Here is a 72089-nt window from a genome sequence, read left to right as displayed (position 1 = left end):
CTTTAAGGTGCTGCACTTCGCAGCTCTCTACAATAATGGTTCCCTCTATTAAGGTATCTCTTTTCTTGCTCTTCTCTATTCTTCCCCAGACTCAGTCTTTTTGATCCCTCATGTTCTCCTCCCCTCCCTTCTTCTCTCCTTCTCATTTTGGAAATCAGTATGGCAGTTTCTCAGGAAAATGGGAATCAGTGTACCTCAAGATTCAGCAATTCCACTCACAGGCATGTACCCAAAGGATGCACATACATACAACAAGAACATCTGTTCAGCCATGTTCATAGCTGCATTGTCTGTAATAGCCAGCACCTGGAAGCAACATAGATACCCGTCAACCGAAGAATGGATGGAGAAAATGTGGTACATTTACACATTGGAGTATTAGTCATCAGAAAAAAACAATGGGATCTTGAAATTCAAACGCAAATGGATAGAAACATTCTGAGTGAGGTAACCCAGTCACAGAAAGACAAGGATGGTATGTACTCCTATAGAGCAAAAGACTACCAGCCTACAATCCATACATCCAGAGAATCTAGTAAATAAGTAGGACTCTAAGAGAGACATACATGGCCCCCCAGAGAAGGGGAAAGGGACAAGAGTTCCTGAAAAATTGGAGCGGGAGAGGGGGTGGTGGTGGTGGTGGTGGTGGTGGTGGTGGTGAGGAGCAGGTGGGGAAAGGATTGATTTCAGGATCACAAATTCATTAAGTTTATATGGAGTGGTGTAGTGTTTGCATAAGACCTCCAAATATCCTCCAGCAAACTTCAAGTCTTCTCTAGGTTGATTGTAATATCTAAAAGAATATAAACAGTTACTAAGTAATATTGATTAGGGGATAACGGCAAGGCAAAAAAAAATCTATACATGTTTAGTACAGACAGTTTCTTTTTGAGTATTTTATATTCCAGGTTGGTTGAATCTGAAGATGTCAAATTGTTGATACAGATGATACACCATACAGGTCCAAAGCTTGTCATTAAAAACATGTATGACATCATAGGAATGAACGAGTATCATAACTATAGTCAGTGATGGTGTGCATTCTAGGGAAAGGTTCTAATCCTTGCCTTAAGAAATCATTAGTAACTTAGTTTTATACCCAGAGAAACACTGAGCCATGTGCTTCATGCTCTACCTAGAGAAGATACTCCATATCGTTCCAGGAAATTTTTATGTGCTTTTCATTGGCTTGGATAGAATTTTTTTATTGTTAGAGTTGGTAGCATCAAGAGATGACACTAAGAAGAAAGGATAGCATGGCATGGCTCAGATACCACATGGTTGTCACATGTAAATAATACCAACATGATATCCCAGCCTCTGTCACTGGGAATAAGACATTTGGGGGATCTGGTCTATCACTCTGTTTTATGGCACATGATTTGAGTGATCCCCTTCCCAGGGAAAGCCCAATGGAGACTGCTTATCCTAAGATCCAGAATGATTTTTTAGAGTGCTTCTTTCTACCTTGCCAGGCTTGTGCCTTCAGTTCTGGGTGGTTCTGTGAAACTATGCTATTTTACCTTTGAATCATACATATCTAGATAAAGTTGTGATGCAAACATAGCAAATTGAGGGAAAGGAAATAACTTTTGAATGATGGCCAAAGGAGGGAAAACATTTGCATCTCATAAGGGTATGTTATGGTTTGAATCTTAATTGTCTCCTAAAGAATTAGGCTAAAGGCTTGTTCCTTAGTCCATGGCATTGTTCAGAGATGGTGGAACCTTTAGGAGACAAGGCCTATGGGAGGAAAGTTACATCATTTAGAGTGTTCCCTAGATGGAGGCTTTGAGACACTGGTCTCTTTCCCTCTCTCTTTTGATTTCTTGCAGTGTCACATACTGACACAGACGACGTTCTGTGACATCCAGACCCAAAGCAATATGGCCAAGCAGCTATAGACTGAAACTTCTGAAAGTGGAAAGTAAAACAAATGTTTCTCCTTTTTAAAGTAGATTTTCTTATAAGAATTTTGCCACAGCAAAGTCAGTTTATTTAACACAGTGACCTATGAATACTTTTGTCTTCTTCCCTCTTCTCTGTACATTAGGATGACCAGAGCGTGAATGCTAACAGCCTCTGAGTGGTCAAAGGAAGGCTGTGGGAGTGGTGTACCAGGGTCCATAGGAATTGTTACAGCTCTGATCCCATTCCTGGGAGGTGCTGAGTGGTCAAGGGAAGGCTGTGGGAGTGGTGTACCAGGGTCCATAGGAATTGTACAGCTCTGATCCCATTCCTGGGAGGTGAAGATACCCACAAAGGTGAGACAACACTCCCCACACCAGCAACCTTCACTAGGGTCTAGTGGCTTTTCTGACTTTGTTGGCTTTATGGAAGAAATGGCTCAGAGATGTGATCTTGTTTCAGGGTCCCTCTACTCAGTATTCAGGTACACAGAAATATGTGATACACACTGAACTTAGCAGACTTGAGATAAGGCTGATTAGCTATAAAGAAATACAAGGTACTTCAGACACTGTCCCAGAGGCCACAGTGTTGCTACTCTGCCTGGGAATACTGCATTTAAAATGTATCATTGCTCTTATCTGAAAATAGAATGACATTACAGTGGAGGAAATACCATGTGACCACACAGTCAGATAAATTTATAGACATGAGGCCAGAAGTTGAGCCATCAGTATGAGAGCCAGTACAGGGTTTCAATTGACAGACTGCCTCCCACAGTTATGTTTTACTTTGCTGGGTATTATCTTGTACTTTCTTGATTTGAATGAAAGTTTCTTCCAATTGTTTAAATTCAAATGCCAGAGTCCAGCTGAGGCCAATAATTATGGAGAAAGCCATCATTAGCAGGAATTCAAGTCTACAACCACTCTAGTGCTTTGTACTCAGCTGCTGCCTTGGTTAGTCAAGAGTGAATGCCTGAGTTGCTATCAAAAGGAAAATCCTAGATTTCTACAAGTTCTTCTGTTATTTGAGGTATGAAATGGTATTATTTTAATAACTTCCTAGCTTAACTGCACACATGGTTAGACCACAGTTCATAGGGGTTCTGTCTAATCTAGTTGGAATACTACATTGAATGTTTATATTGTGTATAAGTCTGTGTATCTCTATCTGTTTAGTAGAAAAACCATAACCTCCTAAACATTGTGTTGGGTTACCCTGTGAAGGGTCTCCAATACAGCTCTGCATCAGGTGCTATGATCCCATCAAAGGATTAAGATGCATTGAGTCTTCAAAATAGAATTGCAGTCTTGATATTTTTCTGTCCCGCACTACCGTCTCTCCAGCAAGAATGACGTGGCACACTCAGGATCCTTCTGCAGTAAAGCTTTAATGCATCTTGAGAGGGAGAGCATAAACTTACAGAGCGGAGACCCCCAAACATCCAAAACCCAACCCTTGTATAGGTTTACAACCTTCACCTCGGACGTGTCACCTCCTGATTGGCTGCAGCCCATCGGCCCATATGACGCCACGGGAGAGGCAGAGGCCAAGGGAGGGAAAATCACCCTGCACCTGCACACTGACTTGTTTACTCTCAACGCCAGCCAGATGTAGGCTCCATCTTGTAATGGAGAATGCCGGGATGGCTCCCTACATCTCCCCCTTTTTTATTAATTAAACATAGACTTCAGACTGCTAAAGCAGCCCTCAGGCTTTTATCCGGGCTTTCAGGGTTCAAGACAATTTAATAATAGGGCTTCCTATTTTACAAGCAGGTAGGTCACCCATATTCTGAGGGATAGAGGCAGAGGTTGTACCTTCCCAATCAAACTCATCTTTTCCTACTGATCGTGAGCCGTCATTATTCAGATCAACTCCATGTGCCTTGATCTATCCTTGACGGAGGGACTGTTGTCGTGGATTGCTTCAGCTGTTTCCTATTTCAAGGAATGGGTGGGGGTGGGATTGTTTGGTGCAGCCATTTGCTGCAGACTTGTGTTGCTTCTCTGGCTGGTCTGTAGGCTCAGAGCCCAAACTAAGAGAGACAAAGGTGGTTATCACCCAGGTGCTTGTAGCCTTAGAACAAGGGGCTTCCACTGATATTTGGTTATCTATGCTTAAGCAGTAGGCTGCTGGCTAGACAGCTCTTGCACACCCGGAGCTTAGGCTCTTTGCACAGGGAAGAGTGTCTGGCTTGAGCAGCCCATGAGGGATGCCGAGCAAAGCATCGCACAGGGAGTTGCCTGGCATGCAGGTCTCTCTGGGAGGTATGTTTTCCTGCATAAGGGTTGCCTGCCCTAGTCTCCCTTTTCCAGAAAAACGGCAGAGGACAGGTCGAGAGAGCTTTGGGTCAAGCTAACAGCCTAATGGGGACTCTTGTACACAGTCTTAATGTTTGATTGGGAAGGTACAACCTCTGCCTCCTGCAGCTACTGAAAGCCTCCCAAACAAGCTGTGTGACATCATCAGACAATCCTGATGCTTCTTTTTGTTTTCCCTAGTGTAAATAAAACATTCTGTTTCCTTGGGGGGGGAGGAGTCCCACTCAAGTCTCCAGGTTGACCCAGCTGCTGAACATGCACATGCTACCCTGTGCTAAACTGTGTTTTACAGTTTGTCCATTGCAGATTTTAGGGATATCAGGATTTATTTGTCTTAGGTGAGTACTGCTCTCAAGATTCCACCAGCACCTTGGGAGTACCCATGTCCTCTTCATATGGCTTCAGAATACAGTTCATACTCTTAGACTTCTTGTAGAGTAGTGACAGTCTCTCCCTTTTCAAATAAGGCAAATAATTCACAGAGGTTGGAGGGCCTGAACCACACTCCTTACCAAAAAAGCAGTGAAGACCTCTCTTGGACAGTCTGTCCTGTCACATAAGGTCTGTTCTTAAAAATCTATATACCTACCCTTTGCATCACTGCTATTCACAATCATGGTCATAATATCAATCTGTTTAGTAAACAATAATCCAAAAGTCAGAAAAAAACAAAACAAACAAACAAAAAATAGGAGACAAGATGACACTCTAAAACAGAAGTCAAGGTGGTGTCTAAAAATCCCTGAGTCATTTGTGTCTCAGCCCGCCAAGAGCATATACCTTCTTCTTTGTGTAGGGACACGCAGATGGCATGCCCCCTTTCCACACAGCTACATAAGGCACACCTAGTCTCAAGCCATCTCATTCCTGTGGGAACACCTCCAGATGCCCTGTTTTCCCAGCCAACAAAGAAACTGTGGTAGTGGCAAAAATCTGGCTTACTGAAGAAATATGAGCCTCAGTTATGTCACTGCTAAGTGGCCCACAACCATCTCATCAGGGCCAGATGAACCTTCTGCTGGTTGGTGTCCACTTCACTGTGTCCAAATAAGTAACCTGGGAAGAACTGAGCAGTTACAATGAAAAGCTGACCATGTTGTGCTATAGGAAAAAGAGGTTCAATTTGCTACAGAAAAGGCAAATGAGAGAGGAGAAATAGCAGTCACAGATCTTGCCCCTCCCCACAATGCACACAAACACAGGCCTGGGAGAGGGCTCCTCCCAGATACTAACAAAGCTGTTGAGAATGGGAACACCAGCCACAGTAGTGAAGTCATGCAAGTGCTATGTCTCCAAAGGCCACAGGAATTGTGGAAAGATTTATGTAAATATATCATACATTCTTAGGATCTAAGGTTTATGGAAATGAAAACCACAGATTAAAGCCCATGCCACATTTATTCTTACATCTTCCTCTTCTGCTTCAGAATAAACTTAGAGATCATTTTCTGTATTATCAATAGAACCAATTATTTCATTATTACCAGAAAGGAGGAAACCAAAATGTGTATTAAAAACTGGACCTAACAAGACTCAGTTTGGGAAGAAAAGGAAGGGATATTACTGTCTATTCAAAGCTAAGCATGGATCCAGAAACAAGTAGACAAGAGTGGAAACAACATTACTAGTGTCCCATGAGTTTTGGGCTTTCTTCCCTAGCTTCTTAATTTTGTGGTGGATGTGGAGTGGAATGTGTCACACGCAGAGCATAGCTCAGAGACTCAACTTGTTGAGGCATCCTTGGAACCAAGTTTAAAGAAACCTCAGAGGAACACATGGTTTCTCACGTAGGCCCCACTCAGGGAATGCCTTCCCCATGCTCTGGTGTCAGGTCTTCTAGAGTCCTGGGCCTGAAAGCGAGGAGCCATTCTGGAAAGAGGCTGTGAATGCTGTGGACTCTTCAGCCCTTTCCCTTGTGCTGCATGGCAAGGAAGTCATGACAACGAGAAAACATTTCCATTCTAAGTAGATGTACCTGTGCATGATGCTGTAATTTTGATTTTGTTGAATTTGTGTCCTAGGTTGTTTGTTTTGTTTTGTTTTAAATTGTTCCCCATTTGCCCTGGCTCACATTCCAGTTATATATGCTATCCACATAGCAAATGGACTTGACTCAAAGAAGTACCCAACAGGAAATTGCCTGATTTAAAAAAAAAAAAAAAAAAAAAAAAAAAAAAAAAAAAACATCGAGCAAAGTTTCCTTCATTGTCTTTGAATGAAATCTTCTCCATATCCCATAACTTCACTGTTTCAGGCACCGAAAGTCCATCTAGAACTAAGTAAAATCTCTAATTACTTGCCTGATATAAAGTGTTTCCTGTCCCGCTTGTTCCCTTTCAACTCTGACTCAGCACTGAGGCCTGACTTGGGGAATGAGAACATTCTTTTTAAATCTTTTGTTTCTGCTCTGCAGTTACTGCTGAAGAAGGAGGGGCTTCATTGCTGGGAGGTCTCATTTACTAATGAGGATATTATCTAACATCAGTGTCTCCCTAGGGACTTTGAGGCTTGTTTGTCCGTGCATATGTGCACTCTGTGCTTTTTTTTGGAAAACATCCATTTCAGAAGGACAAACTTAACATCATCCAGCAGATCATTTTGACCCGCTCTTGACTTTTTGGACAAGAGCATCGTAGAATCTTGTATATGAGGATGTGAGCCACTATCTGCTTGCTCAATAGAACCACAGCTACCCTCCATCCTAGTCTCTTGAGTTGCTGTTGTAAAGGCTTATATGGTCCCTTGCAGTTAGGTTTTCCAATGAGAAACAGGCATAAACATCCAGTTCTGCAAGGCCTCACTGATAGGCTCTGAACAGTGTCACTAAGCATATATAGTTCTTGAATACTGTAGACCTTACTTTCCATTGACCCAAAATGTTCCCTTCTTTGAAAAGGTTATTAAATGGCAGAAGTGTCATAGGAAGCCTATGAGGGTAGGTTAAATAAAGAAACAAAGGTGTGAGAATGTTAAAAAAAATAGTCAAAAGTATTCAGTGATCAAAAGAATGTTGAATTAAGAAAAATATAAAAAGTAGAAGGAAATCTTGTTGAAAATTTTATTTGTTCTCATTCTACTCCCCCTCCAGCTTGCTGGTGATCAGAAAAAGAAAAAAAAAAAAAAAAAAAAAAGAAAGAAAGAAAGAAAGAAAAGAAAAGAAAAAAGGAAAAAAAAAATACAGCTTCAATCCTCAGACGAGAACCCTAATCTATGATTCCAGGATCTGAAATGAAAATTACTGTGAGTGTTGTAACTCACTGAAGAACTGATACAAGGTGTCTAGGTCAGCTCAGACTAGCTCAGAAATTACTCAAGGTGAATAAATAATAGGAGTTGCTCAAAAGGCACCAATGATCTACAGCATCTTGGCAGAAGACAACAGTAGAGACATCCAATTGACCACATAAATCTGAGAAAGGAAATCTGGTTATCATTTCTTTGTGAAATTAGAAAAGTCAGAAGCACTGCAATTCACTGGGAAAGTCAGAATGCAATAGTCACACTCAAGGGAGAACAATTGCGTGGAAAAGATCTAAGATGATTCATCCTTTCACTGTTTGATAGCTTTAAAACCCCAAACAAGCATAAACTGAAGACTATAAGAACTGTGAACATATTGACTAAATGTGAAGATGTAAAATTGATCTTCAAAACTAGGAAAGATGTTGCTTGTTTGATCTTTTAAAAATCTTGACTATACAAGACAAAGACTCCTGTATTTGTAATTTTTTGCTGTGACACAAATACTTAAACAAAGCATAACAACTTAAGGAAAGATTTCTTTTTGCTTTTGCTTTGATGTCTTAGTCTATGGTGATTTGGACCCTTAGATGGGAAGTGAAGCCAACATCATGGGACAGGGGCAGATATTCAGGAATCAAAAGTATTATTTTGATAATTAACACATTATAACAATCAAATGCCTTTCTTTTAGGTAGAAGTGTCTTTCACACTCAGATTCTCTAATGAAAAAGGGAGTGAAAAAAAATCATACAAGGAATCTGCTAATATAGGTAGTGCAATAGATTCCAAATAAGTTACATTATATAATTGTTGACAGCTAAAGACAAAGAGAATATTGGAAACAGAGGGAGTGCCTCATCACATCTGCAGGTTCATGGACAACTATAATAAGAGGTGACCCACAGGTCTTTGTCCTGCTCTAAGTAGCAAGAGAAAGAGCTGAGTGCTAGCACTTAATGGATCACTCTGTTTTGACTGATGGTGCTATGTGACCAGAATATGTCTCCCCAAGCTCCTTCACCCTGATTTCCTCACCATAGTGGGGACTGCATCCCCTTAAATTATAAAATGAATGAATGTTTCCTCCCTTAGGTTTTTTTTTTTTTTTTGTCACAGTATTTTTATCCCTACAACAGCAGAGGTGGGGACAGTAACTAATTAAGAAAATTTGTATCAAGAAGTATGGGTCTTAGACTTTGGAAATGGTTTGTGTGAGGAATCAGGGAATGGACTACAAAGCCAGACAGGGCTGCCAGCAAAGCTTAGTGGACCACTATGGTGGGAACTTGGATGAAGAGATTGCTGAGAAAAGTGTAGACTATGGAGGCTTAGCTCATGAGGTTTTGGAGAGAAACAAGGACTTTATCAGGAAATGGGCTAATAGTAATTTGTGTGATATTCTGGCAAGGATTCTGGCTGCATTCTGCCCAATGCCTGAGAAACTGAGATTTAACAGAAATGTAATGAGCTAATCTGTTTGATAGAGGAAAATTCATGGCTGAGGCACAGCTACTGCTTACTTCAATTATCTAGGTCTGGCAGGGAAAAAGAATAAAAGGTGGAGCAAAAGGTTATAGAAATTGTTCAGTTTGTCAAGAACAATATCTGAAACAAGTTAAAGACTCACCCAATGCCTGTACTTTAAAAAGAGGTTGTAATAATTAAAGAAAAACCACCTGCCTTATACACAAGATGATAGGAAAGGTGTCCATGATAGAAGAAGGCTACACCCATCAAAGCCTCCAACTAGTGAAAATACACATTTGTTCCAAAAGAGATGTTCTAAACTTATAATGCTGAAGGTTTACTGTTCTAGGAAAGCAACAGGCTAGGCAAGTGTTTTCCCAGAGTCAGTACACAACCACTGCTACAGATGCTGTGAAAGAGGGACAAGATCCCTACTGTGCTGGCAGCAGAACATGGGAGTGTCGTCCACATAATACTGGTTTTACCAGAAGGAAGGATTCAAGAGTGAGGGGGCTTATGGAGTCTTGGTTCCAGAGGACTATTGTGGCCATGCAAAGTGAAGTGGTTGGCCTCCCCACAAACAGGCCATGAAAGTCTACTATGTGAAACAGTGGAGGTAAAACCCAAGTTGAGATGTTTGGGATGTCAGTATAATGACTATTGAAGAAAGCTATAGGATGCAGACATGGATGAAGAGAGAGGCTCTGTGTTTTCAGGTAGCATTTCTAGGCAGGTGAAGCCTTTGGAGTCCAGTTGATATTATCATCAGCTGCAGATGCTCACCATTGAGCTGCAGAATTTTATGTCTATCATATTGGGGTTTGGTCTTGCTTTGGACTGATCATTCCTTGATTTGCCCTAATTTTCTTCCTTGAAATAAGAATGTTTACACTCTACTGTTGTGTATTTATTCTGGTTTGAACATGGAATGTCCACCATAGGCTCTTATGTTTGAATATTGTTCCCCAGCTATTGGGAAAGTTGTGAAACTTTTGGGGAGTAGATCCTTGAAGGAAAAACTGTATTAATAAAGGCAAGCTTTGATGTTTAATAGCCTGTATTCTCTCAGCCTCTGGACTGCTGGTAAAATCCTTTATTTTCACAAAAGGATTAAATTGGGAATCAGTGAGAGAGACAAAACTTGAAAGCTCATAAATATGTGGAAGTTAAATACAAATTAAAACAACCAGTATGTCAAAGAAAAAATCACACAAGAAACTAAAATATATTTTGAAATTAATGAAAACAAAAATATATTGTACCAGAATTTGTGGGGTGTGGAATGGCCATAAGAGAAGTTTGTAGCTATAAATGAACATATAAAAAAAATAAGAGCAATTTCAAAGTAGTAGTCTTACTTTATCATCAAGAAAGTTAATAGGAAAAGAAGGGAAAATCAAGGCAGAAATTGAAAATTTTAAATATTATATCAAAGATGAATAAAATAGACAATGCAAAAAGGCTCAAAGAAACCAAAAGTTTGATTTTTAAATATTTGAAGTATAGAGAGGGTTATTTGTCATGATTTTGTATTTAGCAGTGGATTCTTAGATATGACATAAAAACATGGGCAACAAAAGAAAATATTGGTAATTTAAGCTTTATAAAAGTAAAAAATATGTTCATAAAATTATTAATAGGAGAGGGAAGAGGTGAGCTTGGGCCTCTGTCTCAGGCCCGACTTCTATTTGCCTTCTATGGGATCTCTGGGCCTTGGAACTACTTGCCCCTGGCAGACCACGTAATCTAGAGTCTGCTGATGTCACTGTGCTAGTCCAACCCCCACTCAGGGGAGAGGTCAACTCCACCCAGGTGGATCAAACCATTTAAAGTCTGCTGACACCTCTGTGCTAGTCCCACCTCCATTCACAAGGAGAGGGAGTATCTCAGACCCACCTGCCCCCATTGTGAGATCCATTGTAATATTGGACCTGATTGTACCAACTGGAAGAGAACCTCCACCAGGAGAGGAAAAGACCACACATGTACCCACTGGGAGAAGAAATGGGAAGACAACATTATAAGAACACATTCAACAAAAGAAAAAAACAATATGATGCCACCAGAATCTAGGACTCTACACCAATAAGACCTGAACATCTTAGCACAGATGAAGTAGAAGAGAATGACCTTAAAAACACCCTCATGAAGAAGATAGAGATCCTCAAAGAAGAAATCAGAAAATCTTTTAAAGAAATGTAAGAAAAGACAAGCCAAAAATTGCAAGAAACAAGTCAAACAGTGCACGGTTTGGAAGCTGAAATAGAGACAAGAAACACATACACACACACACACACACACACACACACACACACACACACACACACACACAGAGTCTGAGGGAATGCTTGAAACAGAAAAGATGAGTAAATGATTAGGAACTACAGATGCAACCATAACCAACACAATACAAGAGATGGAAGAGAGAATATCAGGCACTGAAGACACACTAGGAGAAATAGGTTCATTGACCAAAGAAAATCTTAAGTCCAACAAATCCCTAACACAAAATAATGCATTTTTTGAACACCTCGAAAAAGCCAAATCTAGAAATAATAGGTATTGAAGAAGGTGAAGAAACCCACCCTAAAAGTGCAGAAAACATATTCAACAAGTCACAGAAGAAAACTTTCCCAAGCTAAAGAATAGCATGCCAATGAAAGTACAGGAAGCTTAAAGAACACCTAATAGACTGGACCACAAAAGAAAGTCCCCTCGCCACATAATAATCAAAACACCAAACATACAGAGTAAAGAAAGAATATAAAGAGCAGCAAAGAAAAAAGGCCAAGTAACATAAAAGGCAAACCTATCAGACTCCCACCTGACTTTTCCTTGGAAACACTGAAAGCCAGAAAGTCCTGAGCAGATATTCTACACACTCCAAGACCATAGATGACAGCTCAGATTACTATACGCAGCAAAGCTTTCAATCACTATAGATGGAGAAAACAAGATATTCCATGAAAAAACAAAACAAAACAACAAAAACAAACAAAAAATGATATATACCCACTAATCCAGGCCTATAGAAAGTGCTGGAGGAAAACTCCAAGCTAGGGAAATTAACTACACTCACAGAAACATAGGCAATAGATAATCGCACTTTACCAAAAGACAAAAGAAAAACCAGGGTAAATCCACATACAATCACCACCACCACCAAATCCAAAATAAACAAGAATTTCCCTCAATATTAATGGTTTTAACTCTCCTATTAAAAGACACAAGCTAACAGAATGGAGATACGAAGACTGAATCTATGCTTCTGCTGCATACAGGAAACACACGTCAAATTCAAAGACAGACATTACCTCAGAGTTAATTATTGATGTTTAACAAGGATCAGTAGAAACAATAGGCCAAATAGATGTATATTCAGGGAGAAATAACTCACAACATAGACAGATGAACACCAGCAGGTTCCTGGTCACAAGGATGCTTCCTGATGTGCTCCCGTCCCTATGCTGCAAGCAAGAGAGATCTCTGAGCCCCCTCCTCAGCCTTAGTTTCCCCAGGTCACATCAGGCCCTGTCTCCACCCCCCAGTGGGCGTGGTCTATGCCACAGGTACAGACAAGGTGAATATCTCACTACAATTCTATTGCAGTTAAATAAGGATCAGGATAAACAAATAGGCTGAATAGATGTTTATTCAGGGAGAAATAACTTACAACCTAGACATTTTAACACCAGCAGGCTCCATTGGATGCTCTCCTCTTTACGACCCACGAGCAAGAGAGCATTCCCCGGCTCCTCCTCAGACCTCCTTCCACAGATCACTTCCGCCCTTGCTCCACCCTCCAATTGGCGTGGTCAATGCCACAGAAGGAGACAAAGTGAATATCCCATTTACAATTCCCCTTTTAGTCTAAAGAAAAGATTTAGGCTTGATACAAAACTATATACAAAACAGTGAATACCAAGTATGCTCTAAGAAAAGGAAAATCAAGAACAAAATGATTTACATATCTAGTCCTAGGGTAAAGGCATAATGGAGTTTACAATAGAGTTGTCCTAAGCTGGAAAATGTAAGTCTAGTACCTAATATATCTAACTAGGAAGAGAGAATAATAGTTGGGATAGTTTAATCGTCAACCTCATCAAGAAGGAAAATAAAGATACTAGGGTGGACAGGAAGTGCAGATGGGCAATTTCCAAAAGGTGCAGCGAGGACAGAAACAGCAAGCTACCTGGACAGTCACCCAAGGTCTCACAGCAATGTTGGTACACCCAGTTTTGGCTAAGGCCAAGAGAACTTGACAGACCACAACAACAGCAGGGAAGTAAAATGGCTGTCTTACCCTGACTTGGCAAGGTCCAGCAATCTTCTATATTTGTCTCCTGCAAGCACATAGGACTGCATGTCCAAATCAGTGGTCAAGGTGGGGGCAGTTCTTTGCCCAAGAGGCCATTAGCTGAGGCAAGAATGACCTCCAGCAGGAGCAACAATATGGTCCAACATATTTTCGGGAAAGTGCACGGTGCTGTCAGGAACAGCAGTGTCCCATGTCAATGGAGTACTGATATTAAAACATTTAAATGCCATGTTCTGCATGTCTATAAAGTGATTGAAGATTAAGCATCTATATCTGACTAATCTCATAGGTAAAGGAAACATGAGTGAAGATAATCTGTAATACTCAGGAACTTAGCTAAAAAACTGATTGAAACTTCTCTGAGTAAAGCAGGAACAAATATCTAAACAATATAACAATGTACATATACATACATAAAATACCTAAAATAGAGGTAGAATATAAATGTCAAGATAAAAGGGCAGCATGATAAATATCCCAAATGTTATCAATATACAAAATGTCTTGAATATAAGAAAAGTATACATACATAGAATATGGCAAGAATAAATGTGCATAAAATATCATAAGTGGAAAGATTTCACACAATATAACAAAATATAAACTTAATTTTACACAGCTTACCACAAATAAAATATATAACAATGTAAGCTGTAAAATACTATTATCTCACTCTTACTCAATAATTCACAAGAAAATAGGCTAATCTACCTATATCGCATCTAAACCATACCTTTCCCAACCATACCCTATTCTTGTCTAAAAGATAAACCCGAGTATAGCATCACCTTCCATACCTGACCCTAAATAACTAAAACCAACCCAAAGAAGATGACTAGTATCCCCAAATTCCAAAGGTAGGGAAATGGGGTGTCGTTATCTTAAGGTTACTTCCTACTGAAATGGGACGATGATTGTTCCATGGGATTCTGTAGGAAGAAAATTTTTAGCAACCAAATTTCTCAACAGAACTGGCTGTGACATATGTAGCTAGTCACTGTGTAGCAGAAAATGCTTGACTGTAGTTCTATTTGAAACTCTGGCCAGGGCGTAATAAAAAGGTGCACCATTACAGCTGCTAGTCATGAGTTGTCTCGAGCAAAACAGTGTCAAACCGGTTTTAGGGTGATGTTTGTAGTCCAGATGCATCAGGTTGAGTCAAGTGGAAATGATGACTTGAGGCCCTATCTTCTTTCCAGAGAGTTCAAAGATTGCTGTTAGGAATTTTTAGTATTCCTTGTGGAAAACATAAACATCAATATTAAAGTAAATTTTTCAAGTTTTAAGGTATGCATTAGGGAAAGGCAACAATAAGCATTAAAATGTATGTGAGAAAATTAGGATTTCAGAGAGAAAATTGCGCATAAGAAATGAGTCCCCAGATTTTGTTTTCTTCTGCCTTACACCAAATGGCTTCTTGATTTAAGGTAGAAATCATGAATTTAATCTAAACAACATGCTTGAATTTAGAGAAGGAAAACCAAATCCAACTCCAAAGCCAGCATTGGTTTACCTGAACTGGGACTACAGGAATACTGGATGGTAAAGTGAAATAGATTTCTGCATATAAATAGTTTACTAGAATTAAATATTTTTACCATAAATCAGATTCCTCTTCATTAAGTGATTCTTTCTGGAGAGCTTTCTTCATGTTCAGTGTCTTTTGGCTGTTTGAAGATAGTTTTTCCTCTGTTTTCCTGTAAGAACAAGAACAGAACACTTCCCCTACTTTGAGAGGTCTCTGCACATCACATGGGACCTAATTTGTTGGATGACTTGTCATTTCTCTTCATTAAGATGTTTCTCTTGTTCAAATCGAGTCTTGATTAACTTAGATGGTATCCATAGTTTTTTTTCTCCTGTAGATACAAATGTGAAAACCCTACCCCAACATAATACATATCCTGGTTTCCATTCTGAGGTCAATATATTAGTTCAGAAGTTTTTTCTATTGTCCAGTGTCTTTCTGCAGCTGTTTTTCCTTTTTCATCAGCATTAAGAAAGTTTAATGTTAATAAAGCATTATGTAATCTGTGTTTGGGTGTCTTGGTTCCTCCTGCCTGCTTATGGATCATTTCCTTTAAAGTACAATTGGACCTCTCAACCACTGCTTGTCCTGTAGGATTGTGAGGTAAACCAGTTATGTGCTTTATGTTATAAAACTCAGAAAAACTGTTTCAATCTGCTGGAAACATATGCCAGAGCATTGTCAGTTTTATTTGTGCAGGTATGCCCATAATGGCCATTACCTCCAATAGGTGTGTGATAACAGAATCAGCTTTTTCAGAGCTCAGAGCAGTGGCCCATTGAAACCCTGAAAATGTATCTACAGTATGATGCACGTATCTTAATTTTCCAAATTCTGCAAAATGAAACACATCCGTTTGAATTATTTCATTAGTATTTATACCTTTAGGGTTACTGCCTTTTGGTAAAGGAGTTTGGTTATCGACTGAGCAAGTAGGACATTTCCTTACTATTTCCTTAGCTTGTTTCCAAGTGTTAGAAAAATCCTTTTTAAAACCTTTGTTATTTACATGGTGTTTCTAATGATACTTTGAGGCTTCTAGCACAGTTCCTGTTAATACCCGATCAATTTCATCATTGTCTTTTGCTAGCGGACCTGGCATATAAATAATGAATCATATTTCTGATAGTATCTTGTAACTGTATAAACAATAAAGTTAATTCTGTATCATTGGAAATAAATTCTGCAGTCTCAATGTCTAAGACTACTTTCTCTGCATATTGAGATTCAGTAACTATATTGAGGGGTTCTGTAAAATCTATAAGTACCATGAGAATGGCATACAATTCTGCCTTTTGTACAGAATTGTGAGGGCTTTGAACTACTTTACTTATTTTTCCTGATTTATATCCTGCCTTACCAGATTTGTTTGCATCAGTGTAGAATGTAGGAACTCCAGAGATAGGTGTTTTTCTTACAATGCGTGGAAGGATCCAAATCGTTTTGTTTGTGAATTTGATTCTTTCACTTTTGGAATAATTGTTGCTAATCATTCCCAAGAAATTACTGCATGCTCTCTGCCAATATTCATTACCTTTCCATAAGGAGGAAATTTCTTCATTAGTTAAAGGTACTATAATTTCTGCTGGGTCCCTTCCTGTCAGTCGACAAAGTCTTAATTTACCTTTAATTATCAAGTCAGAGATCTTTTCCATATTTGTTTTTAGTTTTTTATTCTTTTATGTGGCAAAAATATCCATTCTAATATGATATCTTCCCTCTGCATCAAAATCCCTGATATTATCTAGATGGTAATATAACTAGAATACAGTCTAGTTTTGGATACACATGGTCCACTTGTGATTCTAGTATCCTCTTTTCTACCCATTCTAATTACTTTTCAGCTTCAGCTGATAATATTCGTGGACTATTCAAGTCCTTGTCTCCTTTTAGGGCCATTTTCAAGGTTTCGAAATCATGCCCTTTTACTCCAATAATGGTTTGTAGTTGAGAAATCTCTCCTACTAAATTTTGAAGTGAAGATCATTAAGAGTCTGGTAGTGATCTCTCCTAATCTTTACTTTTTGTTGTCTAATTTTCCGTAGACCTATTTTATATCCTAAGTAGTTATAGACTCTCCTTTTTGTATTTTTTTTTTTTTTGGGTGCAATTTGTAATCCCCAACAAGGTAAAACTTCCTTTATTTTCTCAAACCTAACAATATATTATCCATGTAATAGTAAATTATGGATTGTGGAAACTGTTTACGAATTATTTCCAACTGTTTTTGCACAAAATATTGGCACAGGGTGGAGCTATTTAGCATTCCCTGTGGCAAAGCCTTCCATTGATATCTCTTCACCAGTTGAGAATTATTGTAATTAGGTACTGTGAAGGCAAATTTCTCTTTATCTTGTTCTTGTAATGGTATAATGAAGAAGCAATCCTTTAAATCAATAACTATAATAGGCCATTTTTTAGGTATCAAAGAAGGCAAGGGCATTCCAGGCTGCAGGGAACCCATAGGCTGAATAACTTTATTGATGGCTCTCAGGTCTGTAAGCATTTTCCACTTATCAGATTTCTTTTTGATAACAAATACAGGAGAGTTCCAAGGTTGGTAGATTCCTCAATATGTCCAGCATTTAGCTGTTCCTGAATCAGATTTTCTAAAGCCTCTAACTTCTCAGAGGTCATAGGCCATTTTCCTAACCAAACAGGTTCATCTGTTAGCCATTTTAAGGGTAGGGCTTTTGGTTCCTCTGTTTGGCACTTTTATTCTGTTTTTGTACAGCCTGGATATTTGGTGTCCCGTTTGTATAGTATTTTGTAATACTTCTTCCACAATCACAAGGTCGTTTATGGTTCATATCTAGTACTGGAGGAATGTTAACCTGAGAATTCCATTGCTGTAATAGAGCACAGCCCCAGAGGTTTATTGCTATATCAGCCACATATGGTCTCAACCTTCCTCTCTGTCCTTCAATCCATCTTTTGCTCTGTTCTACCTGAGACAGGGTTCCAATCCCTAAGAATTGAACATTTACCTCATGCAGGGTCTATCTTCAAGATTTATTAGTTATGATAGTTACAGCTTCCCCTGAGTCGACAATTCCTCTAAACAGTCCGTTATTCATTTTAACTCTTAATCTAGACCTATGACTATTTATAAAGTTTTACCAAAATATCCGTTCTTTATTTCCTTCTTTCATGTTTGATTCAACTTCCATCACTAGTTTGTTATCCAGAGCGGTATGAGTTTTTACAATAGGCACTGGATTTTCTAATCGTCCTTTGGGAGATTGTCCTCCACTGTGACTGGGATGTCTGGACCACGTTTGACATGGGGGCCTTCGAGAAGCCCACCAAGGAGTTTCCCAATGGTAAAGGGTTTCCTTGCTTGTCTCTGGTCAATCTACATTCATTGGTCCAGGGTCGGCCTTTGCCACACCTTCTACATAACCCACAAGGCTGAGGCCTTCTGTTCGATTCATTCCTGGGAGTGTTATTTTGAGAAATAATTTGCTTACAAAATCTTTTTAGATGTCCTACCTACCACAGTTAAAACCTTTCACATTTTGATATCTTTTCAAACTTTTGGAGATGGCTACTCCTACCCAAGCTTCTGTGTCACCATAGTAAGAACTCTGTTATCTTGATGTCTTCTCGGACTTTTAGGTATGGCTTCTCCTATCCAAGCTTCAGTGTTATTGTCATTATACTCAATGTTGGCTGTATAAAGGACCCATTCATCTCAGGGTGCTGATTTGATTTTTAAAGGCCAAAGCACCTGTTTGCACTGTGGATTTGCATTATCATAAGCTAATGATTCTATGAGTATTCACCTAGAATCTGTGTCAGCTACTAATTGCATTGCCCTAGACAACCTTTCAATAAATACACTAAAGCATTCTCTTGGTCCTTGCCTTATCTTAATATAGGATTCTATCCTCTCCCCTAGTTCATGAACCTTGTGCCAAGCATTCAAAGCTGCTTGGCCAAAGGTGTGGTCATCATAGGCAGCTTGAGTTTCTGGGTCAGCATAAAGACCCTCACCAAATAATTTTATCTTGGGGAGATTTTTAACCTTTCTTTAAGCCATGTATTTCAATGACTTTTGCTTCCTCTCTCCATAAATCCCTCCATTCTAATTGAGAGGAGTTTTCAAGTTCCCAATCCTTGGGGGTTACCTTTTTATTCCTTACCCATGATTCTATTAATTGCTTCACATATGGTGAGTGCATGCCATAAGAGACTACTGCTTCCTTTATACCTTTTAAATCTTTCATATGTATTGGTTCCCACTGATATGCAACACCACCTTTTGGGTGTTTCTTCATTGCTGGTTTTTTACTAATAGATACAGGGAAAACTCCCCTGACCCTAAATAGTGTAGAAAATTTTAAGTCTCTTTCATGCCCTGTTCCCTGTAGTTCTTCTTCTAAGGCCTGAAATCTATTCACCATTGTTTCTTTGAGTGTCTGAACTTCTTGAACCATATAACTTTCTAGAGACTTCATTGCATCAGTCTCTTAATTTCTCCAACTACAAATGGTTCCATGTTTTTAATATTCTCATCATTAGATATTATCTGAATGGCATTTAAATTGCATTCCAGAAACATTGTTCTATCTGCTAGCTTGCCATTATCCTCAGACATGGAAGAGATTCTATCATCTAGTCTTTTATCTGTTGTTCCAGTTTTTTAAACTTATTAGTATCTTCCTCCGACCAGGAACAAGCTGTTTCTGCTAGCATGTTAATGCATGGCATTGTTTCCATTTTGGTTAATGAGGCATCAGATATGGGACAAATTCTGTTTTGTAATTGGTCATTTTTATGTTCCATGTTTTGCATTCTACCTGTCAGCTCTCTATTGCCATTTTCAATATTCTGAACCTTTTCCTCTAAGCATTTTATGTTTTGTGTTCTAAATTTTAGCTCTCCGTTGTAATTTTCAATATTCTGAACCTTTTTTCTAAACATTGTATGTTTTGCATTCTAATTTTAAGCTCTTCATTATCATTTTCAATGTTCTGCATTCTGCTTTTTAGCTCTCTATTGTCATTTTCCATATTTTGAATCCTTTTTACTAATTCTTTTATGGTTTGTACAAGTTCCTTATTGTTTGCTCTAATCTCAAACCATTCCTTTAAAAATACCATAATAATAAAGAAACCCATTGCTATTACCAAAAAAATGTATATATTGGTTAAGTCATGATTTTCTTCTATTAAAATTCCTTCTGTATAAGAAGTAAAAGAATTCCTGAAGTCCTAAGATTATCCACCTTAGATATGGAACAATTGATCTTAGATATTTTATCAACTTAAATTGTGAAGAATGTAATTGCCTTAGGTGTAATTCTGCTGTCCTGGAACTTTGATGGTTTTAGTTGTAGATCTCAACTTGTGGTAGTTACGCCTGGAGGTATCCCACCAAATAGTGTCTGGCAGCAGACGATCCTTCTGATCTTGGTCCCTGTAGAATAGCTCTTAACAAACTATGGCAAGCAAAATTTTGTTAAACAAATGAGTAAAAGGAGCCTTGTGGAATTGCTAGGGCTGCAGGGATAACAGGTTGCTGGTGCCACTGGACCACGGGAAACACAGAAGCAGGACAGGTACCATGTGGTTCTGCGCGAATGCAAAGTGGGGAAATGGGTAAAAAATGAGAAGCAGTGCCTTTTCAGGGCCACTGTGGAGGCAAAGGAGTTGTAGGGCAGAGGCAATCGTCCCACAAGCTGTGGTATGTTCACCTGGTTAGGCAAGGGACCCTACCTGTTTGGGAATGTTGGGGGAAGGGACCGGTATCTGCAGCCTGGGTGAAAACCAGGTCCAGTGAAAATCCGGATCCCGCTTCTGACACCAGATATTGATGTTTAACAAGGATCAGGAGAAACAAACAGGCCAAATAGATGTTTATTCAGGGAGAAACAATTCACAACATAGACAGATGAACACCGGCAGTTTCCTGGTTCCAAGGATGCTTCTCAATGTTCTCCTGTCCCTGTGCTGCAAGCAAGAGAGCTCTCTGAGCCCCCTCCTCAGCCTTAGTTTCCCCAGGTCACATCAGGCCCTGTCTCCACCCCCAATGGGCGTGGTCTATATCACAGGTACAGACAAGGTGAATATCTCACTACAGTTAATAGCTGGGAAAAGATTTCCCAATCAAATGGACCCAAGAAACAAGTCAGTGTAGCTATCCTAATATCTAACAAATTAGACTTCAAACTAAAATCAATCAAAAGAGATGAAGAACGTCATTGCATATTCATCACAGGAAAAACTCCATCAGGACCAATTTCAATTCTGATCATCTATGCCCCAAACACAAAGGCACCACATTCATAAAAGAAACACTACTAAAACTCAAAGCTCACATAAAACCTTACATACTTATGGGGGGACTTCAACACCCCAATCTCACCAGTAGACAGGACCACCAGACAGAAACTTAACAAAGAAACAAAAGAATTAACAGAAATTATGACCCAATTGGGTTTAACAGACATCTATAGAACATTTAATCTAAACACAAAAGAACATACCTTCTTCTCAGCTCCACAGAACATTCTCTAAAATCAACAACATACTCAGCAACACAAGAAACCTCAACCAGATACAAAAAGTGGAATAACCTCTTATATATTATCAGATAACCATGACTTAAAGGTAGAATTCAACAACAGCACAAATTGCAGAAAACCTTCAAACTCATGGAAATTGAACACTCCTCAATTGCATCACTCCTGGGTCAAGGAAGAAATAAAGAAAGAAAGAAATTAAAGGATTCCTAGAATTCAATGAAAATAAAGACACAACATACCCAAACTTATGGGACACAATGAAAGCAGTGCTAAGAGGAAGGTTTGTATCACTAACTGCCCAATTGAAGAAACTGGAGATCGTCACACAAGAGAATTAACAGCACACTTGAAAGCTCTAGAACAAAAAGAAGCAAACTTACCCAGGATGAGTATATGCCAGGAAATAATCAAATTGAGGGTTGAAATCAATAAAATAGAAACAAAGAAAACAATACAATCAGTGAAACAAAGAGTTGGTTCTCCTATATCAACAAGACAGACAAACCTTTATCCAAACAAACCAAAGGCAGAGAGAGAACATGCAAATTACCAAGATAAGAAATGAAAAGGAGAACCTAATTGTTGTTCTTTGGCTGCAGCTAATGCCTAAGAAACACAAACACAAGACTCAGCGCCCATGTGGAGTTTATTGAGAGAAGGGAGAGAAAGGGGGTGTGGCTGGTGGCCAACCAAAAGTAGGTGAGAGGGAAAAAGAGAGAGAAGAGAGAAAGAAGGGGGGCAGAGAGAGAGGGGCCAGAGAGGGAGAGCAAGAGAGAGCAAGAGAGCGCTTGCTTTAAAAGGGGGACTTGCACATGTGTAAGTGAGTCCTCTGGCAGCCAGGTAAAGCTTGAGCTGCCAGGAGGCTGACATAGCCATGCCATGGCCATGAGTATCCCGCCCATCATCAGGAGGGGGTCAGCTGGCTGCTAGTTCCTAACACTAACAACTGACACTGAGGAAATCCAGAGAATCATCAGGTCATACTTTGGAAACCTGTACTCTGCAAAATTGGAAATTTTAAAGGAAGTGGAAATTTTTCTGGATACATATCACTTACCAAAACTAAATCATGAATAAGCAGTCATCAAAGTCTCCCAAACAACAACAACAAAAAGCCCAGGGTCAGATGGTTTCAGTGCAGAATTCTACCAGAAATTCAAAGAACAGTTAATACCAATACTCCTTAAATGGTTTCATACAATAGAAGCAGAAGGGTGATTGCTTCTTTTTACTAGGTTACAATTACTTTGGTACCCAAATCACACAGAGACACAACTAAGAAAGACAACTACAGACCAATCTCACTCATCGACACTGATGCTAAATAATCAATAAAATATTGGCAAATTGTATACAATAACATATCAGGGAAATCATCCACCATGACCAAGTGGGCTTCATCCCAGAGATGCAGTGATGTTTCAACATAAGAAAATCTATAAATGTAATCCACAATATTAACAAACTGAAAAAGAAATCTACATGATTATCTCACTAGATGCTGAAAAAGCCTTTGACAAAATCGAACACCCCTTCAAGATAAAGGTCTTGGAGTGATCAGGGATAACAGGAAAATACGAAAACATAATAAAAGCAATATAAAGTAAACGAACAGCCAACATCAAATTAAATGGAGAGAAACTTAATGTGATTCCTCTAAAATCAGGAAAAAGACAAGGCTATCCATTCTTTCTATATCTTTTCAATATCCTACTTGAAGTTCTATGTAGAGCAGTAAGACAACAAAGGAGATTAAGGAGATACAAATTGGAAAGGAAGAAGTCAAACTCTTACTGTTTGCAGATGATATGATTGTTTACATGTGACCCAAAAAACTCTACCAAGGAACTCCTGCAACAAAGTGGCAGGATACAAGATTAACCCAAAAAACTCAGTAGTCCTACTATGTACAGACGATAAATGGGCTGAGAAAGAAATCAAAGAAACATCATCCTTTACAATAGCTACAACAAACATAAAATATCTTGGGGGTAATTCTAACCAAACAAGTAAAGACCTATATAGCAAGAACTTTGAGTCTTTAAAGACAGAAATAAAGAAGATACCAGAAAATGGAAAGATCTCCCATGCTCTTGGATAGGTAGGATAAACAGTAAAAATGGCAATTTTGCCAAAAGCAAACTACAGATTCAGTGCAATCCCCATCAAAATCCTAGCACAATTCTTCACTGACCTTGAAAGGATAATTCTCACCTGCACATGGGAAAACAAAAGACCCAGAATAGCAAAAACAGCCTTGCATAATAAAGGAACTTCTGGAGGCATCTCTGTCCCTGACTTCAAGCTCCATTATAGAGCTATAGTCCTAAAAACAACTTGGTATTAGCACAAAAATAGACAGGTAGACCAATGGATTTGAACTGAAAACCCTGATATTAACCCACACACCTTTGAACACTTGATGTTTGTAAAAAGAAGCTAAAATTATACAATGGAAAAGAGAAAGCATTTTCAACAAATGCTGCTGTCATAACTGGATGCTGGCATGTAGATTCATATTTATGGCCATTCACAAAACTTAAGTCAAAATGGCCTCAACATAAATCCAGCCACACTGAAACTCTTAGAAAAGAAAGTGAGAGGTATCCTTGAACAAATTGGTACTGGAGACTGCTTCCTGAACATAATACTAGTAGCACAGACACTGAGATGGACAATTCATAAATGGGATCTCCTGAAACTGGGAAGCTTCTTTGAAGCAAAGGATACAGTCAACAAGACAAAACAGTAGCTCACAGAAAGGGAAAAATTCTTCACCAGTCCTACATTTGACAGAGGGCTGATTTCAAAAATATACAAAGAACTCAAGAAGCTAGTTACCAAAACATCAAACAATAAAATTAAAAAGTGGGGTACAGAACTAAATAGAGAATTCTCAATAGAGGAATGTAAAATGGCTGAAAGACTTAAAGTGCTCATCATCCTTAGCCATCAGAGAAATGCAAATCAAAACAGCTCTAAGATACCATCTCATTTCTTTGAGAGTGGCTAAAATCAAAAACACTGAAGATGGGAGGGGATGGGAGTGCAAACTTGTACAGCCACTTTGGAAATTAGTATGGCAGTTCCTCAGGAATATTGGAATCAGTCTACCTCAAGATCTAGTAATTACACTCTTAAGCATATATCCAAAGGATGCACATTCACACAACAAGGGCATCTGTTCAACTATGTTGATAGAAGCATTGTTTGTAATAGCCAGCATCTGGAAGCAACCTAGATGCCCCCCAACTGAAGAATGGATAAAGACCCCATTTACACAATGGAATACTACTCAGTGGGGGAAAAAATGGAATCTTGAAATTCGAAGGAAAATGGATAGAACTGGAAAAAACCATCCTGAGTGAAGTAACCCAATCTCTCTCTCTCTCTCTCTCTCTCTCTCTCACACACACACACACACACACACACACACAAAGAACATGGTATGCACGGTATGTACCCATTCATATTTGGATTTTAGACAGAGAGCAATGTATTTCCAGCCTACAATCCATCCACACTGCCAGAGAAGCTAGGAAACAAGGGGTACCTTAAGAGAGACATACATGGCTCCCTTGAAAAGGAGAATGTGACAAGATCTCCTGAACAAATTGTGAGCATGAGGGGAAGGAGAGACAAGAAGGTGATTGGATGACATGAAGGAGCAGGCAGTTTGAGTTGTAAGAATAGAGGATAGCAAGAAAAGAGATACGATAAAAGAAATCTGGCACTAGGAAATACCCAGAGATCTAAAAGAATGACCCCAATGAAATTGATGACTATCTTTTTTGCCATTGTACATCCTTCATCTAGTAGCTGATGGTAGCAGAAGAAGACACCCACAGCTAAAAACTGAGCTGAACTCCTGGAATCCTGTTGTAGAGAGGGAGGAGTGATAAGCAAAGGGGTCAAGACCAGGGTGGAGATACCCACAGAAACAGCTGACCTGAACAAGGGGGAGATCTTTGTTCCCAGACTGATAGCTGGGAATCCAGCATAGGAACTACCCAGATGCCCTGAATGTGGGTGTCAATTAGAAGGCTTGGACAATCTATGGGGCCTGTGGTAGTGGATTAGTATTTATCCCTAGTGTATGAATGGACCTTGGGGGCCCATTCCACCTAAAGGGATAGTCTATCAGCCTAGACGCATGGAGTAGGGCCCAGGCCCTGCTCCAAATGATAGGACAGACTTTTAAGATCCGGCATAGAAGGCTTCACCCTTCACCCTCCCTGGGGTGTATTGGATAGGTGGTTGGTGCTAGGCAGGGGAGGAGTGAAGGGAGAAAAAACTGGGATTGACATATAAAACAACCTTGATTCTAATTTAAATAAAAAAGGAAAAAGAATATTATTAGAAGATAAAATGACAGCTTATAGAATGATAGGAATGATTTGGAATCATATTTGTTAAGGATTTAATATTTAAAATATACATGAAACCTTACAACTTATCAACAAAAATACAAATAAACTAATTAAAAATGGTCAACATTTGAACCTGATTCACATTTACCATCCTTACACTCTTAGGCCTAGAGTCATTCATTTAGCCTATGTATTGGTTTTCCTTTGTAAGTCTACCCAGAACCAAACCCATGTATGCTATCTTTACACTCCTCTGGTCAGTTCTGGATATACAACTCTAACTTTACATAGTACTAGATCCCTAGAACATCACCCACCAGCCTCATCCCCCACATTCCTAGTCCTGGTACAGGACACATAGCTAACTCACTAAATTTGCCTATTTATCTCCCCAGAAACTAGAGCACCCCAAGTACCCCACACATACCTTTCCTACACTCCCAGGACTAGCAAAAGGAATTTGCTTATGTATTTTTTTTAAATACAGGATCTTACTATGTAGCTCTAGCTCTTTTGCAACTTGCTATGTAGACCAGACTGGCCTCAAATTCACAGAGATCTGCCTGCCTCTTTCTCCAGAATGCTGACATTAGAAGCATGTGTAAAAACACCTGGCCACTTGGCCCATTTAATCAAAATAGAGTACATAATTAACAAAATCTGATATGAGCAGGAAAACCTTATAACAGACCAAATCAGAATATTATAAGGGGATAGTTTTAAAGCCATACTTTTTAAAGTTAGATTATCTAAAAGAAATGGGTGACTTTTTGTATTCAGCCAAACCAAAAAGAGTTCAAGAACTCAAACAGACCCACAACAAAGGGGGAAATTAAAATAGCAACAAAAAGCTTTCTAATGGATTGAAGTAGCTTTAAAAAATATCTACGACCTATATTTATTAAATTATCTTTTTTTAAAGAAGAAAGAGGAGCATTTCTAAAAGCCACCCATAAAGACATTGCACTCCAGTACTTCAAAGCAGGTAAAGGAACAACAAAAGAACTATAGGCCAATATCCCCAGTGAGCATAGATGTAAAAATTCTCAATAAAACATTTGCAATATAAATGCAGACACATATCAAAACTTCTGGAAATGATAAACATAACAATGTGCCAGGGTACAAACCCAACTTAAACAATCAGTAGCCTTATATATACAAAGATACTAGGAAATAATACAGTAAGCACTTCCAATCACAATACCATTAAAAAAAAAAATACTAGGATAGGGGCTGGAGAGATGGCTCAGTCGTTAGGGGCACTGACTGGTGTTCAAGAGGTCCTGAATTCAATTCCCAGCAACCACGTGATGACTCACAACCATCTGTAATGAGGTCTAGTGCCCTCTTCTGGCCTGCAGGCATATATGCATCCAGAACATTGTATACATAATAAATAAAACAAACAAACATATATATATATATATATATATATATATATATATATATATATATATCCAGGGTAAATCTAAGCAAGGACTCAATAAGCTGTGTACAATAAAAACCAAAAAAAAAAAAAAAAAAAAAAAATGAAGACAATAAAGATGGAAGACTTTCCAAGACCATGCATTGATAGTATTAATATTGTAAAAATAGACATCCTACCAAAAGCAATTTACAAATTTAATGCCATCCCAATCAAAATCCCCAGGAAATTCTTCACAAAACTAGAAAAAAAAAATCTCTAAAATACATACAGAACCATAAAAGAACCCAGGGAGCCAGGCAATCCTGAGCAAAATGAACAATATTGGAGGGATTACCATTCTATATCTCCAGAGATATTACAGGGATATAAGATAGAAATCAGTATGGTACTGGCACAAAAACAGACAACTAGACCAATGAACAAAATAGAAGACTCAAACGCAAACATGAGTACTCATAACTACAGCCATTTGATATTTGATAAAGAGGGAAAAAATGTTCTGAAGAAAAGTTATCATCTGTAACATTGTTGGAAAAACTGGATTCCCACATCTAGAAACATGAAATTAGACTGATATCTAGCACCCTTCACAAAGTTCAAGTCCACGTTGATCAAAGATTTCCATTTGAAACCTGAAATCCTGACCTTTCTAAAAGGCTAGAAGAAAAGATACTAGGACTGCAGGAGGCAGGTATAGGAAAGTACTTTTTGAATAAGACTTAAGGTCAATAATTGTCAAATGGGACATGAGGAAACCAGAAAAAAAAAAAAAAACAAAAAAACAAAAAAGAAAAAAAAAAAAAAGAAAGAAAGAAAGGAAAAGAAAAAAAGAAAATAGAAAAAAAATTCTGCACAGCTAAAGAAACAAGAGGAAGCCTACAGAATAGAAAAGAATCTTTGTCTCCTATACGTCCAATAGGATCAGTATACAAATTATACAAAGAACTCAAAAACCAAAAACAAAACCAAGGGATTAAGAAAATAAGTGACTTAATTTTTAAAATGGCCTACAGATCTGAAAGGAGGTTCTTAAAAGAAACAAAAGTGACTGAGAAATATCTTCAAAAGTGTTCATCATGACTCTGGGTTCCCACTGGCAAGATCCTTGACCCCCAAAGCAGGGGGTCTAAAGAAAGAGGCCTCAGCTGGAGAGTCCCAGTTTCCAGTGAGATCTGATTAGCCTGCAAAACCTTCCCAAGTTTCAGCTCAGCCTTTGTCCTCTTCTGCCTGCCATTGGCTAGAGGTGAGTCTGGGCCCAAATGGAGCAGTCTCTCCCCTACAACCTCCCCCCCCCCCCCGAGATCCCTGGGTTGGCCCCAGATCCCACTGCTCCTGTGTACTGTCCCCATCGAGAACACCCTTGGAACTCTGATACACACCCACCCATCCCCACCTCAAGCCTGCCCCCCTACCCTGTGCCCTACCTTGCCCACTCTCCTGCCACTCTGGTTGAACACTGGGACAGAGGGTGGAGCCAACAGTCCATGCTACTTCGGAGACTTCTCGGAGCAACTCTGAACAAAGGAGACCTGCCTATCCACTTGGGACCAACTATAATTTCCACCTACTTGGTCTCTGACCCCACCTCCAGTCCCCTGCTGGAGTCTCGGGCCCCTCCCAGAGATCTGCCTATCTCTGCAGGTTCACTCTGAGTTCCTGCCCACCTGAAAGATCCTTGACCCCCAAAGCAGGGCCTCTGCTAAAGAAAGAGGCCTCAGCTGGAGAGTGCCAGTTTTCAGTCAGATCAGACTATCCTGCAGAAACTTCCCAAGTTTCAGCACAGCCTTTGTCCTCTTCTGCCAGCCATTGGCAGTGTTGCATCCTCTACTGGATCCTCAGCCCTGATGCCATCCCTGGGTCCCTGTCTGCAGAGAGACTTCCTATAGAGCTTGGACCACCCAGAGCTACAGATATTGAAACTCTGACCCACATAAGCCCACCGGAGAAGTACCATAGAAAGAGGGGGAGACCGCACCAACACGTACTAGAAGAAGCTATGGGAAGAAGGCAATACAAGAAAAGACCTAACAACAGAAAGACAAGCATGACACTACCAGAATCTACACCAACTAGAACAGAACACAAAAACAAAGCAGAGGAAGCAGAAGAGAACGACTTAAAAATTACCATCATAAAAATGATAGAGGCCCTCAAAGAAGATGTGAGAAAATCCCTTAAAGAAATGGAGGAAAAAACAAACAAAAAAGTGGAAGAAATGAACAAATTCCTTCAGGAAAGCAAAGAAAGTACAGAAAGTCAAGAAAAAACAATTAAGCAGGTGAAGGAAATGGTTCAAGGCTTGAAAACTGAAATAGAGAAAATAAAGGCAACACCAACCAAAGGAATGGTAGAAATAGAAAAACTGGGCAAAAAATCGGGAACTACAGTGCAAGCATAACCAACAGAATTCAGGAGATCAAAGAGAGAATCTCAGACACAAGATAAACTAGAAGAAATAGATTCATCGAACAAAGAAAATCACAAATCCAACAAATCCTTAACACAAAAAATTCAGGAAATGTGGGACACCATGAAAAGGCCAAATCTAAGAATAATAGGCATAGAGGAAGGTGAGGAAGCCCAGCTCAAAGGTGCCAAAAACATATTCAACAAAATCATCAAGGAAAACTTTCCAAATCTGAAGAAGGATATGCCCATGAAAGTACAAGAAGCATACCGACCCCAAATAGGCTGGACCAAAGAAAAAAGACCCCTCGACATATAATAATCAAAACACCTAGCATATAGAATAAAGAAAGAATATTAAGAACAGCGAAGGAAAAAGGACAGGTAACATATGAAGGCAGGCCTATAAAATTACACCTGACTTCTCCATGGAACCCTCAAGGCCAGAAGGTCCTGGATAGATGTTCTACAAGTATTAAGAGACCATGGATGCCAGCCTAGGCTACTATATCCAGTAACACTCTCAAATACTATAGATGGAGAAAACAAGATATTTAATGACAAAACCAGATTTTCCCCAATACGTATCTACAAATCCAGCCCTACAGAAAGTATTGGAAGGAAAACTCCAACCCAAGGAAGAAAGGTAACTATGCCCACAAAAAAATGTGGGCAACAGATAATCCATCTACACCAGAAACCAAGGGTAAAGCAGAACAAATATATTCACAATACCACTGCCAACAACAAACCTAAATCAAACAAGCATCAACAATCAATGGTCCTTCATAATAAAGGTCTTGGAGAGGTCAGGGATAACAAGAACATACCAAAACATAAGAAGAACAATATACAGCAAACCAACTGCCAACATCAAACTGAATGGAGTGAAACTTAAGCCAATTTCTCTAAAATCAGGAACAAGACAAGGCTGCCCTCTCTCTCCATATCTCTTCAATATTGGCTAATGCTATAACACAACAAACGGAGATCAAGGGGATCCAAATTGCAAAGGAAGAAGCCAAATTGTCTCTATTTGCAGATGATATGATAGTTTACATAAGGGACCCAATAAACTCTACCAGGGAACTCCTACAGCTGATAAACACCTTCAGCATACTAGCAGGAAACAAGATGAACTCAAACAATCAGTAGCCCTACTTTTTTCAGACGACAAAGAGGCAGAGAAAGAAATCAGAGAAACATCACCCTTTACAATAGCCACAAGCAACATAAAGGATCTTGGTGTAACGCTTACCAAACAAGTAAAAGACCTATATAACATGAACTTTATGGCTCTAAAGAAAGAAATTAAAGACGATACCAGAAAATGGAAAGATTTCCCATGCTCTTGGATAGGTAGGATAAACATCGTAAAAATGGCACTCTTGCCAAAACCAATCTACAGATTCAACACAATCCCCATTAAAATACCCCCACAATTCTTCACTGACCTTGAAAGGATAATAATCAACTTTATATGGAAAAACAAAATACTCAGGATAGCCAAAACAACTCTATACAATAAAAGAACTTCAGGAGGCATCACCATTCCTGACTTTAAGCTCTACTACAAAGCTATAGTTCTGAAAACAGCCTGGTATTAGCATAAAAATAGACAGGTAGACCAATGGAATCAAATTGAAAATCCTGATATTAACCCACACACTCAAGAACACCTGATTTTTGACAAAACAGCTAAAATTATACAATGGGGCAAGGACAGCATCTTCAACAAATGGTGCTGGCACAATTCGATAAGGATGTGTAGAAGACTGCAGATAGACCCATGTCTGTCGCCATGCACAAAACTCAAGTCCAAATGGATCAAAGACCTCAACATCAATCCAGCCACATTGAACCTCTTAGAAGAGAAAATAGGAGGTACCCTTCAACAAATTGGTATAGGATACTGCTTCCTGAACACAACTTCAGGGGCACAGACACTGAGAACAACAATTAATGAATGGGACCTCTTCAAACTGAGAAGCTTCTGTAAAGCAAAGGACACAGCCAATAAGACCAAACGGCAGCCCACAGAGTGGGAAAAGATTTTCACCCATCCTATATCTGACAAAGGGCTGATCTCAAAAATATACAAAGAACTCAAGAAACTAGTCAACACAACACCAAATAACCCTATTAAAAATGGGGTACAGAACTGAAGAAAGAATTCTCAATAGGAGAAATCAAAAAGGCCGAAAGACACTTAAGAAAGTGCTTCACATCCTTAGCTATCAGGGAATTGCAAATCAAAATAACTTTGAGATACCATCTTACCCCTGCCAGAATGGCTAAAATTAGAAACACAAATGATGACTCATGTTGGAGAGGATGTGGAGAAAGGGGAACACTCCTGCAGTGCTGGTGGGAGTGCAAACTCATACAGCCATTTTGGAGATCAGTATGGCGGTTCCTCAGGAAAATGGGAATTAGTTTACCACAGGACCCAGCAATCCCCCTCTTAGGTATATACCCAAAGGATTCACATTCATGCAGCAAAGACATCTGTTCAACTATGTTCATAGTAGCAAGATTTGCAATAGCAAGAACATGGAAGCAACCTAGATGCCCCTCAATTGAAGAATGGTTAATAAAGATGTGCTACATAAACACAATGGAATACTACCCTGTAGAAAAAAATAATGGTATCTTGAAATTCGCAAGCAAGTGGATGGCACTTGAAGAAACCATCCTGAATGAGGTAACCCAGTCACAAAAAGAGGAACACAGTATGTACTCAACTCATATGTGGATTTTAGACCTAGATCAAAGGATCACCAGCCTATAATTCACACCACCAGAGGAACTAGGATACAAGGTGTATTCTAAGAGATTCATATAAAGTCCCTCACAGAACCGGGAAGGGACAAGTCCCCCAGAGCACAGTCGAAGTGGGTGAGGAAGTGAATGAAGACAGAAGTAGGAGAAAATGAGGGGGAGTAAAGGAAGCATGTACGACCAGGAAGATTGAGTCCGGTTAGGAATACAAGACAGGAAAGAGAGAGAGAGAGAGAGAGAGAGAGAGAGAGAGAGAGAGAGAGAGAGATTAAAAGAGGGAGCCAATATTGGTTTGAAAATAAAATTGAACACAAAGAAAGGTCCAGATAACTACAAGATTCCAGCCAACTAACAATTTGAGCTTCCATGGAAAGGCTACCATAAATGCCCTTCCTGAGTGTAAGATCGAAAACTAACTTATTCATGTAGCCCTCAAGTAATGTCTGTTGGAAACAGGAGCAAACACCCATACATAAACACTGATTCGAAGTAGAACCCAGATGCAGATGGAGAGGACAAGACCAGGTGGCAGAAACACATAGACAGCTTACCTGAACAAGGAGGAGCTAACAGGCCACCAGACTGATAGCTGGGAAGCCAGCATGGGACTGACTCAGGCCCCTTAAATATGAGTCTCAGCCAGAAGGACAGAGGATGCAGGATGTATCCCTGGTGCACAAAAGGACCTTGTGAACACATCCCCCATGGAGGGATACTGCCTTAATCTAGAGAGAGGAGAGAAGCCCTAGTCCCTACTTCACATGACCTGTCAGATCTACATGACCCCAACTGGATGGCATTCCCCTATATATGGAATTGGGGTAGGGGGAAGGGAGGATGGTTAGAGTGTATGTGAGAGGGCAGAGAGGGTAAAAGTGAGGGAAGAAGGGAAGGAGAAAGGGAAGGAGGGAGGGAGGGAGGGAGAGGGAACTGGGATCGACATGTAAAATAATAAATTAAATAAAAAAAAAGGCTTTGACTCCAAAATTTAAGTTCAAGGACACGTTACTGGGGAAAAGGTTTTCTATTTTTGTTTCCACAGAAAATGAAAAGATATGGATTCCTTCCAGACTAATGTGGTTTGATCAAGCCAGTCCACCTGAAACAGAGTACCAGGTGATACTACATTTGAAACAGCTGGACAATACAGCTTATAGGATTTCTGAATCTTCTTTGAATCCCCCATGACAGCACCCCTTACCAGCAGGAAGTAGTTTGGAAAGAACAACACCCAAATTCCCAAATATTGCCTATAAATGTTTGTTTTCATTTAAATGGACTTGGTTATATAAAATAGATAAAAAAAAAAAAAAGTGTTCATCATCCTTAGGAAATTTGAGACTTCATCTTATGTTAGTCAGAATGAGTAAAGGTAAAGAAAAAAAAAAAAACCTGACAAATTCTGAGGAAGATTTGGAAAGAAAGGGTTATCTTTTTCACTGTTGGCGAGAATGCATTCTAGCACAGCCATTTTGTAAATCAAAAGGTTAAAGCAGATGTACTGTATGACCCAGCTATACCAGCTTGATGTCAGCTGTATTCCAGCTCTTGGCCCCTTCCAATGACTCAGCATCCTTCTCCACAGATGCTTTCTCATTGTCATTGCCATTCTATTCACATTAGTTAGGAAATGGAAACTAAGTAAATGTCTTTCAGATTAATGGATTATGAAAATACAGTACAGCTCCCCCACCCCCACCCCCACCCCTGGACTGGAAGGAGCCATGGAGGCTGTGCTGGAGAAGAACAAGAAGTTTCCTGCTGTGCCAGAGACCCTTAAGAAAAATCGAAGGAATTTTGGGGAGCTGAAGGTGAAGCGCTTCCAGAAAAAAGTTTGCACTAAAGACATTCTGGAAGGCACTGAGGAAGCTCATCTATGAAAAGGCAAAGTATTATCATAAGGAATACAGGCAGATGTATGGGACGGAGATTCGCATGGCTAGGATGGCAAGGAAAGCCAGAAACTTCTATGTGCCTGCAGAGCCCAAGCTGGCATTCGTCATCCAAATCTGAGGTATCAATGGTGTGAGCCCAAAGGTCCGCAAGGTGTTGTAGCTGCTCTGTCTTCGTCAGATCTTCAATGGCACCTTTGTTAAGCTCAACAAGGCTTTGATTAACATGCTGAGGGTACCCCAACCTGAAGTCAGTAAACGAGCTCATCTACAAGTATGGCTATGGCAAAATCAATAAGAAGAGAATTGCCTTGAAGGACAATTCCTTCATTGCTCAATCTCTTGGTAAATATGGCATTATCTGCATGGAGGATCTGATCCATGAAATCTACACAGTGGGGAAATGCTTCAAGGAAGCCAACAACTTCCTGTGGCCGTTCAAACTGTCTTCTCCACGGAGCAGGATGAAGAAAAAGACCACTCACTTTGTGGAAGGTGGCGATGCTGGCAACAGGAAAGACTAGATAAACAGGCTTATTAGATGAACTAAGGTGCTGCCTGTGGTATTTTTGTAATCTGGTCAGTTAATAAACAGTCACAGCTTGGCAAACTGAAAAAAAATAAAAAAAGAAAAAGAAAAAGAAAATACAGTACACATACTCAACAGGATTCTATTTAGTTTTAAAGAAAAATTAAATCATGAAATTTTTAGGTTAATGGATGGAACTAGAACATTCACTCAGTGAGGTAACCCTCACTCAGAAAGAGAAATGTCACATGTTCTTTTTCATAAAATATGCTGATTTGTATGCTAGTTAAAATAAATTTTTAAAATTGAAACAATAATATAGAAAATATTGGCATTGTTCAGTATCTGTTGGTCTGTTGTAAACAATGTCAAGGTTCTTTGCTAGGCTATACAGAATTGCACAAGCCCTTCAATTCCATTTCTAAAATGTTAGTTACATTTGTCATTGCTCTGACAGAATACTGACAGTAATGGATTAAATGACAAAAAGGTTATTTTAGTTAATGATGCAGGGAATGCAGCCCAGTGTAGAGAGGGAGGTATCAAGCTGATCACAATTTGAAGATTTGGTGGAGCATGAGGGAGATGGGTATATAGTAGCAGAGTCGGGAAAGCTTGGGCTGAATCTAGGACTGGGTTGTGGTCTTCAATACTTTTCCTATGACATTGTATCTTCAGGTTACACCAAGAAATCTAAACTAACACCTCCAGCTGGGGATCAGTATTTAAAATTTGAGGTAGTGGGAAATATTTCACATTTAAACAATAACAACAAGTAATAGAAACAAATACAGTCTCTTCATGCTCACATAAGTGAAAAGGCAGAAAATAGCCAGTGCTCAACAGCAAAAGGTAACCAAAGTGTGGCATCTATAAAATACTGGTAAGTGCTCAATGTGAGTGATCTTAAAAGCATGCTAAAGGAGAGAAATCAGATAAAGGTCATATTTATTGCACTTATTTGAAATATAGAATAGGTAAGTTCAGAGAGAGAATATAGATTTTTCAGAGGTGGGCACTTAAAGGTGTAACAGGAGAAACTGCTTAATGTGTGAGGCTTTACATTGAAGTAATGGAAATCTTCTACAGTTAGGTAGAGGTTGTGGTTGCATAGCATTGTGAATATAAGTACCTCCAAAGCACACATTCACTTTAATGTAGTTGATTTAACAAAGTCATCTCACAGAGTGCTGTACTCATGAGGAGCCTGCTTTAAGAGAAGAAACAAAGTTCCAGGACATTGTTGTGCTCGTTAGAGAATGTCATTTTTGTTAGTTTGTCCAGTCTTTCTTGTATCAGGTCTCAGTGGTGGATCTTTTTTGTAGTGTCCTGCTGAGACTTCCATGGGTGGCCTGGGGCTCCACTTTTCAAAGGGAAATGAACATGGAACATGTGAATATCTGGGGAATTTTGGTGTGATGTGCAACCTGACCTGTCAAGTAACCCATACATGGCCAATACTATCACCTGCTTTTATGGGTCAAAAGCTGGTAGCTTTAGGATCCACATGACTAGTGTCCCTCCTTCCAAATATGGAGAAACAGAAGTTCAGCTGTAGTAGAAATTTGCTTGAAATCTATAGAGACAGGAAACAGATCAGCAGTTGTGTAGTGGAGGATTGTGATAGGAAGCCATTGCTCTAATGTTTTTGGATTGAGTTTCAAGAATTGATTAGGGTGCTAGTTTTACAATATGAGTTTGCCCAAATCACAAACTCTACATCTTAAATGATGAATCATATGATATCCAGTTATATTTCAATAGTTTATGCTACTTTTAAAAACCTGGGATTTGGGATACAGTGTTTACTGTATAAGTACAAAGACTTAGTTCAGATCTTTAATACCCACATAAAAGCTGGGCATGGTGGCATTCACCTGTAACCCCAGCACTATTTGTATGGGAGTCTCACTCATCAGACAGTTTAGCTATAATGATGAGCTCCAGATTCAAACAGACACTTCACCTAGAAAAAAGGAGGTGGGGGACCCAATAGAGGAAGATAGCCAAAGTTGAACTCTTGCCTTCACAGGTTAATGCACAGGCAAGGACAACTGCACAAACACCATGGCCATATGTGTGTGCACTCGCACACACACACACACACACACACACACACACACACACACACCAACATGTGCATGTGTGTGATCAGTGACAGGTTAGTTCATCATCAGCTACCCTCCCATTACAATGACTGTCAAAACGACCCTTTATCAAGGCACCACTGTATTTTGCTAGAACAGACATTTATTTTTTTATTTTACTTGCTATATTGTTTTATTTTCTCCTGAGACAATTTCATAAGTGAATCCCTAAAATATTCTTCTCTGGATTTCATGTATGAATCTGCTTGGTTGGTGTTATGGACAGAGCCACTGTGTGGAATGAAAATGCTACTATGGTTGACTCAATTGTTACCCACAGGCCTAGCTACCAGAGCTTCCTCCCAAGGGGAATAGTGCTGGGAGGTGTTGTAGAAATGTATCCTTGTAGAAGATCCATAGGTCACTGGGAATATGAGCACTCAAGAAGCTCTGAGACCATAGCCGATTCTCTTTCTCTCAGAAATTCTTGGCTTGAGATATGTGACCCCCATCCTGTGATGTGCCACTCTGACACACTGGCCACCTGATTTTAAATTTAAACTTTTGGAACTGTAAATCAAAATTAATTCCTTACTTATTAAGTAGCCTATGCTGAACACTTTGTTACATGCATTAAGAAAAAAATGTGCCCAGGAAGCAATCAATGAAGTGTACAATTTAAAAGATCTCCCTATGAAATGGACCTGGCTGGGAAAGGCCTGTGACCACCTTCCGGAGAGGGCCATGGAAAATTACATGGGAAGGACATGCTAGATTAAGAGGCTGCGTCCTTCCATCTGTGTTCCCAAGCCCTTGGTGTAAGCATTCATATGAGCTGGACGTGGTGGCACATGCCTGTAAATTTAGCTATTCAGGAGGGTTACATGGGAATGTCATTAGTTCAAGGACAGTCTGAGTTATATAATGGGAATTTTCCATACATTTAATTAAAAAAATAAAAATGAGGAAGGAGAAAAAAGAAAATATTTGTAAAATGTTGCTAGCATTGGTGCTTATGTATAAACAGTGACTCCAAAGCATATAGAAACCCCTACAGCCCAAAGCTTCTTTGCTTTGTTTCAGTTGTTCTGATTCTGCATCCTTAAAGTGGTTCCCAAACTTGATCCCCAAGGTTAGCAACACTTTGGTATGAAGCTTCTTTCTTCCTGCTTTCACTCTCATAGCTGATTCAATCAAGCACAGAGCCAGACTTGGCAGCTGCACTGACTTGGGGAAAGTGAGCATCTACTTGGGGGAAATAGTTGCTGGATGAAAAATGTTTTTACTTCCCACAGGATGGGCCTTAGGTGCTTGACATAGTAATGGATCTTGGTTCATGCACACAGACCTCACACTGTATTGTGCAGAATGAGTATGGGATGGTTTTCTAGAAATAGCTTCTGCTTCTACCTGCCTACAAAAAGCTTCCTCGTCTGTCTGGTTTGCTCCTGGAAGCAGCTGCTATGCTCTCTAGGCCTAAGCTCAGCAGTCTGCTGTTTATTTTCTTCTCCCAAACAAAATAAGTTTGTCTTCATTTGTCTTATTCTAACCAGATAGAATCTTTTGTTTTCAGTTATGTCATGTCAGTTTCCATTATTTTTTTTTTTTTAGCTCTCATCTGGACATCTGTCTAGACACCAGGGGTGGTTCCAGGCCCCAACCAGGGTTAAGAATTCTTTCCTTTTCCTTCCATATTTTGTTCAATATCCTGCAGGCTGCTGTCACTGGACACAGAGAAAAATATTGAGGACCACTCCTGATGTTACAGTGTTGCCAGCCCTAGACAGTCTTACCACTATTAGTGGGGAAAGAACCAGGTGGCAGGGACATTATATATATATATATATTTATATATATATATATATATATATATATACATATATATTTATATATATATATATATATATATATATATATTTATACATATATTGTTCCTTAGCTCCCTGACTTTTGACAGGTGTGGACAGCAAAGACCAGGATCTAAAGTGCATATGGAGCACTTTGTTCTCCAGCAGCAAATCCTCTGTGCACAGGTCTCCTACCCTTTGGAGGGCTGTGTTGATGTCTCAAGGAACCTAAGAAAGTTAGTTGGGAGCAGTGTGGCTCTGTTCCACTGCTTTTTACAAAAGAAGGGTATCTTGTTTATAATTTCTCTCAATACAGAATTGTTTGTGTTCCTCTGGTTTCATTATCCATAAGACAAATCTGGATCCTCTGGGCTGGCCTACTAGATGCTGCCTAAGTTCTCTCCAGGCACAACCTGCCTGCAGCCCTGCTCTTCTGATAGTCCTGATAGTTCTTAGGACACTATGATATTTATGCCCAACATGCCTCTCATCCCTCCCACAAGGGCCTCCAGTGACCAGATGTTCTCAGTGACACTTCTCTCAAGTTTTTGAAAAACTTGTAGATAGTGATGATGGTACAATGTTTGTCATGGTGCACTATGAATCATCATACCCATGCTTATCTCCTTAGACAGAGAGGTCCCTGACCTAGGTTTAGTATGTGTTAAATACATACTAAAGGATATAAAAGGCTAGTCAACATTTAAGAGTGTGGAGCATGGATAAAGTGCTTCTAGGGCGAGCTGAAGTTGATCAATGTCCATTCAGATACTTGATTTTTTTTTTTCACAAGCAGGTAAGGTACTTGTTCCAGCTTCAAACATAATCCAAGAGGATTAACTCTGCCATTTCTACTGTGTATATTTATTTGCTTAGATAGTAAGTTGATTTTTCTTCTGGTCTAAATCATTTGTGATAATAGAATGAAGTGATGGTAGATGGTAATAATTTAGGACCAGAAAGCATTTTATAGGAAAGAAGGAAGTACCTCTCAGGAATATCCTCCCTTGTAGGCCACAGTGTCAAGCATAGGGACTGATATACAGAGAGACTGGTATGACAGAGAATCAGAATGTGCTATTTCCTGTCTTTAGACAAGCATCATAAGCAGCAGATGGTAATTTAAAAACTAATATATTTCTCAGATATGGACCATGAAACACCAGTCTATGTACAATCTTGTAGATATTTCATGAGAAAAAGACATGTGGAGATCAACTACATTTTAGAAAAATAAAACATGCATTCCTCTCCCAGAGTGATAGCGATATCTCCACCATACCAGACATAAAAGCCTCTGCTCTCAGGAACAACTTGAGCATAGGTTTTGGAAATTCTCCGGTGCTATAAGGAGAATTTGAAGGCAGAAGATGCAGTTGAACATCTTTAAATGATCTCCCCACCCCAGCCTTGTTCTCTGAATAGAATGAATGGAGATGTGTAGCAAGGGTTGCACCTGCACAGTAATTCTACTTTATCCTGAGTAATAAGTGTTTTCTATTCAGAGAACTGCTGCCCCTAAGTACCAATGGGGAATTGATATAAGAATCAACCATGGATTCCTAAATCCGCAAGTCCTTGTATAAAATGGCACAGTATTTACACACGGCCTACACAACCTTCTGTAGATTCTAAACTTTCCCTTAATTCCTTACAAGACCTAGCACACTATAAATGGCATGTAACTAGTTGCTAGGCTGTATTATTTATGAGGAAATGATGAAATAGGGTACATATTCAGTAAGACACCCCTCAATATTTTCCACCCACAATTGGTTCCCACATATCCATGCATTCATGTGCATTCACAGATATGGTATCTGTCTGTTTCTATCCATCTGTATGTCCAATTCCTCTTCAGAGGAAGACACTAGTGCCAATAAAGTTTGAGCATTCTTGCTAGGACTTTGAATAGAAATTAAAAGAGAGAGGGAGAAAAGTGTGAAGTTACCACCTTGTGTCTTGATAGCACAAGGGGCCTGATAACATGAAAGATCTTACCATTAATTCAACCAGTTTTGGTGGGGTTTCTGCATGGCATCAGTAAATGTGCATCAGGCACTGTGGTGAAATCCAGACACAATCTTTGTTAGTGTTATATGCCAAATAATTCCAGGAAAGTCATTTTTTAAAGCCAGACTTCCAAAAGGCTGGTGGATCTCTGTTTCTCTGTTGTGCCTGTTCAGCTCTGCCATTGTAGGATAGAAACTGTTGTAACTCCATGTAAGTGCAGAAACATGACTGTGTTTCAGTAAAACTTTATTCACAAAAGCAAATGCCAGCATGGAGTTTTATTATGACCTGTAGCTTGCCATTGTTGATCAAAACAATAAATACAGCACCAAAATGGATATACTCCATGAGTACTGTCAGGGAGTGACATACAATGAGAACACATGGAGGAGGATTTCCTATCCTGGGTACCAGATTTTACTTACAGAGGTAGGTAAAAGGGGAAGAAGGAACATTGTAGAAAGATGGAAGGAACTAGGATCACTGTTTGAGAAGTTGGTGGTCAGGGCCACCACTGCATTATTTGGGGAGTTGGTGGACTTTTCTCTTTCTTAGGAAAAGTGCTGAGTGTTAAATCTCTGCAGGGAACACATGCACAGGTGAGTTTTGAAATTGCCCTGCTGAAAATGTTTTAGAGAAGGCATTAGTAGTGATAGAGGAGTGGAGGTAGTATACTGCCACAGTCTAGGTGAAAACTACACAAGTGTGAGAAGTGGTTATGCAGTTGGCTTAGTGAATAAAATCAGTGTACTTCACAGGTCTTATTGCTTCTGCTCCAAATTATTTTCTAAGCAGGATGGACTGACTGCCTATAGCCCTCTGGGAAGTCTTCTGCCCATGTCTTCAAGGGACTTCTCACAGAAAAACATGTGCACTGGCAGGGTGAAGACATTGAATGTTTACATTAAGCACATGTCCCATCTGGTTGGCGTCTTTGTTTGTCTTCTGCGCCAGAGTCAGTGGTTGGCCCTGCATTTTGAAGGACATCTGGTTTGGGTAGCTCTGTCTCAACCCTAGCAATCATCAAGTGTTACTGGGGCATTTATTGAGACATTGCTCCTGAGTTTGGTTGGCTGGGTGAGACCCAGGGACAGTGTGTCCTTACTTAGCAGGTCTGGGAGCCAGGCAGGGAGTTTGGTATTACCATGTTGGCTGACACTCAGCTTTTGCCTGTGCCCTGTCCTTATTACCAATGAATCCTCTGAGTTGTGAGAACAGATGCCCCTCAGGTCACCAGGAGCATTCCTAGTGGCCTTGGGAATCTAGACCACAGTTTCTGGGTTTTCCCAGTAGGGTGGGTGGTGGGCTGGGGCTGATGTTGGACTTCCTCAGCAAAGGATATATGGTGTGTTTGCCCACATTTTTATAAAAAAAAAAAAAAAAAAAAAAAAAAAAAAAAAAAAAAAAAAACAAGCTTACAAAGGCCAGGTTCATTCCAGTGCAGTGGCTAGCCAAAGGTTGCTGGGGAATGCCTTCTACCCCAGCCCAGCTAATTTGTGTCCTGTCCTGAACACACAGCTCAACAAGCATTGCCAGGACTGGCTGTCTTTGAAAGAAGACTTTCTTTCCATTTGGCAAGCTGTCCCTTGAAAGACACTTCATTCTTTTTATTGGATGGCCAATATTTTCACAAGTAACACATTCACTTTCTAAAGAAACCCCCAACCCTGCCTTTCTGGCACCTACTTCCCTCTAGGAAAATTTCTCTTATCTGCCCCAATCCTACTAGGGGGTTATGGTATTAAGACTTGTAAGGTAAGACTGAATTCTTTAGAGGAGCCTGGCATTTTAGGACTTGACTGAAGATCAGAAACAAAATGCTGAAGCAAAACCATCAGGGCCACAGCATGGAAAGCTGCAAGCTTCCAAACTGCTGCATATATGCCGCCAGCCAGCCGGCGCCTCAGTGGCCTGGCTTGGCAGCCTCTTACTCAACCTCTGTTTTCCTTGGGGGTAGAAGGAGGTGGTGGAGGGAACCAGGAAGGAGGAGGGTAGCACTGAGGGATATAGTTGCTCTTTGCCTCATGATTTATACTTGGTCAGAGTAGCCTTGTTCCGCTTGCTTCAGGCTGGAATGTGTCTTGAACATGTTGTTTCAATATGAGACAATCAGCTGGGCCCTCTGTGGAATGTCCCTGGAGACTGAAAACGACCTCCCAACAGGGTCATTTGTTCAACAGAATTTGAAGCCACATTCCCTAACATCTGCATTCTATTAATACATTCAGAATAATTCCTTCAGCCTTGGGAAATCAGAGGACATTCTGAGAGACGCTCAGCATCAAGTCCTTTTGATATTGCTGCCTCCTGGGAAGATCTCTTCCCCTTTCTTTGCTGTGGTGCAGGTGGATGTTAACCAGTGAAATCCTGGATAGGCAAAATGTATGGCTGGACTTCTGTCAAGGTACAGGACAGAGATGAACCAGGAGCTGGCAGACATTCCTGGGCATTTGCTGTGCCCTCTGAAGACCTCTTTCTAAGTCCTTGGGGGAGCCTGGCCAGAGATGGAGCATCATCACATCCCCCCAGGGGACAAGGGTCTTAAAGGAAAGGAAGACAGAGAAGGCAGGAAGGAGGAAAGGGTTTCAAGACCATGCAATAAAGTACTGACAGAACAAGGTAGTACAAAAAAGCCAGAATTTCTTTAAAGTTCAAATACATGTACTAACTAGATGGAATAGAATTGCAGCTCATAGCAGTAACACTTGCTTAGTGAGGAAGAATAGGACTTGAATGTGCAGCTGTGATCTTTCTGGAGGCTGGCCCTGAGTTCTGGGCCTCCTCAGGAGACATTTGGGCGGTATTGAGCATGGAGAGTAGGGAAGGTAGGGAAGATGAGGAGAGAAAACCTCTGTTCTAAGAAGGAATGTTTAATCCAAGAACATTTAATGAGTGCCTTCCACTTGTACACATGGAGTACACATGTACTCATTCAACTGCTTTAAAGGGAGTAGAAACAGGACCAGACAGTTGTTGAGGACATCATTTCTGAGCTATACTCTTCCCTTGCAAATAACCTGGAAGGAGCAGATGCAGAGAAATACCAGGCAGAGTCCAAACCTGTGTCATGGCATGCTCATTCAACATCTGCAGAGACCAAAACACTAAGTTCTCTCAAACCTACTGGAAACACAGACTTCATCATTTGAACTTCCGATATACCGCTAAAAAGGAGAAGTAGCTTCCTAGATGTGAGCCTCACAAAGAGCTCTCTCTCTTTCTGGTGGCTAGAGCTGGCTTAGGGTATCAGAAAGCACTGCCTGGGCAGAAAGGAGCAGCTGCCTAACACATCTGATGATATTTCCTTTGTCATTGGTTCGTCTCTGCTCATGGGAAGAGGTCTGTCAAATACAACTGGCTTCCTCCCTGGAATCTGCACATCCATCCTCAACCTGTTGGGCCTGCGGCCAGGCCTCACATCCCTTTGCCTAGTATCACAAGGGGCTTGAGAGCAAGTGTTCAAGAGAACAGGCAGATAGGTTGTGGTTCCCATCTCCTTTCCTATGTCCAAATTATGCAAATCCTGAAAAACAAGCAGTGAACAAATACAATAATTAGGCTGTGAGTTCCATGTGTTCCTCTTTTGTCAGAGTCTGGAGAGTCAAACTCAAATTTCCTGCAAGTGACAGGGACCAAGTTCATGCCTTCCATTTGGTTCTCACAACACTGTGATAAAGCTTGTGCCCATTTTACTGATGGGAAACTCATCTTGTCTCAAAAAAGACTAGTTCTGCTTGCCCAGGGACAGCTGGTCAAAGCAGGATGGGTTTCCTATAATTCCTACATTTTTCCAAAGCACTGACTTTAGAAGAAATGGAACATAATTGAAAATAATGGTTTGGAGGGTTCTTTGTGGTTTGTGGAGGTAGGGTAGGCTTTCCTACACTGAACAGAAATGGGCAGTTTTTCAGGGACTCTTACCTGCTTCCTGGGTTTTGCTTTGTTCCAGCAGCATATGGTTTTCAGGGATGCTGCCCTGATGTGTATGGTACCCTAGTTCCTGCCTACACAAGTGTCGGTAAGTGCTTGGACAGAAGCTCTGACTCATCTGCTCTTCTCTGAACGTGTGTGTGTGTGTGTGTGTTCTAGCTCACAGCTCTGAGCTACCATATAATGAAAAATGATTACAAATCCTTCTTGCATTCTTAAGGCATCTGTGAAATAATTTTCTTTCCATGCCCCATTTAGCAGCATCCACACTTGTGGACACTGCATGGTGGGCTCCTACTTCACAGCCTGTCTAGTATGGCAGCCAGCCTGTATAGACCTATTAATAGCTTTCATTTCCAGTATGTACCCTGTAAACTCAGGCCTCATTTTTAGCAGCTTGCTGTTACAATTCTAGGAAAAGGTTCCTTTTGAATGTTTTCCTGCCAGGATAGCTTGATTCTCTCTCAGTCAGCCCCCCACCCTCCTCACAGGGCTGAAGGGGGAGAGGTGGAGCCCATGATACGTGGTAGGAGATCTATCTCTTGGAAGAGTTGCTAAATGAAATGACCCTTTGGAAAGCAGCCCTGATAAGCTTGGGTGGGGCTGCAGCTGCCCAGCACTGAAGTCATCTTCCTTTTACAGCTTTCATCTAGTTCATCGCACATGTAGTTGGCTTCCCCCAAAAGATATACCCACAAAGACCAGGCCTCTTATTCTTCTGTATCAGCTTGGCTGCCCAAGTCAATCTGTACAGCCTGTGTGGAAGGCCTTTGTATCTGGTGCCCTGAGATCACCCCATTTCAGCCCTTGAGGACTCACTGAAGGCTCTTAAAGCCTGCCAGTGCTCAGCTTGGCAGGGTCAGTGACTCGCTGTCTCCAAGCAACTATCCAATGTAAATTGTCCCCTTAAAGGCAATCATAAGTAAAATAACAGTTCTAGCACAGACAATTCCTGTACCTCTTGATAAGGTATGAATATGGCAGGTGTATCCTCAAGAAAATGTGTTTAAGGTTTGGTCCCAGGATAGCTGTATTGGGAGGTTATTATAGTTATTGATTTAAAGGATTGCTTCTTCACTATACCTTTACAAGAACAAGATAAAGAGAAATTTGCCTTCACGGTACCTAATTACAATAATTCTCAACCGGTGAAGAGATATCAATGGAAGGTTTTGCCACAGGGTGGGGCTATTTAGTGGTAAGTGCCTTTAGCGGCAAAGATCTCCTTTGCGGTAAGGAAGAGGCAAATGTCCCAAAGCTGTGGTGAGTCCACCTGGTTAAACCCTGCCCGTTGGGGAAGGTGGGGGAGGGGAGCGGCTTCTGCCGCCTGGGTGAAACCCAGGTAAATCCGCTTCTGACACCAGATAACGTGGTTAAATAAGGATCAGGATAAACAAATAGGCCTAATAGATGTTTATTCAGGGAGAAATAACTTACAACCTAGACAGATGAACACCAGGAAATTCAACCTGATCCTCTCCTGTCCGAGTCACGCCAGCAAGAGGGCTTTTCCTCGCTCTCCCTCTGACCTCCTTCCACAGGTCACCCCGCCCATGGTTCCAACCCCAATGGGTGTGGTCAGTGCCACAGAAGGACTATCCCACTACAGGAGGTACTTAGAGGTGCAGTCTAATTTGAGTTCCATAGGCCACTAGAATGAACCCTTGAAAAGTATTGTGGTACCTTGATTTCTGTCTCTGTCATCTGACCTGTGTGATGTACATCCTTGCTTGTACATGCAGGACTGCTGACCTTAGAACTGATGCTAAACCATCCTGTCGTCCCTTCCTAAGGAATTTGTTAAAACACCATGAGGCTGAGGTTACACCTCTCTTAGCTTATTTTTCTTTTTTTAATTTGGAGATTATAATATAATTACACCATTTCTGTCTTCCCTTTCCTCCATAGCCTCTCATATGCCCTCCTCTTTTTAAATTTTCTTCCTAAAGCTGTTGACATTGTAGTAGTTACATAAATTCTCTCTCCCCTTCCCTTTCCTCCCTCTAGACCTCCCCATACTCCTTATACTCCTTTCCTTGTTCTCTTTCAAATTCATAACCTCTTTTTTCATTGATTGTTGTTACAAGTATATATGCACATGTTTACACACACACACACAGGACTTCAAAAGGTGGAGATTTAGCATGTCATCTCCTTTGTGACAGGCCTGTTTCCCTTCTTCACTTTTATATACCTTTAATTCACTGAGTCCCACAGTGAACTGGTGGCTAAATACTCCCACACTGGGTCACCACATTAAGAAAGCAGAAAACATGCAACCAACCTCTGAGCACTTCCTGAAATTTAATGGTGTCAGTGACCATACACAGAACACATAGTGTACAAATCAATCTGATATAAATTTGTGGGTGGCAACCCTGATTCACATCTGGAGACAATCTTGGGCATCCATTACATTTGATCAGAATTCCACAAATGGCTTTCATCCCAACAGAAGGGGTAAAAAAGATACCATGAAATGTGGAGCCAGGGCTTGAGTCTGCCAGTGGGAGGAATATCAGATAATAACCATTATCCATTAACCACCAAGCCATGGACCATGGAATTTAAAATTCAAGAAAAAAAAATAACAAAAATATATCTTAAGATTTTTGCCTGCTTGCCTTCTAGCTTGGACTCCATGAGGGTGGAGCTGTAGTTCTGTCTCCAGTAGCTTCTACACTTGATAGGGCAGGTGAAGGAATAAGAAAAAAATAAAGAGGAAAAGAAAAGGAACAGAACTGTTTGTAAGTATGATGCAAGACATGGTTTATTGTAAATATATGTGAGAGACCAGGTTGAGCACTGGGACAGAGGGTGGAGCCAACAGTCCACCCTACTTAGGAGACTTCTCAGAGCAACTCTGAACAAAGGAGACCTGCCTATCCACACAGGACCACCCATAATTTCCACCTACTTGGTCTATGATCCCACCTCCAGTCCTCTGCTGGAGTCCTGAGCCCTTCCCAGAGATCTGCCTATCTCTGTGGGTCCACTCTGAGCTCCTGCCTGCAAGATCCTTGACCCCCAAATCCAGGACTCTGCTAAAGAAAGAGGCCTCAGCTGGAGAGTTCCAGTTTCCAGTGAGATCCCACTATCCTGCAAAACCTTCCCAAGTTTCAGCACAGTCTTTGTCCTCTTCTGCCAGCTATTGGCCAGAGGTGAGTCTGGGCCAAATCAGGGCTGCCTCTCCCCTACAACCTCTCGCTCCACCGAACTCCCTGGGTTGGCCCCTGATCCTGTTGCTCCTGTGTCCGGTCCCCATCAAAAGCACCCTTGGAGCTCTGATACACCCCCACCCAACCCCACCACGAGCCTGCCCCACCCTACCCTGTGCACTAACGTGCCCATGGTCCTGAGCACTGGGACAGAGGGTGGAGCCAACAGTCAACCCTACTTAGGAGACTTCTCAGAGCAACTCTGAACAAAGGAGACCTGCCTATCCACGCGGGACCACCTGTAATTTCTACCTGCTTGGCTGTGACCCTCACTTCCAGTCCTCTGCTAGAGTCCCGGGCCCTTCCCAGAGATCTGCCTATCTCTGCGGGTCCACTCTGAGTTCCTGCTGGTGTCTTCTACTGGATCCTCATCCTTGACCCCATCCTTGGGTCCCTGTCTGTGGAGAGACTTCCTAGAGAGCTTGAACCACACAGAGCTACAGAAATTGAATCTCTGACCCACATAAGCCCACCAAGGAAGTACCATAGAGAGAATGGGGGACCCCACCAACACCTACAGGAAGAAGCTATGGGAAGAAGGCAACACAAGAAAACACCTAACAACAGAAAGACAAGCATGACACCACCAGAATCTAGGGAATCTACACCAACCAGAACGGAACACAACAACAAAGCAGAGGAAGCAGAAGGGAACAACTTAAAAATTACCATCATAAAAATGATAGAGGCCCTCAAAGAAGAAGTGAGAAAATCCCTTAAAGAAATGGAGGAAAAAACAAAAAAGTGGAAGAAATGAACAAATTCCTTAAGTACGGAAAGCCAAGAAAAAACAATAAAGCAGGTAAAGGAAATGGCTCAAGACTTGAAAACTGAGAAAATGAAGGCAACACAAATGGAAGGAATGCTGGAAATAGAAAAACTGGGCAAAAAATCGGCAACTACGGACACAAGCATAACCAACAGAATTCAAGAAATGGAAGAGAGAATCTCAGGTGCAGAAGATAAACTAGAAGAAATAGATTCATCGAACAAAGAAAATCACAAATCCAACAAATCCTTAACACAAAAAATTCAGGAAATGTGGGACACCATGAACAGGCCAAATCTAAGAATAATAGGCATAGAGGAAGGTGAGGAAGCCCAGCTCAAAGGTGCCAAAAACATATTCAACAAAATCATCAAGGAAAACTTTCCAAATCTGAAGAAGGATATGCCCATGAAAGTACAAGAAGCATACCGACCCCAAATAGGCTGGATCAAAGAAAAAAGACCCCTCGACATATAATAATCAAAACACCTAGCATACAGAATAAAGAAAGAATATTAAGAACAGCGAAGGAAAAAGGACAGGTAACATATAAAGGCAGACCTATCAAAATTACACCTGACTTCTCCATGGAAACCCTCAAGGCCAGAAGGTCCTGGATAGATGTTCTAAAAGTATTAAGAGACCACGGATGCCAGCCTAGGCTACTATATCCAGCAAAACTCTCAATCACTATAGATGGACAAAACCAGATTTTCCCAAAATGTATCTACAAATCCAGCCCTACAGAAAGTATTGGAAGGAAAACTCCAACCCAAGGAAGATAACTACGCCCACAAAAATGTAGGCAACAGATAATCCAACTACACCAGAAACCAAGGGTAAAACAGAACAAATATATTCACAATACCACTGCCAACAACAAACCTAAATCAAACAAACATCAACAATCAATGGTCCTTACTCACCCTCAACATTAATGGTCTTAACTCACCTATAAAAAGACACAGGCTAACAGAATGGATACGAAGACAGAATTCATCCTTCTGTTGCATACAAGAAACACATCTAAGCTTCAAAGATAGACATTACCTCAGGGTAAAGGGTTGGAAAAAGATTTTCCAATCAAATGGAACCAAGAAGCAAGCAGGCATAGCTATCCTAATATCTAACAAGTTAGACTTCAAACCAAAATTAATCAAAAGAGATGAAGACGGTCATTTCATGTTCATCGCAGGAGAAATCAATCAACACAAACTCTCAGTTCTGAACATCTATACCCCCAATAAAAGTCACCCACATTCGTAAAAGAAACACTACTAAAACTCAAAGCTCATATAAAACCTCACAAACTTAGAGTGGGAGACTTCAATATACCACTCTCAACACTAGACAGGACCACAAATCAGAAACTCAACAAAGAAACAAAACAACTAACAGAAGTTATGTCTCAACTGGGCTAAACAGACCATTCCATCCAAAGACAAAAGAATATACCTTCTTCTCTCCTCTACATGGAACCTTCTCTAAAATCGACCACATACTAGGTGGCATAAGAAACCTCAACAGATAGAGGAGAATAGGAATAGTCCCCTGTATCTTATCAGACCACCATGCTTTAAAATTGGAATTCAACAACAACACACATAGCAGAAAACCTGCAAACTCATGGAAACTGAACAATGTGCAGTTGCACCACACCTGGGTCAAAGAAGAAATAAAGAAAGAAATTAAGGACTTTCTAATATTCAAGGAGAATGAGGACACAACATACCTGAACTTATGGAACACCTTGAAAGCAGTGCTACGAGGGAAGTTCATTGCACTAACTGCCCATATGAAGAAAACAGAGGATAGTCACATAAGAGAATTAAAGGGTTGTTTGGGAAAATTTTATAAAGTTGCATCTGAATGGAAGGCCTAGATGAGCCCCCAAAATGTAAGACCCTCGGAATAAGGAGTCTTCCAAGTTCGGTCGATACCCCAAGAGCTCAAATGTCCAGTCCAGTTGCTGCAAAATGCAAGAGGCTTTAATGAACAGGAAACGTTGCGCAAACGGGCTCCTCCAGCATGCAGGCTAGAGAGAAGCCCCCTCCCCCAGGCACAGGTGTTTTTAAAGGCAACACCACAAGCTTAGGGAGGGGGTGGGACCCTCTGTCCATTGAGTATGTGATCCTTGGAGGCCGGATGGTCTGCTATTAGGGTCAGCAGACCTTAGGGCCTCAGGTGTGCTAATTAATCTTGTCTGGGCAAACCAGAGTTACAGCTATCTCTTTGTTTCCTAAGGACCCTATTTACTCACAGGAAAGGAGGGGCAGAAAGGCGGGGCAGTGTGAATTCTTGTCATCTCAGGGCCTGGTGAGAGGAAGCTAGCAAATTCCAAGGAACAGATATTGGTTAGCTTTCCAGGTCAGACCGTCCTTCATTTAACTTCAGCTTTTGGTCTTTCATTCCCCCCTTTTTCTCTTGTCAATAGTTCTAATCTTATAACTATGGAAATTAAGAAGCAGCCTCCTCTTGGCTCCGGAGGCTCCTGTACTGCTATCTAAGCACCATAATCTGGACAGCACTCATAACAAAAGTAACAATTTTTCCAACAGTATGCAACAAGAGAGAAATAAAAATGGGCAGTTGTAAGAGGCTGTCCCTGGGTCCTATAACCTGGAGTGGCGTGGGGGTGGGTCCAGAGGAGGAGGACCGAGTCTCAAGGTTTCTGTGCGGTGACATCTAAGGTAATCTGGATCTCTAACTTGGAAGTGATGTAAAACTTCCAAGTCTCCAGCCGCGTAGGTCTCTCAGAGTTGCTTCCATGCTGGCTGTCTCACCCACTGGAGCACCTTAAGCCTAGCAAACAGAGGCTTAAGAATATATCACACTCACATCCACTCATACTACACACATGCATACCTAAATGCACACACACACACACACACACACACACACACACACACACACACACAGACCACTGTATACAAGTTTGTTTAGCAAGGGTTGTTTGGGAAAATTTTATAAAGTTGCATCTGAATGGAAGGCCTGGTCTGATGTGAAGGGATGGCACACATCACATGCTAAGTCCTTCAGCTCTTCCTTCAAAGAAGTTTTCTATGTGAAGCTCTTTACCCCAGTCCACGTAATTGTAATTTTGATAGTCTAAATTGCTATGGCATAGAAAAAGGTGTAAAGACCTCATTTAGTTGTCTATGAATGAATTGATCTCAGAGAATGCCCACATGTAACCCCCAGTGAGACCTGGTATCATAATTTCTTTCCATTTGCTGTGGCAACTGCCATGTCCTCATTACAGAGCTAACCTAAGAAGTTCAGGTTACTTTTTTTCAAGGAACAGATGCAAAAAAAAAAAGAAAGAAAAAAACTTCTGGAAAAAAATAAACTATGGGGTGCTGAGAACATCTTCACTTATGCAGCAGTCTCTAACAGCTCATGCTCAGGCTGGGTATGGGGCAAATTATGTCAAATTATGTTCTGCTACCTACTTATTGGAGAGCTTGAAATTTTTTTCTTGTATTAATTTAACTAAGTAAAGATGTGTTATATTTGTTTATGTTGTGGAATATTAGTTTATGTACATTTGTGTGTTGCATTTGTTTATGCTACATTTGTTTAACGATATAAAGATGTATTGCTTTGCCTACCTGAAGTACCCAGGTGATCTAATAAAAAGATGAATGCCCAATAGCTAGGCAGTAGAGGGATAGGCAAGGCTGGCAAGCAGAATAAGTAGGAGGAGGAATTTAGGCTGAAAAGGTAGAGAGCATAAGGGAGAAAAAGAGGATGATGCCTGGAGCCAGCCAGTCAGTCAGCCACCAGTCAGCCAGACATGTAGGACGCAGGGAAACTGGACATACAGAATCAAAGAAAGGTAAAAAGCTTTGAGGCAAAATGTAGATGAAGAGAAAGAGGTTAAATTACATTATAAGAGTTAATGAGACAAGCATTCATGATTGATTTGAGGGATGCCTGGTTGTCAAAGAAAGCCTGCTACATGTGTCTTTGTATTCCATCTATAAAGTTGAGACACTGAAATCTATCATTTTCTTTTTAAATGAAATAAGGTCTAGCAAATGGAAACCACTGAAACTATGGAGAGGTGAATACAGTCTGAAGGACAGAAAAATATAAAGCTATGCACAAAACTCAGATTTCACAGAGGTAGGCTTGGGGTGGGGAGCAGTAATTTAAATGTAATCATGCAGAGTATAAGGGCTTCAAACTGTGATTTGTTGGTCTTCACAAGTGTGGCTTGTGGCATGGCCCTGTGAGAACTCTAGTGCCAAACAAAAGACCAGAAAGGCCATTGCTAATGAGGGGAGAGTTTTGGCTTTATGAGAAGGCAGCTTCTGTGGAATAGGTTTGGCGAGCTGATTTCACCTCGCCACTGATAATATTACCTTACAAAGTATTTTCTGCAAATTTTGTTTTGTTCCTCGCAATGCAGAAAAGAATAAATTGTATCACCAGATCATTGAGATGAATAAACAAGTTCAGACTTGAGCCTACAGGCAAAATCTGTTGGGGAATAAGGGGAGAAACACTAGTTCAAGGCCAGAGCAGTGTCCTTTTTTCATCCCAGGCTGCCTATTGGGCACTAACTGATGAGTTCCAGAACTATCCAGGCAGCTGTAGGATGGAAAGTTTAAGCCATTGTCAGAAAGAACCCCTGATTCAGGTTGGGTAAGAAGGATGAATTGGAGATTGGAACTGAAGGAAAAATGTGGCTCCATGATGCTACCAAGTTGGTGTTCTGGGAAGGTCAGCTGCTGATGGAGCAGGAGTTCATTTTGGGGGCTGAACATGAGAGTGGTAAGCAAAATGCACATGGGTTCCTTCTGGAATAGCACTGAGTCACAAGCCATGGCAGGGACAGATGTGGGAACAGTCACATTGACAACATTCCTATAGATGTCCCTGGGTGAATAAAGGCATGGTGCTCTACAGCTCTTGGTTGAAGTGATGGGTGCTCGGCAAGCCCCACCAAAGCAGCAGTGCCTCTCACCCACAGGCTGTATTGTAAGAAAGCTGGCATGGAACTGAATAATGCTGGTTCCTTTGTAGTTTTGTTTTCTGACTTGCACACACCTATGGCAAAACTTTTACCTTTTTCTCTTAATGGGCATTCTGATAGCTTTTCTTTGGCATAGTCAAATTGCCAGCATCCATACTCCATTGCTTATTACTGACTTATCTGAACACACACTGAGATATTGCAGCAGTCATCAGGTAACTGAAACATTGTATGGTTAACAGGCCACTAGTGCATACAGGGTGGACACACTAGATAGTAGAATGAGTATTATCTGAGTAGATAAGGGGGTGGAGCCAGACCACAAGAGATTTACATGAAAAGATATACTTTTGTCTTTAAACGTATATGTATGAATACATTCATGCAGACGCATATACTATGTGTGGGCTGTGTGTGGATGTGTGTGTAGAGGTCAAAGAACAATGGGGTATTTTTCCTCAGGTTCTGTCCACCTTTTATATTTCTGATACAGGATCAGCCTGGAATTCACCAACCAGACAAGGCAAACTGGCTAGGGAGTCCCCCACAGCTTTGGGATTATAAGCACAGACTCCCATACTTGACTTTTTTAAAATGTAAATTCAAGGATCAAGCTCAGGTCTTTTCACTTGCAAGGCAAGCACTAAGATTTTTGTCTGGCTTTGTTTCTGGTATTTTCCATTAAAAATTTCTAGAAATGATTGACTGGCGGGGATTGGACCTGCAGAAAGTAGATAGGAATTCTGTCACATGTCTCCTACCACCCATCGGCCTCCTCTTAATCTTGTGTGTTGGTTTACATCTTACCTTTTCCTTCTTGGTTCCACCACACATCACTTGAATGAATGAAGAGATGATGCTTGAAACTAATAGACTGCCAGGCTCCCTGCAGCTCCCAGGCCAGGGCTCCTGTTAGTTCTGACAGCTCTGACACAGAGGCTCACTCCACATGTCAAATAGCTCGGTCATATCTGAGAAGTGACTTCCTACACACTCTATGTGGACCTTCCGTTCTGCATTTGAGAGTATTTTTAGAGGTGCAGAAGCATTGAGAGCCCTTTACATCCCAATTCTACATGACTGTTGCTTGGGGAAAGTGAATTAAAACTTCTTGACACAAAGTAAAATGAATGGCCAGGTTCTTAGATGAAAGATAAATAAATGATGGTACAAACAATGAGAATGAAATTATAAGTGAAGTTTCTGTCCTCTCTGATCAAATAATAAGTAGTTCAAATGTTATTTGAGAGAGTAAGGAAGTGATACTATAAAAATACTATAGAAAACACATTTTTCTGGCATCCTTTATCTCTATGTGTTACTGTTGTGAGAAGGGTTTGTTCCCTGTGGCTCCTATGGCAGTGTTTGGAAAGCTCTGCGGAGTGGGACTCCCTGAGAAGCATGGAAAGCATTAGAAATGTGGAAGAGAAGATGGGCACAGTCCTAGCCATCCTGTGAGGAAGGGAGAGCTGAGATGAAGACACTGAATGCTCCTAGAATGAGGAAATTCAAACCCAAAGTCATCTCAGGGGCCATGGTTGTATCAGTGCTTTTCCACTCATGTACCCCTTCTTCATCATTTCCTTTTGTAAGTGCTTTTTAACAACAACAAAAAAATCATTTATTTTTGTTGATGATTTTTGTTAAAGATACCAAATCTGTAGTGCAGCTCCCAGGGCTGCTTGTCTCTCTCTGGGAGCTTAAGGTCAGCCTTTCTCACACAGTGGGCCTGCTTGAAGGCTCCAGTAGTAATTTAACACAGGGCAGCATGTCTGCTGTGATGAAGGAGACAGAATGGATTCCACTATCAGAATTTTCTCAGGAACTTGTCCCTGGAAAATGAAGTGTTACCCATTTTTACTGTAATGAGTAGTTTTATATCAACTTGACATCAGCTAGACTCATTTTGGAAGAAGGGACATCAGCTGGGAAAGTGTTCACACTGGAGTGGCCCATGGACAACCCTGTGATACAGTATCTTGACTGATGATTGATTTAGGGAGCCACCCCTGGGATGGTGGTTCTGGCTTCCATAACAGAGCAGACTGAGCAGGGCATGAAGAGCAAGTAGTGGCACCCCCCTCCTCCACCATTGCTTCTGCATTGGTTCCTGTATTCAGAGGTCCCTGCCTTGAGTTCTGATCCTGACTTCTTTGGATGATAGACTATTGTAAGATGAAATAAACCCATTTATCCCCAAGTCTTTATAGTTATGGTGATTTATCATTGCAATAGAAAAAATGGTCCAGGGTTTATGGGGTATTTCTATGACAGCCTGGGCCATATTTTGTGAAGCATGATGGAAAGACTTTGGAACTTTAGACTGGAAAAGTCAGTGAGTATTCAAAGCATCATGAGCAGGCTAGAAAAGCCATTGAGTGCTCAAAGCATGGGGAGCTGTTGTGGGCCCTTGAAGGAAAACTGGAGAGCAGTTCAGACAGAGATCTAGCTTGTGAAGTTTCAGGGAGAAGGAAACTTTGATATTTCAAATTAAGAATCATGGTTCTGATTAGCTGAGGCTGAAAAATTAGCCATTATTAACACGAGGCCAGCAACATTGAAGTAACCTGAAGCACCACTGAAGTGATGCTGGTTAGCTGAGAAACTACTGGTGACGAAGAGGAGACCAGCACAATCCAGTAAATCTGGGGCTATTAGCCCAGTGTCAGCACAAAGAACCTGTGTTCCAGAGGTATCAGGCAGCAGCCAAACTTGGTAGTGTAAGAGTCACCTAGGTAGTACTGGCTTTAAAGGCATGAAGGGGTCTTGGAGAATAGCTGAGACTTGGCAGTGTATGTCAAAGCTGGAGTCCCTGAAGAGAGGACAGGAGAGGCTACGAGTGAAGGTGTAGCCAAATTGCTGCGGAGATTCTAACATTTTGGAGATGCAATTACCATGGAACAACTGCCAAGGACAGTAGCAGTCAGAGTGGAGCTGGGCTGAGCCTAGAAGCATTGTGTGTGCTGTGCAAGCCCTTTTGAGCCTAGGAGATTATGAGTCTCAGAATTCTCACACTAAGCTTCACACTGTTGATTTGTGGTTTTGCTTTGGTCTGATTATGACTGTGCCTTGTTTCTTCTCTCTTGGAATAAGAAGCTTACAGAGTTTGAAACTTTAAACATAGTTCAGATTTTTGGAGACTCTTTTGAATTTCAAAGACATTTTGGATATTTTAGAGAAGAGATTAAATTTTTAAAGTGTTTGAATTGTTAAGGACTGTGAACCTTTTTGTATGTGTTTATTTGTTTGTTTTTATAACCCAACTGCAGTTCCTCTTCCCTCCTCTCCTTCAAGTCCCTCCCCTCCCACCCCCACCTGCCCATCCACTTTTCCTCCATTTCTCTTCAGAAAAGGGCAGCCTCCCATGGATATCAACCAGCCCTGGAATATCAAGTTACAGTGAGACTGGGTACTTCCTCTCCTAATAAGGCTGGACAAGGTAACCCAGTATGATGAATACAGTCTCCAAAGCAGGGAACACAGTCAGAGACAGTCCCTGCTCCCACTGATAGGAATCCTACAAGAAGACCAAGATACACAACTGTCATGTATGTGCAGAATGCCTATGTCAGTCCCATGCAGGCTCCCTGGTTGTTGGCTCATTCTCTGAGCCTCTATAAGCCTAGGTTAGTTGATTATGTGGGTTTTCTTGTCATGTCCCTGACACCCCCCCCCCACTTCTTCAATGCTTCCTCCCATCTTCTACAGGATTACCTAATAGTTGATGTGGGTCTGCATCTGTTTCCATTAGTTTCTGGGTAAAGCGTGTTTGAATATTGTTAGGAATCACTTCATTGACTTTTTTCCATAGTTGGGTTGGGTTCTATTCTAGATTTCTGGGCTATCCTGGCCCTCTAGACAGTGTAAGGGATGAGCTCCTTCTCACAGTGTGGGTGTCAAGATGGATCAGTCATTGGTTGGCCACTCCCACAATTTGTGTGCCACATTTACCCCAGCACATTTTGTAGGCAAGACAAATTGTAAGCCAAAAGTTTTGTGGCTGGGTTTATAGGACTGTGGGACTTTTAATATTGTTTAAGTTTTATGTTGTCCTCATATGTTTTCCATGTTTCACACACACAGTAATCCGCATTCTTATACTGTTTGTTACCAAATTAAGAAAAGACCACAGTAGGATCTGAACACAGCTCCTCTCTCACTGATGTCTTATGCTGTCTCACTCTGCTTAACAACAGTGAGCATTTTGGAGACCACTATAGAGAAATGTGTGCTTATCCTCAGTGTATGTCTGGTAGTCATATTTACCATTCTCAATGGATTATTACATCACACCATAAGATAAATCCTGTTAGATACTTACTGGAAAATATTTTCTTTTAGTATTTTTAATAATGCATGTGTGAGTGTCTATGTAGGTGAATTCAGGTGCCTGGGGAGCCAAAGGCATTGAATCCCTCTAGGGATGGGGTTGTAGGTACTGATCCATCTCTCCAACACCCTTATGGTTTTCTTTCACATTGACTTTGGACATTGCTTTGCACTCAGAAGAATTATGTGTATGTCAGTATAGTAACATCCTCTGACCATACAGATCTGAGAGACTGTATCTGCATCAAGTCTGCTCTAGTTGGAATAGGAAATGTTTCTTTGGGCCAGTGTATCAAACACTTGCTGGCAGAGCTTCTTTGAGAGATGGTGGAAATTTTAGGAAGTATGCCTAGTTAGATGAAACAGGTCACTGGGGAAGTTATATGTGATCTGCCCTCTACCTCCTGTCACCTTGCCATATGCAAGTCTATAGAAACAATTACTGTGGATAAAAATGTTTAAGTTGTTCTATCTGGTCTTTTTTCACAACAAAATGACAAGTCTGATGAACACAAGGGCAGACCAATTAGGTATCTAATCATCTAAGGAGCAGCTGTGGCTTTGTCAGAATGGTGCATTGGGCTACTGCCCATGTATGTTGTACTCACATCCATGTTGACCTAAGGCTTTAGTGGGTAGCAGGACAATATGGATGACACAATGTAGAAGTTAATTGCATGGTGCTTTGCCAGGCTCTTTCAAAGAAGATCAGAAGACAAGTGTGTGCATTTACCTTGACACCCCCCAACCCTTTCTTTCTAAAGGTCATTGGTGGGTGTGGACACAGCTCTGGGCTAAAGTCAGGGTGGGTGTCAGCTTGGATATAGTCCTTTACCTGTACCCAAGGGCCACAGAGCAGAAACAACTTAGGATATAATTTCCTTTTTTCTGTCTTTCTTTAATCAATTTACTTTTTATTCTTGGATAGTTTCATCTATATATGTTATATATACATAGTTTCACCTGTGTATATAATGAATTTTAGTCCTTTTACCCTTATTTCTGTCTCAACTTTTTTCCCTGCTGCTGAACCCCTTCTTCTTTCCAAGTCCCCTTCCTACTTTTTGGAGTGTGTGTGTGTGTGTGTGTGTGTGTATGTATGTATGTATGTATGTGTGTTCCACTGAATTCATGGAATGAATTCATGGAATGAAGAGTGTGATACCCCTTCCCCCAGCTGCCATTCACTGTCAATAGTTCTGGGGGGGGGTAATATAGATGTCCCATTTAGGGTAGAATGTTACAGTTAGGTAGTCTCTGCATGTTGACCAATTGAGAAGCTTCTTTGATCAAGTCTGAAAACTGAACTAAGATATGGTATAAAAACAATATTAGAAGGCAGTTTGATCTGTCCTGAAGTGATTTTAGTGGTACAATTGTGGGGCTGTGTTCTGGCTAGTTTTATGATACAAGCTAGAGTTATCTGAAAGAAGGGAAAAACAATTAAGAAAATACCTCCACAAGATCAGGTTTAGGGCATTTTCTTATTAATTAGTGATTGATGGGGGAAGGCCCAGCCCATTGTAGGTGGTGGTGTCCCTGGGCCGATGGCCCTGGGTTCAGTAAGAATGCAGGTTGAGTAAGCTGCACTCTTCCATGGTCTCTGCATCAGCTTCTGCCTCCATATTCTGGCACTATTTGAGTTCATGCCCTGATTTCCCTCAGTGATGGACTGTTACTTAGAAGTAGGGACTAGGCCCTCCCTCCTGCATCTAGGTTAAGGGATTATCCCTCTATGGGGAATGCGCACCCAAAGTCCTTTAGTGCACCAGGGATACATCCTGGTTCCACTGTCAGAGGTCTGTTAGACTGCCCAGGCCATGTTCAGTGAGCCTGAGTCGGCCCAATGCTGGTTTCCCAGCTAACAGTCTGGGGGCCCTTTGGCTCCTCCTTGTTCAGTTCAGCTATCTCAGTGGGTTTCTGTAGCTCGGTTTTGTCCACTCTCTCTGCATCTGGATTCCAGTTCGGCTCAGTGTTTAGCTGTGGGTGTCTGCTTCTGTTTCCATCAGCTACCAGATGAGGGCTCTATGATGGTGGATAAGTTAGTCATTAATCTCATTATCAGGGAAAGGCATTTATGGTAGTCTTTCCACTGTTGCTCAAATTGTTACTTGGGTTCAGTCTTGTATATCTCTGGACATTTCTCTAGAGTCAGTTTTTCTCTTCAAACTTATAATGGTTCCATCTTTTATGGTATCTCTCTCCCTCCCTCTCTTTCTCTTTTCTTTCACCTAGTCCACACCTGACTCAATCTTCCTAGTCCCATGTGCTTCCTCCCCTTCTCTTTCTCCTAGCTCCCTCTCCATTCACTGCCCCCCCCCCAATATGCTCAGGAGATCTTGTTCCGTTCCCCTTCTGTGAGGGACCTTCTATGAATCTTTTAGAATCCTTCTTGTGTCCTTGTTTCTCTGGCAGTGTGAATTATAGGCTGGTGATTTAGGCTCTATGTCTAAAATCCATACATGATTGAGTACATACTATGTTCCTCTTTTTGGGATGGGGTTATCTCATTCAGGATGGTTTCTTCAAGTGCCATCCACTTGCTTGCGAATTTCAAGATTCTGCCCCCGCCCCTGCACATTGTGTAAATGTGCCACATCTTCTTTATCCATTCTTCAGTTGAGGTACATCTAGGTTGCTTTCAAGTTCTTGCTATTACAAATAATGCTGGTACAAACAGTTGAACAGATGTCTTTGTTGCATGGATGTGGATCATTTGGGTATATGCCTAAGAAGGGGATTGCCAAGTCCTGTGGTAGACAGATTCCCATTTTCCTGAGGAACTGCCATACTGATCTCAAAAATGGCTGTACAAGTTTGCACTACCACCAGCAGTGGAGTAATGTTCCCCTTTCTCCACATCCTCTCCAGCACAAGTTGTCATTGGTGTTTCTAATTTTAGCCATTCTGGCAGGAGTAAGATGGTGTCTCAGAGTTGTTTTGATTTGCATTTCCTTGATAGCTAAGGATGTTGAGCATTCTCTTATGTGTCTTTCAGCCTTTTTGATTTCTTCTATTGAGAATTCTCTCTTCAGTTCTGTACCCTATTTTTTAAAAGGTGTACTTGGTGTTTTGGTGACTAGTTTCTTGAGTTCTTTGTATATTTTGGAGATCAGCCCTCTGTCAGATGTAGGGTTTGTGAAGATCTTTTCCCAGTCTGTGGGCTGACATATAGTCTTGTCCACTGTGTCCTTTGCCTTACAGAAGCTTCTCAGTTTGAGGAGGTCCCATTTATTAATTGTTGACCTCAGTATTTGTGCTACTGGAGTTATGTTCAAGAAGGTATCTCCTGCACCAATTTATTCAAGGGTACCTCCCACTTTCTCTTCTAAGAGGTTCAATGTGGCTGGATTTATGTTGAGGTGGTTTGATCCATTTGGGCTTGAGTTTTGTGCATGGCGATAGACATAGGTCTATCTGCAGTCTTCTATACACCAACATCCAGTTGTCGAGCACCATTTATTGAAGATGCTTTCCTCATTCCATTGTATAATTTTAGCTGTTTTTTCAAAAATCAGGTGTTGGTAGGTGTGTGGGTAATATCAGGATTTTTGATTCGATTCCATTGGTCTACCTGTCTGTTTTTGTGGCAATACCAAGCTGTTATCAGGACCTTGAAAGGATAATACTCAACTTTACGTGGAAAAACAAAAGACCCAAGACAAGCGAAACAACCCTCTACAATAAAGGAACTTCAGGAGGCACCACCATCCCTGACTTCAAGCTCTATTATTGTTGAATATGTTTTTTGCACCTTTGAGCTGGGCTTCTTCACCTTATTATTCTTAAGTTTGGCCTTTTCATGGTGTCCCACATTTCCTGGATGTTTTGTATTAAGGATTTGTTGAATTTAAGATTTCCTTTGGTCGAGCACCTATTTCTGCTAGTGTATCCTCAGTGCCTGAGATTCTCTATTTTAACTCTTGTATTCTGTTGATTATAGTTGCATATGTAGTTCCTAATCATTTACCAAGTTTTTCTATTTCCAGCATTCCCTCAGTTTGTGTTTTCTTTATTGTCTCTACTTCAGTTTTCAGATCTTAAAGTGTTTGAATTGTTTTCTTCATCTCTTTGATTATTCCTTGGCTTTCCTTACTTTCTTTAAGAAATTTGTTCATTTCTTGAATTTTCTGTTATGTCTTTCCCCCATTTCTTCTAAGTTTTTGTTTGTTTCTTCTTCCATTTCTTTAAATAATTTTCTCATATCATCTTTGAGAGCCTCTATCATTGTTATGAAGTTATTTTTTAGTTCTTTTCTTCTGCTTCATCTGCTTTGGTGTGTTCAGGTCTAGTTGGTGTAGAGTCCCTAGATTCTGGTGGTGTCATACTGGTCTTTCTATTGTTGTGTGTTTTCTTGTATTGTCATCTTCCCATTCCTTCTTCCAGTGGGTGCAAGTGGAGTCTCTCTCTCTCTCTACCCTGTTCTCCTGGTGGGTGTAGGTGGGTCAGGAGTTTGATATCTGTAACTCTGGATGATCTGAGCTCTCTTGAAGGTTCTCTCCAGCAGAGGGCAGGGGATGGGGCCCAAAGATCAGGTGAGTGCGGCCTCAATGTGGTCCTCAGCAGATAAGTGGGTCCAGTGTGCTCAGAGCAGACCCAAGAAGTTCCAAGGAGGTGGAAGGAGTGTTGGACCTGCTCTCTGGCCCAATGCTCACACTGAGCAGGGGGCCCAGCAGCATCAAGTGTAAAGGGAAAGACAGGCTCTGAGTGATATATGGATCAGAGTACCACTACATATTCTTATATATCATTTTCATTGGTGGTAAGATGGACCAAGATCATTTGAGCTTCAGCCTGGTTGTTGATTTAGTTTGGACTTGTTTAGGGATCAACCTAAGAAAAAGAGGCCCTTCTGGTGTGATAGAAACAATCATAGCTGGCAATAAAATCTAATGTGAGGGTGGGATCTGGAAAAGTGAGAAGCTTTCTTGCCTGCATATAAAGGAAGGTTAAGTGATGGTAAACAATAGGAAAAGGCCTAGGCAAAGCACACATCAGTAGGCATATGAGAGCAGGAAGGAATAGCACCTGGTCAGTTACTCCTGATTATCTCAAGAGCTGTAGGTTCCATAGAGAGGAAGTGTGTCAGAGTGAGCTTAGCAGAGCAAAAGGATCTACAGTACTTGGAGCAGGAAACCCAGTCTGCTGAAGGCTCATCACAGAGAAACACCCATTCATAAGGATTTGGTGATGGGTTAGAAGTTGAGGAGAAAACAGGATCATGGCAGGTCTTCAAGATCTAGTTCTTTATGTTATAGCGCCTGGAGCAGAAAGAACTATGGGGTTATCTTGCAATCAAGTATCCCACTGGCACCAAGTGTCAGTGACATTTGGGATTTCTCAGTATATAGATAGTAACTAAATTATCAGTGAATATTGAAGTTACTCACTTCTTCCTTCCCCCTTGTTTTGCAGACATATTTGTACTTTACAGTGATGATGATGATGATGATTGTATTTTTCCACACTGGTGGGTGTCCTACATGCCACTGCTTGTTGCCTTTGTTGTAAAGGCCCTAAGTAAAGGAGCATATCTCTTCTGTCCTATTCCTGCGATATATAGAAGACTGTTGGGAAATTTAAGTGCTTGTCCTTTACAGCTATCTTTTCCCCACTCAGCGGTAGAACTTCCATGCAAACAAGGTTGAACAAACAAGGTTGTTTTCAGAACTTTCCAGTGTGCAGTGCCTGTGCCTTCATCCCAGGTGTGGGTGGTGTATGACTTCCTTCTATGCTTAGCCCATCCCCTGGCTGTAATAAATGCAGCAGCTTTTTCACTTCTCGTGGTGGTCTGTTAACTGTTCCAATTCCGACACTCTGCCAAGCTTGGTACTCTGGTCGCGCAGTCGCGGCAGGCAGCAGACAAGCACTGCCTATCCTCAGTCTAGCCTTCTTTCCCTGACCTATGAATTGCTTCATGGATTCTGAGACTACCCTCCTGTTTTCTTAGGGATCTGAGTATGGATGGTGACAGAACTCCCCCTCTATGTCAATGCAGCAGCTGATTTAAATGTACTTAAAATGGAGAACATTCAAAAATAACAATAACAACAACAAAAAACTGGTAATGACTGTGGAGCTGGACTAAAATCAAGTAAAGCAGGAAAGAGAGGGAAGGTGGCCAAGTCAGAGTGGGAAGCAGGCGTCTGGCTGTGGTCATTTGTCCTGGCATTCAGGGAGGCTGGACTGGAGCAAGGCCTCCAGGAAGCCAGCTTCCCAAATTTTCTCTGGACTGATTGCTCACTGAGGCCTAGAAGTGCTCTGGGTGTTGATTGCCTACACATTCCCACCCCCTCCTCAGAAATGTCATTAGATCATCAAAAGGCCCTGCCTGGGAGCTTCCTGACCTCAGCCTGTTGCAGAGACACTTGCATCTTGAGGTCTTCTGAAGGTGCTCCTTGTGAAATTTCTTTTGAGTTTCCATGCGAATGCTAGTTCAGGCTCTGCCTCTTTGCTAAGGCATAATGAGTTACACAGAGGGAGGCACTGAAGAATAAGTCACAGCCACATCTATGGAAATGAGCTAACCTTAGGTCCAGATATGAAAATAAATATCCAGGCCTGTGGACTAGGCCCAAGGCTCAAATGATTGAATTACATATAAAGACTTCTTTCAAGCCTTTTAATATGGGATTGCAAAACCCTCAAGTCTGAGCTAAGAGGACCTGTAAACAAATCCAGACACAAGCACAAAGACCTCTTGCTTCTGCCTTCTCAGCCACTAGACCTGCTTCCTTCACAGCTGACACCAATATCTAGGATCTTTTTAGAAAACTGTTTGGGGTGGGGTAATAAAAATATTGATTATAAATAATATTAAACCACAAACATCTCTCTTTATGTGTGGGGCTGAAGTACCATACTGGGGCTTACTGTGAGCAAGCATGCTCACTGTCTGCTGTACAGAGGTCTAGCCATTAGCAGGTTCAGAACCTGTCTTACAGATGCACTAAGGTCTTCAGTGTGTGTAGACCCTGCCAAGTTGTCATCCTGCATTTTTGCCCTACATAGGGCTCTTTTCTTTACAAGGTACTGATCATCTTTTCTCCATGAAAACTCTGTTCATCAGAAAGCAGAGTTTATGGTGGAGGAAAGTCAACGACTTAGGAACAGAAGAAGCATCTATGATTGTATCAAGAGTCTCTGTGGTTAAGCTGTTGTGCTCAGGATGCTGGGTCACATTCTCCAGGCCTTTCTTGCCTATGGATTGGATATAGAGATAATTCCATTGGGGTGTTTACCAAATGTTCTGAGACTTTCACTCAGGCTTTCACATTCTAGATAAGACTTCTGGGGAAAATGATGGGGGAAGAAGAGATGTTATGGCAGAGAGTACGGCATGCCCTGGAAAGAACAAGGAGTGGTGCCAGGGTCTGTTTTGTTCTTGCAGGCTGTGAAGAACAATGGGACATATGGAAGGCATTGGATGTAGGTATCAATGGACTTCGGGCAGCAGCCTTGAATTCAAGCCAAGATCTGGAGATAACTATAGGTCTTGTCCAGCCAGGGAGCTAAGAACTTTTTTAAATTAAAGGTTATCATCCTTCCTTGGGATTCACTTTTTGAAAAGTTGGTACACATGATCACATGGTATCTTAAAACACAGCTTTTGCACTTCTTATTTACTGTGCAACCAGTTTTTTAAAAAAAGAAATTTATATTTCATTTTTTATTATTTAAAAGTTTCATGCATGTATGCAATGTATCTTAATTATATCCATCCTCCCACTTCTTCCCTTCAACTCTCTCTGGGGGCCTTCCTATTTCTCAGCATAATTCTCTTCCAACCTTACATCCTTTTATACATAGAGGAAACACATTCAATCCAGTGCTGCCCATATGCCCATGGGTGTGGGATTATCTACTGGGGCATGGGAAACTTATCAATGGCCACCCCCACAAAGAAAAGTGATCCTCCCTCAGTAGCCAATAGCTGTAATTAGCTCTTCTGCTAAGGGCAGGACATGGACAATTCCTTGCTGCTTCATGCTGAAATATTTTACTGATTTAATCTTCTGTAGGTCATGATTAACTGTAGTTTTAGAATGCTGTTTTGAAGACAGAAGATACATTATGTTGAAACATGGTCATATTTGTGTGCTATGGTTATCTTTTACTTGTTAGATAAAAGACACAGTTGAATATAAGTCATGTTCGTAACATATGTGTGGTGTTGTACGATACAGTGTATGGTTAACTGATGGTTAAGTTCTAATATCTATCATCAATTTCCTACCTACCACTGGTCTGTATCCATTTATCATTTATACATTATACAGCATTTGACATCTAGTCTAAGGAATAATCTCTGCTTCCAAAAGTCATATGTTTGGGATATTTCATGGATTTTTAAAACTTTTTATTAATTTTACACAGCAACCACTCTTACCACTCCCTCCTCTCCTCCTTTTTCCCCACCCTCCACTTTCCTGCAACCTACTCCCATCCATTCCTCAGAAAGGGTAAGACCTCCTATGGGGAGTTAACAAAGGCTGGCACATTAAGTGAGGCAGGCCCAAGCCCCTCCCCCCGCCCCCGTAGCAAGAATGAGCAAGATATCCCACCATAGAGAATAGGCTCCAAAAAGTCCCACTGCCAGGGGCCTGTCAAACAGACCAAGCTACACAAATGTTGTCCATATGTGCAGGTCCTATTTTGGTTCTATGGAGGTTCCCCAGCTATTTGTCTAGAGTCCATGAGCTCAGGAAAGCTATATCTGTGGATTTCCTCATCTTGATCTGCCCCCCTCCCCCAACCCCTGCTTGCTCATATAAGCCCTCCTCCCTCTCTTCAATTGGAGCTTGGCCCAGTGCTGGATGAAGGTTTCATGATAACAAAGTGACTACTAATCTGATTACAGGGGAAGGCCAGTTCAAATACTTTCTCTACTCTAGGAGTCTTAGCTGACATATTCCATCCTTGTGGAATCCTGGCAATTTCCCTAGCATCAGGTTTCTTCCTATCCCTATAATGGTTCCCTTTTTCATTGCTGTATCACTCTGTCCATCCCTCAAGTTAACCATCCTATTCCCTCATGTTCTTATATACCACCCCACAATCCAGTTTACTCAGGAAATCTTATCTATTTCACCTTCCCAGGGTGATCCATACTTCCCTCTTAGGGTCCTCCTTGTTACCTAGCTTCTCTAGAGCTGTGGATTTTGGTCTGGTTATCTGTTGCTTTACATCTATTATCCACTTTTAAGTGACTACATACTGTGCTTGTCTTTCTGGGTCTAGATTAACTCACTCAGGGTGATTGTTTTTCCTATTTCCATCCATTTGCCTGAAATTTCATGATGTCATTGTTTTTTACAACTGAGAAATATTGTGTAAATGTACCACATTTTCTTTTTCTATTCTTTGGTTGAAAGGCAATTAGTTTTTCGTTTTTTGTTTTTGTTTTCCAGGTTCTAGCTGTTATGAATAATGTTGCTATGAATATAGTTGAACAAATGTCCTTGTTATATGATTGAGCATCCTTTTGGTATATGCCCAAGAGTGATATTGCTCGATCTTGAGGTAGTTTGATTCCCAATTTTATGAGAAACTGCCATACTGATTTCCAAAGTGGCTGTACAAGTTTGCACTTTCATAAGCAGTGTTCCCTTTATTCCATATCCTCTCCAGCATAAGCTGTCATCAGTGTTTTTGATCTTAGTCATTATGATAGGTGTAATATGTTATCTTAGAGTCATTTAGATTTGTGTTTCACTAATGACTAAGAATGTTGAGCAATTCCTTGAGTGCCTTTAGGCTATTTAAGTTTCCTCTGTTGAGAATTCCCTGTTTGGATCTGTACTCCATTTTTAAATTGGATTATTTGGTATTTTGATGTCTAGTTTCTTGAGTTCTTTATATATTTTGGATATCATCCCTCTGTCATATGTGGGGTTGGTGAAGATATTTTCCCATTCTGTAGGCTGTCTGCCATTTTGTCTTACTGATCACATCTTACAGAAGCATCTCAGTTTTAGCAGGTCCCATTTATTGAGTGCTTCTCTCAGTGTCTCTGCTACTGACATTATGTTTAGGAAGTGGTCCCCTGTGCCCATTTGTTCAAGGGTACTTCCCACTTTTTCTTTTATCAAGTTCAGTATACCTTGGACTTGAATTCTGCATATGCAATCTCCTACATGTTGACATTCAGTTATGCCAATTTTGGCTTCTTTGTCAAAAATCAGGTGTTCATAGGTTTCTGAATTAGTGTCAGAGTTTTCAATTCTATTCCATTGGTCCATATGTCTGTTTTTATGCAAATACCAAGCTGTTGTTAATACTATAGATCAATAGTAGAGCTTGAAGTAAAGGATGGTGATGCCTCTACAAGTTCCTTTTTTGCACAGGATTGTTTTAGCTATGCAGGGTTTTTTGTTTTTCCATATGGAGTATTGTTCCTTCTAGGTCTCTGAAGCATTATGCTGGGATTTTGATAGGGGCTGTGTTGAATGTGTAGATTGCTTTTTGTAAGATTGCCACTTTTATTAAGTTGTTCCAAACTATCTAAGAGCATTTGGTGTTCTGTTAGCTTCTTATATCTTCATTGGCATTTTCTTCTTTAGGGTGGGAATTTTTTCTTCTGTGATTTTGTGAAATATACTTTCTGTGTCTTTGAGCTGGACTTCTTCTTCTTTGATTCCTATTATTCTTAGGTTTGGTCTTTTCATGGTGTCCCAGATTTTCTGGATATTTTGTGTTATGACTTTGTTGACTTTAATGGTTTCTTTGACTGATGAATCTATTTCCTCTATCATATCTTCAATGCCAGAGATTCTATCTTCCATCTCTTGCATTCTGTTTATTATTCTTTCATCTGTAGTTCCTGTTCACTTACCCAGATTTTCCACTTCCAGAATTCCTTTGATTTGTGTTTTCTTTATTGTCTCTGTTTCAATTTTCAAGTATTGAAGTATTTTCTTCACCAGTTTTTCTCAGCTTTCTTTAACAGAAATGGGTTAATACTTAAGACAGAGCTAGCCAATAAGAAACTAGTACCTGGCCAACAGCATTATATCTGATAGAGTCTTGGTGTGTAAGTTGGGGCTGGCGCGGTGGTGGGACAAGATCAGTGGTGGGCAGAAAACCTTACTCCTAACATATGGCACCCATGTGGCTAATAAGAAATCCCACTTAAAATTTAACAAAAGCTTAAAAAAGGGTTTTAGAAACAAAAGAACAGAGACAAGCAAAGTTTCTTGGTAATGGCATTTTTCTCGGTTGGACTCTGCTTTGCGAAAGACAAGCAGAGATTTGCCTAGCTCCTTTAAGGGAGGTTTCCTGACTCAGCATAAGCGGCAAAATCCGCATGGCTTTAAAAAAACACTGCTAACAATGTATTGGTGTGTACGAGAGCTGGCAATGGCAGTGACCACATTTCCAAGCCGGTATCATGCTGCTGGATGGCGGCATAGACCACGGCAGTGAGCACAGCTCTCAGTGCTGGCAGTAAAACAGCCACCGCCATCTTTGAAAAACCATGGCAGAAACAACTATGACTTTCATTTTAGCAATGTTGATGTTTACCTGATAAAAGACTCATGGTTACAAAAAGATATTTACAGTAAAGATAGATTCACATTAAGAAAAACCACTTAAGGTTTACAGTGTGTTCTAAAATATATGTAGACTTGGGAGAGAAAAAGAAAAAGATAAAATGGTTTAAAAATAATAAAAAGACAGAGAACAGCTGGGTGTGGTGGCACACGCCTTTAATCCCAGAACTCGGGAGACAAAGGAAAGCAGATCTCTGTGATTTCCAAGTAAACCTGGTATGCAGAGTGAGTTCCAGGACAGAATAAGAGTTACACAGAGAAACCCTGTCTTAAAAAAAAAGAAATAGAATAACAAGCCACATAAAGATGGAGAGAATCTGCATACTGTACGGCATTATATTGTTTTTGTATCGTTTGATTGCTGAGGAAATAACAACTGTTAAAACAAATGCTGATGGATCAATCCAATTTATATATTTTAAAAATGCTTTGACTTCAAAATTTAAGTCTAAAGAAAAGTTACTGGGGAAAAGGATTTCTATTTTTGTTTCCACAGAAAATGAAAAGCTGTGGATTCCTTCCAGAATAATGTGGTTTGATCAAGACAGTCCCCCTGAAACAAAGTTCCTGGTGATCCAACATTCAAAACAGCTTGAACAAGGCAGCCTTGCAGACTACAGCCAGGATTTCTGCATCTTCTTAGGATCCCCAATGACAACGCCCCCTACCAGCAGGAAGTAGTTTGGAAAGAATGACACCCAAATTCCCAAGTATTGTTTATAAATGTTTGTTTTCATTTAAATGGGGTTGGTTATAAATGGTTAATGATCACAACCAATATATTTTTAAATGTAAAAAGGGGATTATGATATAAAAAGGGGATATGATATTGTTTTGGAATGGATTTTCATTTATTGATACAATTTAAGGTCATTTTTGTAATATGTATATTTATCCTCTTGTTTAGGTATTGTGTAGAAATATAATGTATAATTCAATACAGATTATAGATAGTACCTATGATAGTCAGATCTTATAGTTAAGTTAGTTAAGATTTATAGATATACAGACATGTATTTGAGATAAATAGGCATTCTTCAAACCTTTCAAAGACCTACAGAATATGGCATTTAAAATGGTTTAGGGTTTTTCTTGACAATGAGGCACAACTGCTCTTGACACCAGAAAGGAAGATGGACATCGAAGAAACACATTATAAAGTTATTTCCAATATGGCAAGACTCGCCATTTGGACAAGATACTGCTCTTGTCTGGACTGTTTGACTTTATGCTGTATAAACTGGACATGCAGGAACCACAGAAAAGTGAGTGCTGATTCAAGATGGACATTGCTACAGAGTTCCTGTTTCATGGAAGAGTCTGCCAGACAGTCTGCAGGACACAGAGAAAAGTGACTGACAAACTGCCAATACAAGAAGACAGTTTAAAGTTTCCTACTTTGCTGAAGAGTCTGCCAGACACACTATGGCCTATGGGCTGAAGATGGAAGATTACATTAGAACTTCAGATGACTGACCAGGCAGTGAGTTGACTCTGTCATTTCTAGAGTTTATATATTATCCTTCTGTGGTCTTTGATGGAGTTGAAGACAGATAGTTATGGTTATAGTTTTCCTTAGTTAGGCTTAAAGATAAGTTACATATAGGTATTTAGAATCACAAAGATAGAATAGATGAAGGGATATTTTCTTAAATCTTGCTAAATGTTAATGGACTAAATAGTGTTAACTGTGATTCTTATTTGATAACTATTGTGCGATATATTTTACTTTGTTAAAGTTAAAACCCTTCCTTTTATTTTTAGACAAAAAAGAGGAGATGATGGGAGATGTTATTCTGTATATGTTTCTCATACTGGTTAATGAATAAAGCACTGTTGGTCAATAGGAAAGCAAGATAGGCGGGACTAGGAGACAAGGAGGAAAGAAGAAGGAGTAAGAAGGAGTCAGCATGGAGAGACCAGACTCAGGCTCCATTCCCCTGTAAGATGAAAGGATGTGGACATATGTAGATTAACAGAAATGGGTTAATACTTAAGACAGAGCTAGCCAATAAGAAACTAGTACCTGGCCAACAGCATTATATCTGATACAGAGTTTTGGTGTGTTATTTGGGGTTGGCGCAGTGGTGGGACAAGACCAGCGGGGGTGGGGGGGGAGGGAACATTTCTCCTAACAATTTATTGATTCCTTCCATTTTTTTTTCTTTTCTTTTGGTCTGTCTTTTCATTGAGGCCCTCTTTAAGGGCTTCTATCATCTTCATAAAGTTATGTTTAAGGTCATTTCCTTCTGCTTCTTCTGTGTTGAAAATTTCAGGTTTTGCTTTTGTTTAACCACTAGGTTCTGATGATGTCATATTGCTCTTTATGTTGTTGAAATTATTCTTGCTAAGGCAAGAATATCTATCCATCTCTTCCTTCAATCAGTGTAGGCAGTGCTTGTGCCTAGGGGGTGGTGCTCTTCCTCCAATTGGTGCAGGTGGTGTTTGTGCCTTTGGAGGCCACTGATGCTGCTGTGAATTGTTGGGTTTGTGGGGCAGCAGAGTAGGACTTATGGATTACAGGGTCCAACGTGGGAGGGTGGAGCAGCTTGTCCACAGGAGTTTTGCCAGCTGACTGGTTAGTGGGGCTGTGATGGGTGAAGTAGGAAGACTCCCTTCTGTCTGGTGTTTGT

Source organism: Phodopus roborovskii, unplaced genomic scaffold, assembly GCF_943737965.1.
Source record: "Phodopus roborovskii unplaced genomic scaffold, PHOROB, whole genome shotgun sequence".
Classification (NCBI taxonomy): Eukaryota; Metazoa; Chordata; class Mammalia; order Rodentia; family Cricetidae; genus Phodopus; species Phodopus roborovskii.
This window is presented reverse-complemented; position numbering follows the sequence as displayed.